General features: G+C 38.0%; 2 protein-coding genes across 3 annotated transcripts in view; both read right to left on the minus strand.

Annotated features, from left to right (window-relative positions):
- Positions 1–700, minus strand: part of igfbp6a (insulin-like growth factor binding protein 6a) — a 1,450-nt gene extending 750 nt beyond the window's left edge. The window contains exon 1 of the mRNA XM_067387519.1: positions 364–700. Coding sequence (XP_067243620.1) covers positions 364–700 — 337 coding nt within the window. The remainder of the gene's footprint in view (positions 1–363) is intronic.
- A 21,366-nt stretch (positions 701–22,066) lies between these two features.
- Positions 22,067–54,482, minus strand: lima1b (LIM domain and actin binding 1b). Of its 2 annotated transcripts, XM_067387520.1 has the most exons (12): positions 54,344–54,482; positions 52,115–52,268; positions 47,123–47,246; positions 45,224–45,269; positions 41,025–41,420; positions 32,060–32,117; positions 31,879–31,973; positions 28,794–28,877; positions 27,809–27,845; positions 26,343–26,419; positions 25,929–26,062; positions 22,067–23,857 (listed from the first exon to the last, which is right to left on the minus strand). In XM_067387520.1, the coding sequence occupies exons 2-12, from the start codon at positions 52,119–52,121 to the stop codon at positions 22,525–22,527; spliced, it is 2,391 nt and encodes a 796-aa protein (XP_067243621.1). In that variant the 5' UTR covers positions 52,122–52,268; positions 54,344–54,482; the 3' UTR covers positions 22,067–22,524. The 2 variants fall into 2 exon arrangements, with proteins under 2 accessions (XP_067243621.1, XP_067243622.1); XM_067387521.1 differs by lacking the exon at positions 52,115–52,268 and having other exon boundaries at positions 54,344–54,481.
- Positions 54,483–72,089: the final 17,607 nt, after the last annotated feature.

Consider the following 72,089-nt stretch of genomic DNA (forward strand, 5'->3'; position numbering starts at 1 on the left):
TTACAGTACAGCTTTTTTTTTTTTTTTTTAGGTGGATATACTTAAAATTTTAGTTCAATTATACTTTCTACTTCTTACCATTATAGGAAAAAAGTTATGCTCTGCTCATTGAAAAAAGCACAGATGAGCATTTTACATTAAGTTGTCTGGTTTCTCTTCACTCTTAAACACATGCAAACATAATTTGAAGGTCTTTTAGCAATATGTGCGTGGATTATAAATACTTGTTACACATTTTCATATGAACTCAAATTTTTATGTGAATTGCATTATTCAAAATGCTCAAATTTTAGGTTTAGTTTGTTTAGGTTAGCCAGTTTTAAACCAGACAAAACCCATTTAAGACTACATAGGCCATCTTACCTGTAAGTGGAGGGATGTCAGTAATGGTACTTTTGATGTTTTTGCAGACCCCTCGTCCCTGAAGCAGTGCCTGAAGTGGGCTTTGGTCCCCAAGAGGAGGGAAACACCGAAGACCCTGAGCACACGGTAGGGTGTAAACCCCACAGGGTTCATCTAATGCCAACATGGATGTGATCTCCTCCCCAGATAAACGTTCAACTCTGTGGCTCTTGAGGTCCCCTGAGGGCCCGTTACACAATGGGCAGATCTTCCTCAAGCCTAATACAAGGGAGCTGGAGCCAAATAAGCTGAGTTGAATGGTAACCAAAAGGGTAAATAAATAAGGAAAAGAAACCATCTTCGTCCAATTCAGAAAATCTCAGCAGATCAAGAGCTTTTTTTTTTTTTTGTTCTTCAGTAAATGGTCTTCTCTCTTCCAGTTCTCTTTGATGTTCCTCTTTGATATTCAATGGAGGTAGTAGTGTGGATGATAAAGAGACATCAGGTATCTAAAGACAGTTATTAGATAAAAATTGCCCAGAAATGCAACACAGGCTGCTTTTAAAGAGCTGAGATGCTGTAGGGGTGGGAGGCAGAGAGAGAGAGATGCTGGGCGTTAAATAAGAGGTGGAGTTACTGTATAACTCTATCCCTCCCTATTTCTGCCAGTGCTACATTTCAAATGATGTACAAATTCAGTTTGAGTTCATGAATTATGTGAACATGCGATAGATCTACAGATGATGCTGTCTCAATTGCTGACACAGCTCTGACACATTTAGAGCAGCCGAAAAGTTATGTTAGGATGCTGTTTATTGATTTTAGTTCTGCTTTTGATACTGTCATTCCTTACCAACGTCTATGGAAATTAAGCAATTTGGGAATAGATGCAGCACTTTGTTCATGGATTACTCAATTTTACCAGTAAGTCCCAGAATGTCAAAATAGGTGACTGCACCTCTTCAGTACTCATCCTGAACACAGGCGTGCCACAGCGGTGCATGCTCAGCCCAGCCTTATTCACCCATGACTGCACTCCAATCCATTCTTCCAAATTCATAGTAAATTTTTCTGATGACACTACTATTGTAGGGCTGCCCTAGACTAAAGATTTTTCTGGTCGACTAGTAGTCGTTCTATTAAAGCAATTAGTCAACTAATTGCACGTTTATTAATAAACCATATAAATCATAATAAAGAGCCTTTAATGCCTACATAGCCTAATCAGCATTCAAGCACACGCATAAAGCTCACCACAGAGCATCGGAAGAAGTAATGATTATGAGTGCAGCGTGGAAAAACAGCAAGGAGATTGCTTTAACATTTTAATGATTAACCATAGATACCATAGACAATTCTTTGTCAAATTTTTTATTTGCACGTTTGTTAAAGTTACATTTGGCTATGGCTCTGTTCTAAATTCCCCATCCTTTTCATGAGCTCCATGAAAGCCAAGTCAGGGAACAGCAGCAGCTTCTGGGGACAACTTCCCATTTAACTGGGAAAGCAGCACAAAATCCCCCCTATAGAACAGTGCATGCATCAATGACAACAGAATGACACTGATTAAGTAAAACACAAGTTTAAAGGAGGAGGTGGGTTGCAAGCAGTGTGCAGTGGAAGCAGCCAAGCAGGCAGACTGTGAATGCATTTAAATAAGGCACCCTGTTTGAAAGTCACCAATTGAATGCCTAGGAATTGGATCAGCTGATAAAGCTGTGTTTTAACAATCAGCTGATAATGGAGCTTGACTACGTGACCTGCCTGAACTGACGCTGACGCTTAATTTGTACTTGTACTGGTACAATGACAATAAAGTATCTTACTCTTATTTTATGTTTCCACTGATGCACATGAAGAATGATAGGTATTTCTCCAGATATTACAGAACTCCTTGGTGCCAACCTCAAACCGAAATAAGGCTGTAACTTCCCAAAGCATTTGGCAAATAGAGATGAAACTTAGACATTGACATTGTTACCATTACCTGAGGGAACAGGGGAGCCAATGTGCCAGTGGTTTCCACAATTTACATAATTTATGTGTGCAGAAACATATAGGCAGACAATGATTTAAATTTTGTTCTAAAAAATGTTCTAATTTTTCATTTATATGAGTTAACTTTCGTATTAATGATGAACCAGACACTAAATCTGATTACTTCTCTGATACTTTTAGAGAGGCTTTTTCAGTAGCTTATGGCGTCTCTCTATGCCATTATTAAAATGGAGGCATTCAAGTGTAGTTATCTCTGATACCCCAAAGTGTTTTCTGTTTTGATTATCTTTTGAAACCTTTGCTGCCTCACAAATGCTGGACAGTGCTGTGGATAGTTACACATGATGAGTAATGATGAGTCATTTCTTTAGCTCTGGATTGGTATATTAATTAGATTTATTCTGCACAAACTTTGTCAAATAGCAGATCATCATCTAAGAGACCAATTTCACCCATAACTGTGTAGTTACTACGTCTAAATCTTTTTTGCCAAAGGGCTTCTTTGTCTGTATTTCTCCTTTCCTGGATTTTTGGACTTAAGTGTCACTTCCCTTAGGATGTTGTGATGGCGTATTTTATTAGTTGATTTGGCAGCAGGACAAAAATGTCTCGCACCCAGAGCAAAACGCACATGTTGCCAAGACTTGGGCTACTATAACAAATTGCTCTATATTGCAGTGTATCAAATTTTTTCCAGTTGTCTCCATCTCTTTTCCTCCCAAATCACACACACACACACACAAACACAAATTAGCACAATCCTTTTTCGTGAAGTCATGGTTGATCGCTTAATGACTTTAAGCCTGTTTTTCAAGAACTTCACCCTTGATCTGTCATTGCACTGATTTCCCCATCGCAATGATGTCATAATTAATCGCCTCAAGTAGGAAAATGAGCACCACATCACAGGTGTTTCTGAGTGACATGGGGAAAAATGAGCAAGGGCTTTCCCCTCTAACCAGAATTTTTTATTAACGTTTTACTGATATCCAAGGAAACATTCTGTGTATGTGCTTTGTCAGACAATTTCTTCTTAAAAGACACATGGAAGGGTTTACATACATGTTGTTGGCAACCAGCTTCATTCCTACAGGTGTGCAAGTCACCTATAAAGGAGGGTGACCTCACATCTGTACAGATGTACAGTACATCTCACTAGAGTACAGGGGAAATAAGAAACTTCCAGGGCTGCCTTGCTCTCCATCTGCGTCTTTGACCATCTATATAATATAATTGCAACACCTCTGTAGAGAGTCCCACCATCGACCATATCATGTCCATACCTTTAGTGTACAACAATTCCTGTGACGTATTTAGCTCCCAAAGAACCTCAGGTCTGTAGTAAAGAGCTACATGAACTTGATCTTCAGGTAAGGAAGACAAAAAAACTGTGCAGTGCTATAGGTGCTGAACATGATTTGACCAAGTACAACAGGTTCCTGGATCAACATTCAAATCAACCAATCAGATTTGAGGGATAAGTTTATAGTTTATGTCAAGTTTAGGCTTACAACCAGGGTTAGGTGCTCCTACGTCAGTGTTATTCACCTATCATTTCTCTATGATTTTATGGAGAAGTTATGGGTAGGGTTAGGTTTAGTGGAAGGGATAGGGTTAGGACTACATTTTTGGACAGGACTGTTGTTCCAGGATCAACAATATGTTTTGCCAATACTTGGCAAATCACTGTGACTGACCGTTTATAGGTCCTCATAACCAAAGTTGAGAACCAGTGATATAAATCACATCCTCATCGTTTCATCCCGACAGACCACATCCGACACGGCCACTTCCACCAGTCCTACAGTGACATACAGATGGATCTTGTCAAGGTGCAATTCATTCACTGTAAGAACTGCAGTGCTTCCTTGACTTTTCCAACCTTTTTTTGATTCATCGGAGGCTTCAGTGGTGGGGTTGCTCCCCTCAGCAGTCTCTTGAAAAATAAGCCTAAGCTTAAGTGATCTTCGATCAACTTGAAGAGGCTCTCACCATGGCTCCCATACTCCGGAATCCAACGTAATATACGGACACATATCCAGTTATTACCCACCTGTTTATATCCACTTAAGCCATAACCCACTGTATTCATGCATGATGGACATTTTGATATCTGTGTGTGTGTGTATTTGACTATTCAGGTGCAAGGAGATCTGATCTGAGGAGATCCGACAGAGAGAGAGCGTGTACGCGAGAAAGTGCTTCTGTTGTGTGTCATTCAGAGCGATTCCACCAATCCCGCCTTCACTAACTGTAAGTTAATCAATAACAAATTGTGATCGGATTGTAATTTTTTGCTATGACGAGCTTGGCTACCTTTGATTAGGCTGTAGGCTGAAATTATATACAACCCGCCAAAGTGGCTAGTGGGAGTGGCTTATCCACCAAAGCTGCATTTGGCGGGTTGGCGGGTGTTAATGTCAAGCCCTGCTACTACTACTGATGTAGGGGCCATCCTATCCCAGAGATTAGGTACTCTTCTGAAACGCCATCATGTGTGCTCTCAGAAAAGTTCACAACCACTGAGCTATGAAAACCATATCCTTTTTTCTATCAAACTAGTTCTGGAGGAGCGGCACCAGACTTTTGGGGTCAAACATGTTCGGGCACGATTCAGATCGCCTAGTGTGAGTACACCCTTACTTACTGACCCAGGTCAAAAAATATTAAGGTAGAGCTTCACTCTCCTGCTCCTGAGAACATCATCAGACCTCAGTGGTTACCTCAATAATAACCTCAATGGTTATTGTGAAAATTCAAACATGCTTGTGTGACATGCAAAAATAAACCTAATTTTTGGGTGAACTAACCCTTTAAGTCCCTAGTACATTGGTCCATTCACCATCCTGCAACAGATGAATCCAGTCACTTAACAGCTCTAGCTCCCTTCACAATAACGTATATGCTTCCCTTTTGAAGCCTCACCTGCTTTCGCTATCTCATTTTGACAAAATGATTGCTACTGTAGATATCTTACCTTTCAAACAGGAAAAAGACAATTTCTATGCCGGTTTAAATCCTTTGACGTCTTGGAGTTATCACAGTCTCTGAAAAGTGAGTTGGATGTTGTCTGTCTAATGACGCTGTCACTTCTTTTTTGCTTGTAAACTCTTGTCTGAATCAAGTTTTGTTTATTTTATCAATAAATGATTGCTCAGATGGGGTGTAGCACTGCTGCCTCACAGTAAGAAGATCCCTGGTCCAAGTCGTGGTTGAGCCAGGAGGCCTTTCTGTGCGGAGTTTGCATATTCTTCCTGTGTTGTGTGGGTTTCCTTCTTAAACTGATTGAACTTGAACTATTTAAGTCTAGAATTACTGAAGCAATCAGTCAGTAGACAAAGATACAAAAAAGACAAATAATGTAAAACATGTTTAAAATAAAACCTAATCTTCACTGCATTAGATTTAGATAATCAAAAAACAAAATACAACAATTTCTTGAGTTGCAGGAGTTTGCTTAAGAAGCAAGCCTGTGATTATGTTGGCTTGAGAAAGCCAAGATACTGATCTACTAAGTAAACTTTTTATTCTTCTGAGACTGAAATTTTGGTAACACTTTATTTTAAGTTTACACAGTTACAGTTACTACATGTACTTACTATAGTAGTAACAGTAACATTAACAATAACAGTAAATTACGCATAATTACAAGTAACTAACCTTAAACCAAACCCTAACCCCAACTGTAACTCTATAGTAAGTACATGTAGTTAATTAATGTTACTCAGTACATATTTAAAAGGTTAGTTTACCCAAAGATGAAAATTCTCTCATTTATTACTCACCCTCACATAGTTCCACACCCGTAAGACCTTCGTTCATCTTCAGGACACAAATTAAGATATTTTTGATAAAATCCGATGGCTCAGTGAGGCCTCCATTGACAAGTTAATTTACACTTTCAAATGCCCAGAAAGCTACTAAAGACATATTTAAAACAGTTCATGTGACTACAGTGGTTCAACCTTAATGTTATAGTGATGAGAATACTTTTTGTGCCCCAAAAAAACCCAAAATAATAACTTTATTCAACAGTATCTAGTGATGGGCGATTTCAAAACACTGCTTCATGAAGCTTCAAAGCTTCACAAATCTTTTGTTTCAAATCAGTGGTTTGGAGCGTGTATCAAACTGCCAAAGTCACGTGAACCATTGAAATTTCGAAACACTTATGACGTAATGAAGCCTCGTTTACTGAAATCACTTGACAGACCACCATTGATTCGAAACAAAAGATTCATAAAGCTTCGAAGCTGTTACTTGGTTTCATCTGTTGATTACTCAAATTACACATATTCATTTTGGTCATAGAAATGTATAATTCTGAGTCTGAGGATGTGAACAGATCTGACTATATCTAGTAGTAATTATTATATAGTCGTTATTACATCATGGCATGAACATGACATGAGGCTGAGCAAATGATTGGATTTTTATTTTGGATCAATTATGCCTTTCATATTGCTCCTACAACACCATATCACTCATTATTTATCATTATTCAACACTGATAATGTGAGCATTTATGTCATAGGTGATTGGCTTAAATCCCGTAGCCCCAAGAACAAAGATGGAAGATTTCAAATCAGATACTGCATCAACTGAGCAACATCCAGATAAACGAGATTTCAAAAGGATAGTAGTAGTTGTGCGGATTAATTCTACCTCAACATCCTTTTTAGAGCTGGAAACTTTGAAACCCCATTGACTATTATTGTATGGACAAAAGCAGCAGAATTGTTCTTCAAATACCTTATTTTGTAGCCTGGATGCCAGCCGAACTTAGCCCCGCCCACAACATTTTGAGGTCGGGGAGTTCGGTCTGGACTCGATCCGTAGAGGAGTAATTATGCCCGAACAGAAACTGTTCGGACCAATCACATTGTCAGGGCGATGATTGACAGATTATCACCAGAAACGTAATCAGCCACGTCATCAAAGAGCGCTTGGGGAGTTTGATTGACAAGTGATCTAACCAATCAGAACGCCGTATCCGCTATTTTGTCCGACAAAGCAGTCAGGAGTTAAACTTGAAAAATTGTGCATATTGACATCTTTCCGCGTTTGAAACAACATTCATTCTCATGTTCATTCATGTTTATTTCATGCTATAAATGGACTAGTAGGAAAAGATGATCGGTTAACAAGCCTCTTGAGCTGAGGCGCTACAGCAATCTGTCACGATCATGGTCACAACACATTAAAGAGCCACAAAACGGTTTTTATTGTTAGAATTTTTTTAATAACTACACAGTTTGAAAGCTGCTTTGTTTAATATCATAAGTAACCTGCTTTGTCTTGTCTGTCGATGTGTTGTCAGTTTCCTCTTTGCTCCGCAATGTATTTTCCACTCTGTGTGGCGTGACAGCGCAACGGCTTGTCGGACAAAGCAACAGTAACTAAGGGGGGCGAGTCTTTGCGAAAGGTTAATTAGTTTACAACAATGATGGCTGTTGTTGAAGAACTGAGATGTGTAGATTCCGCCATCACGTCCGTTATAGAAGATATAGACAGCGCATTAATTTCGGCAAAAGTTTGATTTATCAGCTGGCCCGATGGTCGCTAAAAAGAGTTCTGTTGACAAGTATGCGTCGCTCAACATACGTCACTTACTCTGTAGCTCTGATTGGTTGTAGGTCTATCCAATTGAGGTCTTTCCTGGATTGGTTGAAATACGCCCCCATAATCAAAGCCCAATGGAGCAGTATCAGACTCATATTCGAATTAGAATTGAGTATGACCATGTCAGGCTACTTATTTTGTGTACTGCATGAGAAGAAAAAACAGAATGATGGTGGCAAATTTTATTTTTAGTTTACCTACTATTTATTTAAAGAGCATATAAAATACATTAGAGAAGGTGTATATCTTGTTCTTTAACCGTTCTTCATCACCCTCTCCAGTTCATTTTGAATGGTCCGATAGCGTGACAAATACATTTTTAAAAGTATATTTTCAAGTGTACTCATACAACTGCATGCATGATAATTATGAATGAGCAAAATGCTGTTTAAAATAGTTTTAAATAGAGTATAGTATGTCACACCGCAGGAGATCTCCCTGAAGAATTTCATGTCAACTACCCATTTTTAGAATAATTGCTTCCTTGCTTTGAGCATGAAAGCTTGTTCGGATTTCTCAAGTTGGTGTTTTGAGTAATTTCCAGTGATTTTTCTTGACCCCACTCATTCTCCCTAGTGGAGCAGCACAACATTTTGACTAAATGGATGAAACAATACCTCTGTTTACTCTTAACATCAATACACCATGCACTGGTCCTTCCACTGGTCATATACTCCATGTCTCAGGTCACAGGAATCTCCCAATATGTCCTCCATTGGGCTTATACAAATAACAAATATTTTCCTTGGATATTGTGTTTCATAGTGGTAACGCTCCTCATAGCAGACGGAGTGACATTATTTAACAATGGAGCCAGTGACCTCAGCATTCAATAGCGAATTGCATGTGCCATGTGTCAAACAAATTTAGCACAAGGAAACTTGACTCAAAGATGGTGTAAGGTGGACTTTATTTGGAGCTCTGTATTGCATGTTGCATACTTGGACTGTAGAATCACCAGGGAGTTCACCTCAATCTGAAGTCTAAAGGATCAGGTCTACTTCAAGCAATAGACAGTTTTTGGGAACTCCTTAGAGACAAAACTGAAACATCATTTGTGTTATCTGCACGTACAGATTTAGAGACGGCATGGTCAGAATGTGCATGCATGCAAGCACACACTCAGATATTATTTTCACTAGCATTGAAATAACAATTTTTAGTCTTGATTAGACCAAAGCCATTAACGTGTCACTCAACAACTCTGACAAGGGTCAACAAGAACCCTATTAAAGTTCGGGTGGCAGAGAGTGGCACACATTCTTTTCAGGATGATTGAGTGAATGTCCTGAAATGCCTACATAAAAAAAAGACACTTGCACACTTAAACATACAGTACAAAAAAATTAAAGATGAAAAATAATCACTAAATGTCTGGCTGATGCAGTGTGCTTGTTGCCAGGGCAGCAGGTCAACAAAACAAAGTCAAGCTCTGTCCACACCTTACATCTGTGGTTAACATTAAAGATAGAAATGTAGGGATCTGTCTGCACTGTTGTCTAATGGGTTTGAAAGGTTGGAGAAAAATCTAACAGGAGAAGACAGGTAACCTTTGCCTTGGGAGGATAGAAAGGTGTGGTGAGCAATAATCAGATCTCTGTAATTCTGTATTACACCATCATCTGCCCTGCCGCGATGACTTTGGCTGTTATGGATAAGTGAAAGGGACAGAATAAAGAATCGAACAATGAAAATTTGAAGAAGAATGATTCTTTCTTTTTTAAATTAATGCAGGTGAAAAAAAGAATAAGATCCAGGGGAATGTTCTCAGAACTTTGGCTAATGTTCTGGCAGCGATCTCCTCAAAGTTATGAACAAACATTCTTCAAGTAACATTAATTGAACGTTTGTTCAGAGTTATCTGGTTTGTGATAATGTTCTCAACATTTAGCACAAAAACGATATTTATACATCATTAACGGAACATGCTTGTTTCAGATTTTGAACATTTTGAATGTTCAGAGAACATTCAGAAAAAAAAGTTTTCATAAATTAATGGGAACATTAGCACAACATTCTTAGAACATATTTTGTTAGCTGGGGAGACAGAGACAAGGCCAATAAGAGTCTAGCTGTCTAAGTGGCAAAGGAAGTTGCTGGCAGACTGTCATCCAAAATAATGTAGACTGTGTCTTGTGTTGTTTTAAACACATGACACAAGGTCTGATGTGTTTCAGGGTTTCATCATCAAGAACTGGAAACGTGCACAATAAAACATCTCTTTGCAGTACAAAGACCTAAACACATTTGAAAGGGATGAATTGGAGCCCCAACTGCAAGCCAGGCCGTATTGCCCAACATCTCTGCCTAACCTCACTGATGGAAGCAAATCCCTACAGCCGTGTTTCAACACCGAATGGAGAGCCTTCAGAAAAAAAAACAGAAGCTTTGAAATGAAACATCGGAAAAGCACACATGCTATCTGGGCGTCTTCATGCATTTGAATAAAGTACTGTTTTTGAAACACAAAGTATTTATGAGTTGTACAAAGTATGTTTTATGCTCGATATATTCCCTACCGTAAGGTACGAAATTCTTGCATCTATAAATGCAACTGCCTGCAGTTGTACTTAGGAGTTAATCGAGGATCTTGATTTCTTTTCTAGGAAAAAAAGGAAGGAACGGGAAATAATAACAGGCATGAAACTGAGTTGGCAAATTTTGCCCAGCAGGTCAGTCTGTGTGCAATGTTATATAAACATGGGTATGTGGAAAGTTTGATAGAATGGATTTCAACCATATTAATGCTCCTGAATAAGGTTAATGATCCAGTTATAAACATGCCATAATCTTACTGTTAATAATTTTATCCCCACTGGATTTATAATGCAATGATAGATGACACTTGTAGTATTGCAGGCCTGAATGATTTTGTTGCTCAATAAGGATTTAACATTTTGCACATTTAGCATTTTAATGGCTACGATTACCTATATGGCAGAATTTGGGCCAGATTTTAGTTACATTTGACAATTCTGCCTTAGTTCTGGCAACAGCATTGTGTCAGGTGTGAGTGTGGATGACCACCAATAAATAAATAAATAAATAATAAATAATTGAAAAAAAAAAAAAAATAATATTTTTGGCTAAGCACTGGCTTTTAAACAAAGAAACAATGGCTTTTGGAAAAACCCCAAAGTCTTTTTGGCCATACTGCAAAATTTGTTGAGTGTCAGCCACATTTCTGTCATGACAACTCTCTTTGGCAGGGTAATGGATATGACAATGTTGATATGTTTGAATAGATCTGCTACACTGCTGTTGTTATTGCTGCTGCTGCTGCTGCAGAGCAAGTACAAGACTTGCTACTGCCATTACATAGACGGCACACTGCTGTGAACAAGAGAGACATGCTACAATATAGCATACATGAATTGCCCATAGCAGATCTATTCAGGTGGAGCTGGGGAAGGTGGAGGGATTCTGAAAGCATGCTGCAACTGCTACAGCAAATGCTGACCAAGTATTTGAAGGTTGAGCAGCAAGCTCATTGGCTGCCGATACAGCAGAAACCAATCAACTGTGCCCTATAGAGAATGATGTGATTGCAAGCAGAATGAGGTACGCAAGGATCTATCAGACTGCGGCATCTAGATTTTCATGACAGAACTTTATATTTAACTGATCGAGTGAATCCCGTAATATTTATGATGACAGATGTTACCTGAAATTCCTTATATAGTGCTGATGGCTGATTAGACTGATGATTGACTCTTTGACAACACTTTGACTTCTCATAAGAGTAATATAGAAACATGGATGCCAACCATTTGGCATAGCTGTTTATGTCCAATGCAACATTAGGTTTCAGAATGGCAATTGTTAGTCAGCTGCAGTTGATAATTTGTATTTTTTCATTTGTGTTGCAAAAAAATTCCAAAATGTACTTGAATGTGTGAGTGTGTGCTTAGGTTCAACTTAAGAGTCTGTTCATGAAGTGTTGAAATGTCAGTTACTGTAATCATTTTAAGTTCATTTTAAGTTCATTTTTAAGTTCATTTAAGTTCAAGTTCATTTTCAGGATAAATTATACAATTATTAGTAAAATCATTTGGTATCAATAATTTATGTAAGGACTGATCCTCTTGATATAGGTAATCACAAGTATTCATACTTATTTTCTTATCTCTGCACTTAATCACTGAGACAAGCACATTCCTGACACGTTTTTAACAGTCCGCAACTAAACACTGGAAGGTGAAGTTGAACTTAAACTTTTTTGAAAATCCAGTGTTTATTTGTGTTGGAAATATTAAAAGTGAGTTAGAAATGTAAAAAAGATTTTTTGAGATGCTTTGTTGAACATAAAAAAGATGAATGTAAAAGATATGTTTGTTTATTTACGAGAATACGAGATATTGGAAAAGTAGCATTTTCCAAGCTTGGCTGAGCTTTAGACAACATTTGAAAGGAAGAATGTTCTCTCACAATTATAATGGAAGATCAGGTGAAGTCAATTTACTGTAGTATTGTATTTGGATCTTCCACAAAAAGGATAGAAATGTCCTCCAAATTGGCTTTTGGATTATTGCAGAAAATAAGCTGTGTGACCAACAAAAGTTTATGATTCTAGTTGATCACAAGTTCAATATGAAGTACCGCAAGGCTCAGTACTAGGACCATTGCTTTTCACCCTATACATGCCACCCTTAGGAGGTTTTCACTGTTACGCTGATGATACTCAGCTCTATATTTCTTTGCACCCTGACGAAACATACCAATTCACATAATTAACAGAATGCATAGTTGATGTATAAAATTGGATGACTAGTAATTTCCTACTACTAAATTCTGAAAAAAACTTTTAATTATTGGACCAAAAACCTCTGCACGTAATAACCTAGAATACTGTCTAACATTTGATGGCTGCAATGTCAAGCCTTCATCGTCAGTTAGGAACCTGTGTGTGCTCTTTCATACCAATCTTTTATTTAAAAGCCACATTTCTAGCCTATGACATATGCTCTCAGTGTCAATTGCGGAACAGTTAGTTCATGCATTCATGACCTCAAGGCTAGATTACTATAATGCTTTGCTGGGTGGTTGCCCTGCACGCTTAATAAACAAACTGACAAATGACAATCGTCATTTTGGCTGCATGAGATTCTCCAGCTTTGTTGTTGTTGGAAAGGGGGCGGGAGCAGCAGCTCATTTGCATTTAAAGGGACACACACAAAAATGCAGTGTTTTTGCTCAAACCCAAATAGGGGCACATTTGACAAGCTGTAATAAATGATCTGTGGGGTATTTTGAGGTGAAACTTCACACACACATTCTGGGGACACCAGAGACTTATATTACATCTTGTGAAAGGGGCATAATAGGTCCCCTTTAATGTATACAACATTTACCCATTTACTCACAAGATTATTAAGCGAATAACTGATGTATTTTATGTAGTAGAATTAAAACGTGAAAATATATTGAGCTTGTGTTCGCCACAGGCCGTATTTCAGACAATAAATCATTTAAAAAACCCATTGACTTCAGGACGATGAAACCGGAAGTGCTAAAATGCAACTCATTTCCAGGTTTTGACCAACAAAAATACATCATCCCTGCAGCACTCTATAGAGCTCAGACCTTATTCTGTCAGTTAAAGGTCTGGCATGTCATGACAAAAGGTGCTCGAAAAAGGAGGACAGCGAGCGTGTCTGTCTCGCTTCATAGAGCTGGTGAGCAGCAGATTGCGTGATCCTATACTGTAACGCTAACCAAAGGACGTGGGGAAAAGACATTAGCGAAACTACTTCAGAAATTGAAAAATGAATGGAAGAGGCCTGCAGTGATACTGAGGCGTATGCGTGACAGGCACGGATTCAACATTCACACCATTCTTTCCTCGGATGCATAACTCAGGAAAACATTGAGTGATGTGGATTAAATTCTCTGTACAGTCAGAAATGAGAGGCTTAATGAATGCATAATTTCCAGTGGCATTTCTGCATTTGGAGATGGCATTGCTGATGGTACTGTGGTGGAAAACTGCATTGCATCCATCATTATCAATGCTTTTTGAAGAATAATATAATTTGTTTACAAAAAAAAAGAAAAGAAAAAAAAAACCCTTCATTATACATGACAGCAGTGTTTTTGTGAAACTTTTTTTAAGTTAAATACTATTTGTAAAAAAATATGTAAAAATAATATATTTAATGTTATATGACTTTCTGAACACAGACAGAAATAAACTGTAGTAGTAAATAGCTTAGTTTTATAGTCATGTGCATCATGGAGATTATATGGGATTCATTTAGAAGATATATTTGGTTTGTCATTATGAACTGAGCTGATTTATTTTAAGATTTTGCTTTAAAAGTTTTCTGTTGTACTGAATTCTAAATAGTAATTCAACAATTCTGCAAAATACATAACACTTCAGAAAAAAAAAAATCTTACACATTACACCTTTGTCTTTGGGATAAAGAGCTATATATAACTTATACAGGCACTGCAATTTTATTTTTCTCTTAAGGATAGTAACGAGTGACATGTTTGGGCTTGTGTTCAAGGAAGGACCGCTCACATTCTCACGTTGTGAGAATTGTGAGGACACAATTTTCTTGCGGCTACATAGCAGATCACATGACAAGTGGAGTGCTCATGGAGCAAATATGGGAGCTCTCATGGAGCTGTCCAATCCTGCTACTGAAGGAAGCAGACGTCTGGCAGAATTTATTGCTATCCTGCCCTCAAACACACCTGTCTGGAAGTTAGTAATACTGAAGATCTTATTAAGCTGGTTCAGGTGTGATTAATCAGAGTTGGAGATGAACTGTATAGGACAGTGGCCCTCCGGGAGCAGGATTGGGCAACCATGATTAAATTCTTCTGCTGTATTAAAAACCTTTCGTATGCCAAGGGTCAGTTTGAATTATAGGAACGTGAGCTTATAAAACAGTCATAATGTTATATTTTTCAATTAAAACCATAATATATTTGATCTGTCACTTCTCAGATGTGCAGTTTTGAATGTTACAATGTTTTACTATATTATTACTACACTTTCAAATTTCTAATTTTACAAGAACTACAGCAAAACCAATGTGGTGCATTTATAAGAACATATAAACACATGCTGCTCAAAAACAGCCCAAATTTATGAAACCTACATATTCTTTTTCTAACAAAACATAAATATTACTGAAATATTTTCAAACAAATTATATTCAGTTTACTTGCATAAACTCACTTTTAGATGAAAAAGTTGATCAACAGCCTGAATCCACAATGCTTCATCAATAGGTGGCAGCAGAGAAACAACTTCTCTTTCAAACTCTTTCCTTTTCAAATTTTGACCATTTGCACTTTGAACGTTTGCACTACACCTCCTTGGGCTGCATGTAGTTCATTAGATGTAGTTTATTTGTTATGTCAATTACTTATAGTCTATTAATAGTGTCTTTGTAAGCACATATTCAAATTTACCAACAAAATTCAGTTCTAAAAGTGTGTGAAATGAGGAGGAAATGGGCTAAATAAATACTCTGTATGGTTTACCAACATTTTTCAAAAAGTCTTTCTTTGTGTTCAACAGAAGAAAGAAACACATACAGATCTGGAACAACACAAGGGTGAGTAAATGATGACAGAATTTACTTTTTATTGGGTGAATAATTATCCCTTTATGGTTCACAGGTAACTAATAATGGAATGTTTAATAATATCTCATGAATAAACAAGTTGTGGTCACGCTTTTGCATCATGACTTGTCTTTTTACAGAGGATTGAATGTGGTAAGAAAAACAACATGAGTCATTACATTAATGAGCCTGAACACAAACACAACACCCTTCAATCTCACTATAATAGTACTATATGTCTGCTGCATCATGATATAAATAATGAACCTGATTTTGATAAAATAAGTATGAATTATTTATTAAGCATTTATAACATGAGTTAAAATGGTTCACTATTTGGTAGGTATTTGTGTTAAAGTCACCCTTTTAAAATTATGCTGTTATTACTGCCTATATATTAATTATTTTGAATGCAAACATTATATTATGTTAGGCTTTAGTTTCTGTGAAGACATGTACATACATAGCATGTTTCTGCTGTTTTATTCAAGTGTAACCCCTCCTGTTCGAACAGCCTGCTCTAAGCGGGACTCGAACCCAGGTTCGATGGCTTGGGAGTCGGGCGCTCCAACAAGGAGGCTAAAGACCACAGTCTCTAGAGCGCCTCTTGAGATCTTGAGATCTTGAGGTTTACATGCACAGCTCTTACCGGCCTACGTCCGTTACACTCAACCCCCTAAACCTCACTCCCATCCGTGTCACGGCACCAATGCAACCCTCCTGTTCAAACAGGCCATTCTAAGTGGGACTCGAACCCAGGTCTGCTGGAATGGGAGTCGGGCGCTCCAACAAGGAGGCTAAAGACCGCAGTCTCTAGAGTGCCTCTTGAGATCAGGGGAGTGAGGTTTACATGCACAGCTCATTATACAAGGAGCATTTAATATTCCCTTTCGTGGGAACTATCGACGCTGCGTGACAACGCATTGGGAACCTTCTGCGTGATGTTGTGACTGAAGCACTCATGTATCTAGCCAATCGCGTAGCGAGACGTCAGAGACGGGTGACGTCACGGACCAGGAAACTCTAAAGCACACCCAGATGCAGAGCACGCTAGCTTCTGTGTATTCAGCAAGCGCTCTATGTTATCTTGTGTGTCTCATTTGGTGTTGTTTGTCTGGCTATTATTGCCACAAACATTATCTCTTCGTCTGAGGACAAGAGTTTTGCAGTTACACCACGCATATATATATATATATATATATATATATATATATATATATATATATATATATATTGTGAATAAAGACACGAGTTAAAATGGCGGAAGGCAGACATTTCAAGCAGTGTGTTCACCCATGCACACGCTACATTTCTGAGGGGACACCCATGAGATGTGTGTTGTCTGCCTGGGGTTGAGCATGCACAGGCAGCTCTCGAGGGGGCTGTCTGTGTCCATTGTGAAAAGCTCACCCTCAGAGTTTTAAGATCACGCCGGGCACTCTTTAATAATAAAGAGGGTGCTTCGGTTGGCGTTCCCCGCGGATCGGGTCCGCTGTCGCCGAGGCCCAGTGGCGTCTTCATTCGTGGGGTTCGCAAATGGAGCTGGCAGAGGGGGTTGAGACGGGCCCAGCCTTATCTCGCCCTTTACCTGCCAGCCCCAATGCCTCTTCTCAGGCGGCGGAAGCACGCGTAGCGGTTTCTTCCCCCAAGAGAGAGGCACCAGCGCTTCACCTCTCTTCCTCCGAGGAGGTTGATGTGGTGAGCGTTGGGGAAGAGGAATCGCCATCCACTTCCCCAGCATATGAGGAGCTCCTGGAGGTAGTGACCAGGGCTGTGGCCAAATTAAAAATCGACTGGCCAGCAAAGCGGGCAGACACAAGACCTAAGAGTAAACTGGATGAGCGTTTTCCGCTCGGTCACTATCCCAGCGTCGTGGTTTGCCTTTCTTTCCCGACCTCCACACCGAGGTGTCGAGGTCGTGGAAAAGGCCTGTTTCATATCGTGTGTTCAGCCCCCAGACCTCAGTGTACAGTAATATCGTTGGGCTGAAACAACAAGGCTATGCGGCGATGCCTCGGGTGAAAGAGACGCTTGCTGGCTATCTCTCCCCTGAGTCTGCATCGTCGCTGAAAACCCTGACGTTGCCCACCAAGCCACTAAAGACCACATCAAGCTTGGTGGGCAAAGCTTACTACGCGGCAGCAGGTTAGGCGGCGGCATGTTTGCACACCATGTCACTTTTACAAGCATATCAAGCTGACCTGCTGGGGGAAGTTGAAAACAGCAGGGAGGCCACGTATGAGTGCATCCAGGAAATCAGGATGGCAACTGACCTGGCTCTCCATGCCACCAAAGAGACGGCAAAAGAAATCGGCCGCTCTATGGCAGCATTGATGGCTTCGGAGAGGCACTTGTGGCTGAACCTCTCGTACATAAGTGACAAAGCCTCCCTTATGGACGCGCTGCTGTCTCCTGCGGGCCTCTTCAGCGACGCTGTTATAACAGTCGTCGAGAAGTTCCAGGAGGCTAAGAAACAGTCTGCGGCGTTCCAGAGGTTCATCCCCCGCAGACCTAGAAATCCCCCCGAGGCTGTTGAGCGGGAGCAGCCTTGGCCATCGACGAGCTCCTCAGCGCACCACAGAGTGCAACAAAAAATCAGCGTGGCCGCCCGTGCTCCCCCGCAAAGAGCTTGGGGACCGGGTCAGCTGAAGTCTTCTAGGGGCAGAAAGGACCTGCGCGCCGTTATCCTGGCCCGGAAGGCTTCAAAGCGGTCCTGATGTCTGTGGGTCAGGAACCGATGAGGGCGGCCCCCTCCGAAGGGAGCCGGTGAAAAATATATCTAACAGCCGCTCCCCTTCGGCGCCCTCAGGGGATCGTTATGCCAACCCTGCCACCCAGTGTGCGTCAGGGCGCAGCGGTCTCCGCCGACCCTCCGAGGAGGACCAGTCACTTGATTCGATTGTCGTCTGCCGATGCGCCACTTCAGAGCATCGAATCAAGTGCTCAAGAAACACCAGAGGCCAGTCTCAAGAGACTGGTTCCCTTAGTAGATTTTTTGGTAGAATGGAAACTTCTCCCGAATATATCGAAATGGGTGCTGCTCACTATAAAAGAGGGTTACAAAATTCAATTCGGGTCTCGCCCGCCCAGATTCAACAGGGTTCTTCCCCGAGCAGTCTCTGGTTATGGAACAAGAAGTTATGACACTTTTGCGAAAAGGAGCTATAGAAAGTGTTTCTCCTCCCAGCAATCAGTCAGGGTTTTACAGCCGTTATTTCATTGTTACAAAGAAGGATGGAGGTCTACGACCTATCATAGATTTACGTGTGCTAAATCACTCAATACAAAAGCTCAAGTTCAAGATGCTGACAATCAAACAGATTATACCACAGATCAGATCCGAGGACTGGTTTGTGGCAATAGACCTGAAAGATGCGTACTTTCATGTGTCCATCCATCCTTCTCACAGGAAGTTCCTCAGGTTTGCTTTCGGGGGCGAAGTTTACCAGTACAGGGTTCTTCCGTTTGGCCTATCATCATCACCCCGCACATTCACGAAATGCGTGGATGCAGCTCTGGCTCCATTGAGGATCCAGGGCATTCGCATACTGAATTATATCGATGATTGGTTGATTCTAGCTCAGTCAGAGCAACTAGCAGTTCAACATCGAGATGTTGTTCTGTCCCATATGAAGAGGCTTGGGCTGAGGCTCAATGCCAAAAAGAGTGTGCTAGTTCCAGTTCAATCTACCAATTATCTGGGTGTAGTGTGGGACTCCACCATGATGCGGGCACATCTGTCTCCCGCTCGGGTGAGTGCCATTCTTATGGCTGTGAAAGGGGTGAAGTTAGGCCAGTCACTCACTGTAAAACAGTTCCAGAAACTGCTGGGTCTGATGGCAGCTGCGTCCAACGTAATACCTTTTGGCCTTCTGCACATGAGACCCCTACAGTGGTGGCTCAGGACCAGGGGGTTCTCCCCGAGGGGAAATCCCTTCCGCATGATCAAAGTTTCAAAACGATGTCTTCGTTCTCTGACCATGTGGAAAGACCCCTGGTTCCTGTCCCAGGAACCCGTGTTGGGGGCCACTGTTCGTCGCATAATGCTTACGACAGACTCCTCCCTCACGGGCTGGGGAGTGATCATGAGTGGTCGCTCAGCTCAGGGTCTATGGGAAGACCATCAGCTCTCTTGGCACATAAATCGGCTAGAGATGATGGCAGTGTTCCTAGCTTTAAAACACTTTCTCCCAGACCTGAGAGGTTACCATGTGTTGGTTCGTACGGACAACACTGCAGTGGTTGCATATATAAATCATCAGGGGGTTTTGCAGTCTTGCCAACTATATTACTTGGCCTGTCAGATCCTCCTGTGGTCTCAAGGGAAGCTGCTCTCGCTGAGGGCAGCTTACATCCCGGGACATCAAAATGTGGGAGCAGATGCCCTGTCGAGGCAGGGGCACGATTATACATCCCTGCCCAGAACGACTGAAACTATGGGCTTGGCCTCTGAGGGGGCCAGGCTCGTAGATGCTGGTCTCCCAACCGAGGCTGTGGAGACCATTCTTAATTCCAGAGCTCCCGCCACGAGGAAGTTGTATGCCTACAAATGGAATTTGTTTTCTACCTGGTGTAGACACAATAATACAGACCCTGTCCTTTCTTCCATTAGCTGTGTGCTAAAAATCCTCCAGGAAAAATTCTCGGAGGGCCTATCTCACTCAACCTTGAAGGTTTAAGTTGCAGCAATTTCAGCATATCATGCTCCTCTTGAGGGGAATATCTCGGTAGGTCGAGACCCCCTCATCACACGCTTCCTCCGTGGCACACTGAGGTTGAGGCCTCCAGTGTGCACAAGGGTTCCGGCCTGGGACTTGGCCGTGGTCTTACAGGGGTTAGCTGAGGCTCCCTTTGAACCACTAGAGGAGGTTCCTGAGAGGTTCCTCACTCTTAAAAAACAATTATTTTATTGTCTATCACTTCTCTGAAGTGGATAGGAGACTTACAAGCACTTTCTGTTGCTCCTTCTTTTCTTGAATTTGCTCCAGGAATGGTGAAAGCATTCCTGTATCCTAGTCTGGGTTATGTCTCAAAGGTCCCTACCAATGTCCCAGGCCCCATTGTGCTTCAGTCCTTCTATCCTCCTCCTTTTGAATCTGCGGATCAGGAAAAATTGCATCTGCTGTGCCCAGTAAGGGCTTTGGATGCTTATGTCCACAGAGCTGCCCTGTGGCGTAAGTCAGATCAATTGTTTGTCTGTTATGGGTCCCCTAAAAAAGGGGGCCCAGCATCAAAGCAGAGAATGAGCAAGTGGGTGGTCAAGGCCATCTCACTTGCCTATGAAGCGGCCGGACAGCCTTCTCCTTTGAATGTTCACGCCCATTCGACTAGGGGTATGGCGGCATCAAAAGCTTTGATTTCAGGAGTTTCCATGGGTGATATATGTGATGCAGCTGGATGGTCATGCCAGCACACATTTATTAAGTATTATAACCTTGATATCGGCTCCACTCCGGGGTCCTCTGTTTTGTCAAGATAACTTTGACAAGTGTTTGAGCTACAGCTCAGTTGGGATTGCGTTCCCAATGCGTTGTCACGCAGCGTCAATAGTTCCCACGAAAGGGAACGTCTCAGGTTACAGATGTAACCCTGGTTCCCTGAGTAGGGAACGAGACGCTGCGTCTCTTGCCGTACCCCTGCACACTTGCGAGTGCTTGCTTCAGACTTATTCAGAAGCTAGCGTGCTCTGCATCCGGGTGTGCTTTATAGTTTCCTGGTCCGTGACGTCACCCGTCTCTGACGTCTTGCTACGCGATTGGCTAGATACATGAGTGCTTCAGTGACGACATCACGCAGAAGGTTCCCAATGCATTGTCACGCAGCGTCTCGTTCCCTACTCAGGGAACCAGGGTTACATCTGTAACCTGAGACGTTTTCACCATTCTAATTTGTTCTATTGCTCATTAACAGTTCGTTATCTATCTACTACAATCTTATAATTGTGAATGTTGATAGCTGTGAACAGTCCTGTGAAAGTGCACCTTAACCTCATTCATAGACTCCAGGACCTGATTGAGAAACACTGATCACAACTTATCCAAAACATATTCTCTGGTCACTCTTGTAATTGTATGATTTTCTTCTACTTTGCCTAAAATAAAAATAGCAAGACAATACAAATATGATAGAAATGCATTTACATAGTCAACATACAGAAAACTGTTTTTGACCTCCTAGCTTCTGAAATGTTGAATGGTCATGTAATGGTGCATTTGAATTCACATTCATGGCCAAATTCCCACCTCGCACAGATTAAAATTTCTAGTCTCAGTGTTCAACTCACCTTGTTTTGGACACAGTCTTGACTCAGACTTGATCACAACACTAGATGGCAGTATTATAAAGGTTACATATGACAATTTATAAACTTCATAAAACTGTGGTGACAAGAAAATGGTTGCTGACATTATGTATCTTCAGTTGTGTACTGTTTTCATATCATGCTTGATGAATTTAACATTCATCAGTCAATATAAAACTGAAATTATACTCTTTATATCTCTAATTCAGTTTCAGTCAAATAATGTTTATTGTGTAATTGTCCAAAACAGTGAAACATGCTTTAAAATATGAGCTAGAAGACTAATCATAATGTGTTTGGCTGTTATATTTATTGATTAACTGTCAAAGGCTGAGAATAACATGATTCTATAGATTTGTTAATTCATTGGGATCAACACAACACATTCTTAGATTAAGAAGCAATAATAGTGATTTTTAAAAAGTTTTTTGTAAACAAGTCATTTTTTCATACAGCAATCAAATGGCAAAGGGAAAAAATACTTTCAAGCTCTTATAAGAAAGAGGTCCAAAGAAAAAGATACAGTATCACACACGCACACACACACACACACACACATATATATATATACTTGGTTATAATAAAGTACTTGTTTTTTTATGTTGTTTTTTTCAAATCTCTGCCATTTATATATTTTCAGATTAAATAAAAGTTGGAAGGGATCAGTGACATTTTTTGTCAAACTATTGCCACTTCCTCCTCATCATCATCTTCATCTTCATAGTAGCGATTCCTCTTGATCATCTCCTCTACAGTCAGGGACTCCTCCGCCTCTTCGCCATCCCAGAAGCCCACATCCTGTGATTTCCTATGGGCCTTTTCTTCCACAGGTGGAGAGGGTGTGTCTTGGAAAGACTGGAGCTCAGGAAAAGTGTTGGAGTATTTTGCCAGTTTCTCCTGATCTTTCGAACCCCCCTGTTGTTGTAGCTCGGGCTCTTTTTTGGTTTGTTTTGGCTGAGACTCCTTATCTGTTTGTTGTAGATCAGCTTCATTTTTTCTTTGTTTTGGCTGAATTTCCTCAGGCTCTTTTTTGGTTTGTTTTGGGTGAGACTCCTTGTCTATTTGTTGTAGATCAGCTTCATTTTTTGTTTGTTTTGGCTGAATTTCCTCAGGCTCTTTTTTTGTTTGTTTTGGCTGAGACTCCTTCTCTGTTTGTTGCAGTTCAGCTTCATTTTTTGTTTGTTGCGACACAACTTCTTTTTTCGTTTGTTGTGTCTGTTTGAGAATGGATGGCTTTTCCTTACTCTCAATCTTGGTGAGACTCTCAACATCCTCTTTGGATTGGCTGTCATTGTCCTTTGTCTTTTTATCTGGGATTTTCACCTCTTTTTGCACTTCGGTTTTATCTGTTTTCACCTTTGACAGCGAGCGAAGCTCCTCCAGCGAGCCTCGTCTGACTGAAGGAACCTTGAGAGAAGATTGTGCCTCTTGTTGTGAAGGATTTGATAACGCCAAGCTTGGTGCCACAGAAAAGGGACGGCTCCGCTCTCTGAGGGACGAACTACGTCGTAGGCTTTTCAGTTCTGCTCTTTCAGAGCTCTTCTGAGCAGGCGGAGCGTCCTCCTCCGGAGGCCACTTTCCTCGGAAAAGCTTGGATGGACCCTTTCCGACTTCAGCAGCTGGGCTAGAGACTTTGGAGCTTCCATCACTGTCTGCAGGAGGCGGCCACGCGACTCTCAGTTTTCTTGTTTCCACAGAGGTGGTTTGTGGTTTTTCCGTGGAGCTGGTCATCTGACTTCTGGTCTCTTCAGCTGCAGTCATGTCAGTGAGTTTGGCTGTTCGTGACTCCAACAATTTGGGTCTCAGTTGTTCTGTAGGCTTCACAGAGTCTGCCACTAAGGGCTTTGAGTTTTCACTTCCCTCAGGTTCTTCCTCGTTTGTTCGTGGTGTCCACATTTCCTTATGCGGTCGAAGGCCAAAGCCCTCATCATAGTTGCCCTTAGACTTGAAAAGTTGATTGAAGTGAGGTTTACAGTAGATGCTGCCATGCAGGGAAGCGTAAGACACCAAGCTGAAATAAGAAGGACATATTATTATTACATGCAGGACATCTAAAATCTGACCTCCTCAGGAGGTTGTTTTAGTTTACTAATAGGGGTATAACGATACATGTATTCGTCTTGAACTGTCATGGTATGGACGTCACAGTTCGGTGCACACAGCAAGACGAGGAATACAGTCAGTCACGGGCAATTCACACTCCAATTCAGAAGGGGGCGCGCGCGGTAATGCAACACTGTTTGCTAACCGCCACAACAGGAAAAAGCACAGAAGAAGAACAAATGCTCTATGCATAGAAATGTTTCTACTGCACAAGGTCATCAATAAAACAGCTTGAGAATAATATCTCACATAGCATCACATTTACCTCAGGCATTTAGTGTCAAAAGCATGTTAGAGAAATGAACTCTAGAGGGAGCATTTCACAAAATATATGCACAATATTAGCTTATATATTCATTATATTTACTTTACCTGTTAGTAATGTCTTAAAGGGTTAGTTCACCCAAAAATTCTGTCATTAATTACTCATCCTCAGGTCGGTCCACACCCATAAGACCTTCGTTCATCTTCAGAACACAAATTAAGATATTTTTTATCAAATCCGATGTCTCAGTGAGGACTGCATTGCCAGCAAGTTAGTTTACACTTTCAAATGCCCAGAAAGCTACTAAATACTTTATTCAAAATATCTAGTGATGAGCGATTTCAAAAGACTGCTTCATGAAGCTTCGAAGCGTTATGAATCTTTTGTTTCGAATCAGTGGTTCGGAGCGTGAAAGTCATATGATTTCAGTAAATGAGGCTTCTTTACGTCATGAGAGTTTCGAAATTTCAATGGTTCACATGACTTTAGCAGTTTGATACATGCTCCAAACCACTGATTCAAAATAAAAGATTCGTAAAGCTTTGAAGCTTCATGAAGCAGTGTTTTGAAATCGCCCATCACTAGATATTGTGGAATAAAGCCGTTATTTTGTGTTTTTTTTGGTGCACAAAAAGTATTTTCAACACTTCATAACATTAAGGTTGAACCACTGTAGTCACATGACCTGTTTTAAATATGTCTTTAGTAGCTTTCTGGGCATCTGAAAGTGTTAATTATCTTGCTGTCAATGGAGCCCTCACTGAGCCATCTGATTTTATAAAAAATATCTTTATATTTTATATTTATATTTATAATTTGTGTTCTGAAGGTGAATGAAGGTCTTACTGGTGTGGACCGACATGAGGGTGAGTAATTAATGACAGAATTTTCATTTTTTGAGAGAACTAACCCTTTAATTATTTAATATAGCCTATTGTTTAAATATATTTGTCACGGAAACAAGTTATGACAGTAACTGTGTAAATTATTATATTTCAAAAATGAATTGGAGTAGAAAAATAATTTAGAGGTTAAATAATGTTAAATAAAATTGAGTTTATTTAAAGAGAGAAACACAATTTGTTCAATAAGCCACTTTAAAAAAGAAAAGAAAAAAGAAGCAATTTTATGTTAAGTTTTCTCACCCTGCTGTACCGAACCGTGACTTCAATACCAAGGTATGTACTGAACTGTCATGCTTGTGGACCATTACACCCCATTTACCAATATAGACTAATTACTTTTCTATATCGACTAAAGGGAATTTCACATTGAGTGCAATCAAGCGTAGAGAGCTGTCAATCATATTTCGTGATAATAATCCTTCCGGACTACAACGTTGTGTTCATTTCCTCGCACGTATAAAACTGAGAGCAATGTTTCTAAAGATGAAACATGAAGCCAAATAAATATATGATTACAATGATATATGTTTTGTATGTGTTTTTCATGTGAATGGGGATATTTTTCATAACAATAAATAATGAGAAATGCTTACATGAGAAATGTGTAGTGTCCAGTTTTTTATAAAACACTACAAATAATGCATTATGCATCTGCCCATTATTTAATCAAAATCCACTTTAGATTTCAGTCATAAATAAATAATGGAATGAATGAATAAATGAATGAATGAATGAACGGATGAGTGAATGCATGAATGAATGAGGGAATGAATGTATGAATGAATAAATGAATGAATGCCAAAAAATACCTAAGTTTGGTATTACAGAAGGCACAACGGAAGCAGGTCTTATGGTATATCTGCTGATTGGCAATAAGTTTTTCCACCGGGTAAACAGTCTTTTGGCAGGACACACATCTTTCCTGGACAGGCGGATTAAATTTCTGTCCAGGGAAACAAGATTTATTAACATCTCTTCTGCAATGCAATCAGTATTTAGTATGAATATCAGATTGCTATACTGGCACTTAGCAGATTTAATGTTCATACTCTACACACTACCACAGACAAACTATATTTTTATTTTTGCCTTTGTATTTGACTATAAGTTATTAGTAGCTAAATATAAAATTGATTTCCCCAGATAGAATTAAATCTATGCAAGAACATTAAATCTATAAGTGTTTAATAATGAAATGAGAAATGAGATTGTAGTCCACAGACCCTGGGCACTTTAGGAGGGTCCTTGCTCTCTGGTGCAGGGTTTGCAGTGCTGGGACTCGGTGTGTGTACATGCTCTCCTAAAAGAAACACAAATACATGACAGATCACTACATAGTGAACACTATATACTGTACTGGTTATATGATAATGACTTGTCTACAGCAGCTTAAACCTAACTGGTAATCTCCATCCATGACAAAGAGAGAATAAATCCGCAATCCACAAATTAATAATTAAGTACCCGAATGAAAAGCAGAAGGAACTAATCTTGGTTTAAATGTTGTATTTTAGTGAGGTTTCAAAATCACAGAGGATATCCAGTGCAATGAAGGCTCAGACAGGTGTGTAGCAGAATATATAAAATTCTTATGAAATGATTTAATGCAAAGGGAAAAGTCCATGCACACAAGTGATTCAGCAGCTGTGGAAATTATTGTAACTATACTCTTGTGTCATTTTTCCATGCCTGTACTCATGCATGTGAAAGTATCCAGTGCATCTTCGTTTTTTCAACTCAATGTCCTTCAGCTGCTTCTGTAACCACTCTTTTATTTTATAATGTTCTGAATCATCTTGTGTTTTTCCTCAAAAAAAGTCCAAGGATGAGATTATGAGATTCATCTGCATAACTCTTAGCATTGCAAGCATGTGATATTTCAGAACATTGTAAAATTGGTTTATTACAATTAGTTCCTCAGTGCCCATGTCAGGAAACGCTGGTCTGTATTCTTTCCTTCAACCTTGTGTAGTTTTCAGACATGAAGGCATGTCATGCACCCTGTACATGTTAGTGTTTACCTAAATTGGTTAACTTCTACACTCTAAAAAATGCTGGGTTAAAAACAACCCAAGTTGGGTTGAAAATGGTCAAACTCTGCGATTTTTTAGAGTGTAGAGGCAACAATAATAATGATGAACATTTATTAATAAGCAATTTAATAAATGTTTATTGTTTAATTATTATTCATTAAACTTATTAATAAATGTTAATTTATTAAATGTTAATTTCCAATATATTTTGGGTTAATTTTAAGCAAGCAATACAGTCATTTTTAAACAACAGTTGAGTTAAAGGTTGGACAAACATTTAACCCAACCGCTGGGTTAAAACAACCCAATCGCTGGATTTGTCCATTTTCAACCCAACTTGGGTTGTTTTTAACCCAGCATTTTTTAGAATGTACTAAGTGACAGATTAATTTCAGCCAAAATACAGTGGAGTTTCATTGGATGCTCAGCCTTTGATATCAATAAGACATTATAAAATACGTTTCTGCTCTCTTTTCTTACTTATTTCTGTCTTCATTTCATGGTTAGTTGCGACCATGCCAAAGCAAACCAGCAACTCATTTTTTATTGATAAACACTACACTATGTGCACTACCCTCACATAACAATAATTCAGTATTCATAAAATCAGCTCATGGCTTCAATACTAAATTATAATGGTAAAATAATGGACTCACCATTGATCTTTGCACAATTTGACGGAGGGAGTGTGTTCTGTAGAAAGAGTGAAGGAACACACAATGATAAATAGGAGCCTCATTAAATCTTCTGGTAAACATTTTATTGTTGTAACAAACATATTCATTACCATTCAAAAGTGTGGAATAATTAAGAATTGTTAAATATTTTTGAAAGAAGTCTATTCTGCTCACCAAGGTTGCATTTATTTGAGTAAAAGCAATAATTTTGTGAAATATTATTGCAATTTAAAAGAACTGTTTTCTATGTGAATATGTTGTAAAATGTAATTTATTCCTGTGATCAAAGCTGAATTTTCAACATCTTTACTCCAGTCTTCAGTGTCACATGATCCTTCAGAAATCATTCTAATATGATGATTTGCTGCTCAGTCATTATTGGTGTTCACTTATTAATACTGGTTCTTATTATTATCAGTGTTGAAATCAGTTTTTGATACATATGTGATACCTTTTTCCCAGGATTCTTTGATGAATAGAAAGTTCAATTAATAGCATTTCTTTGAAATAAATATCTTTTGTAACATTATAAATGTCTTTACTGGCTCTTTTGATAATAAAAGTATTATTATCATTATTTTAAATCTTACTTTTTAAATCTTACCTCAAACTTTTGAATGATTGTAGAGTTTCCTTTTCCTTTTTACTGTTTTGAACACTGATAATAATCAGAAATGTTTCTTTGATCAGCAAATCAGCATATTAGAATGATTTCTGAAGGATCATGTGACACTGAAGACTGCAGTAATGATGCTGAAAATTCAGCTATGATCACAGGAATAAATTATATTTTACAATAAATTCACATAAATTGTTATAACATTTCAATTGAACATTTTTTCTTTTTGAAAAAACAAACAAACATACAAACAGTAAACTCAGTGTTATTACATGACTAAAATAAGTTTCTCTTTATTGGTATATTTAAATTAATTTTAGAAGGAAATAAGAGCACATATCGTACCACTGTCTGTCCATCACCAGCAGGTGGCACAATCTCCTTATGATCCACACAGGGAACACTGTCATCTGTTTCTGACTGCTTTGCCTGAATCAAAGTAACAATCATAATTCCAATACTGTATACATGAAACATGACAGTTTGTTTGTTACACGTTGTTTTATCACACATTTTCTCAGTATTTACAGTACACTCTTACTCTCTTCTGATTTTTCATTGTTAAGTGCCCTTGATCATTGGAAATGCACTATATAAATTATTATTATTATTATTATTATTATATGCTGTGGCATTAGTTGTCCTGGGAAATGATGATGATTCTTGAAAAAGAAAGTTCCATTTCAGTCGGTCACTTTGACGTTACGTCAGAGACTGACGAAATGGGGTCTCGCCCGAGAGCCCAATCACCTTCGAGTGTTTACAAAACAAGCCAATGATACGAAGAGTATCTTGGTCTGCAGAATTTGCATTCGCAAGCTCCGCCCCACAGTGTGGATATATAAGGAGCAGCGCGAGCAACTTGCATTCAAGCTTTTACTTCGGAGCCGAGCACATCGTTGCCTTCACCAGAGAGTCAGGACGAGTCTCTGCAGTACTGGTGTGATGGCGTGTTTCAGCGGATTCCAGTGTTCCTGCCTTGCCTGTTTCCCCTGAGCGCTTCAGTACCAAAAGAGCATTTTCCTAAAAGAGCTTACGGGTTTAAGGTCGTGTCTTTTTAAAGATGTCATACCGCCCGTGTGTTTCTGGGTGCGGTCGCTATATGGCGCCTCTTGACGGCCATGATCGCTGCCTCACATGTTTGGGTTTCCAGCACATTGAGGCAGCTTTCGTGGATGGTTCATGTTCTCATTGCGGGAACATGACCATCAAGATGCTTAGATCGAGACTCGATTACCTTAAACAGTATCGAGTCCCCTCTGCCACACCCCGATCTTCGGCTGGTGGCCAGGGTGATCTGAGGGTCACGGTGTGGAACAACCTGACGAGTCAGCCTCCTCGGGCCACGCACCCCTCCCAGGCATCTCAGCTGGTGGAGCTTCCGGGTGGGCCTGCTGCCTCCCCTTCTGGGGGACCCAGCGTCTCTTTCGGGGATCCGGAGGATGATCGTACGTCGATCGCTGCATCTCAAGGCGGGTTTGAGTCCTCGGGAGATGAAGATTCGGCTGCGGTGCCTCCCTCTGGGAGAGCAGCCTTGTCCGAGTCAGATCCCAAGCTTGCCCGGGCAGCTGAGAGCATTGGGTTGGAGTGGAATCCTCCACCCCATCCTGAACGCTATGCCTCCAATACCAGGGCCAGGGACTGCAGGTTGGCCATTTCTGTACCAGGATCCTTTTTCTACGCAGCCATCATGTTGTAATTGATGCAGTGTGTGCTCTGACATTATCATGTTGGAAAATGCAAGGTCTTCCCTGAAAGAGACGACGTCTGGATGGGAGCATATGTTGTTCTAGAACTTGGATATACCTTTCAGCATTGATGGTGCCTTTCCAGATGTGTAAGCTGCCCATGCCACATGCACTCATGCAACCCCATACCATCAGAGATGCAGGCTTCTGAACTGAGCGCTGATAACAACTTGGGTTGTCCTTGTCCTCTTTAGTCCGGATCCAAAAAGAACTTCAAATTTTGATTCGTCTGACCACAGAACAGTTTTCCACTTTTCCACAGTCCATTTTAAATGAGCCTTGGCCCAGAGAAAATGCCTGCGCTTCTGGATCATGTTTAGATTAGGCTTCTTTTTTGCCCTATAGAGTTTTAGCCGGCAACGGCGAATGGCACGGTGGATTGTGTTCACCGACAATGTTTTCTGGAAGTATTCCTGAGCCCATGCTGTGATTTCCATTACAGTAGCATTCCTGTATGTGATGCAGTGCCGTCTAAGGGCCCGAAGATCACGGGCTCCAGTATGGTTTTCCGGCCTTGACCCTTACGCACAGAAATTGTTCCAGATTCTCTGAATCTTTGGATGATATTATGCACTGTAGATGATGATAACTTCAAACTCTTTGCAATTTTTCTCTGAGAAACTCCTTTCTGATATCGCTCCACTATTTTTGGCCGCAGCATTGGGGGAATTGGTGATCCTCTGCCCATCTTGACTTCTGAGAGACACTGCCACTCTGAGAGGCTCTTTTTATACCCAATCATGTTGCCAATTGACCTAATAAGTTCTAAATTGGTCCTCCAGCTGTTTCTTATATCTACATTTAACTTTTCCGGCCTCTTATTGCTACCTGTCCCAACTTTTTTGGAATGTGTAGCTCTCATGAAATCCAAAATGAGTCAATATTTGGCATGACATTTCAAAATGTCTCACTTTCAACATTTGATATGTTATCTATATTCTATTGTGAATAAAATATAAGTTTATGAGATTTGTAAATTATGGCATTCCTTTTTTATTCACAATTGGTACAGCATCCAAACTTTTTTGGAATCAGGTTTGTATATCTGATCTATATCTGATATCTCCCAGTTCGGACTTTATAACTTGCAATTGTGAGTTTATATCACAATTCTGAGGGGGAAAATGACAGAATAACGAGTATATCTCACAATTCTGTTTTGCCTTCTAAGAATTGTGAGATATAAACTCAAAATTAACTTTTTTATTCTTTTATTCCATGGCTTCCATAGACTGCTACTGCACAACTGTCATTTTCTATCACCAGGTAGGCTCCGCCCTCTGTTTGCAAAATAGGTCTATAATACTACTAAAATATATAAACTACTATTTAGTTTTCTTGGACAAGGATATTGTTCACAATTAAGAGAGCATGAGATTTAGTTTACTCCATTGTTGTGTACAAATAAAAAAAGAGAAGTATTTTAAGGTATGGTCTTAATTTTTCCTTTCTCTAATTGAAATGATTGTTACAGACTCCAGTAAGCCTACAGATACCCATTCAATTCAAGTTTGACTTTATTTTTCCATTTGCACAAAAACAAAAAATGCTATTAATTTCTATTAATTGCATACATTTCTGAGAGATCAGACTCTTACTCCACCATATGTCATCTTTATATATTTCAGCAAACCATCAGCTAAAAGGTTCTGTATATCTGTCCATACAGTAAACATACTCACAGAGCGTGGCACAGTAACAGCCTGTCTGTTGACTGCTAATTGATATTTCGCCAACCTGTCCCTGACAGAGGCGCTGCGCTTCAGACTGGGCGTACCTATGACAGAATATATTTTTTAACTTTTCGAAACAGAAAATCCAATACAACCTTGGTTTTGACAGTGTGTGTCTTGTAGTATTTACCTTTGTTGGCCATTTGTGTGTCCATATCCTCTGAGCTACTGTTCGCTTCTGTTTGCTCCTGAAAAATCAAATACAAGTAAAGTATGTAAACCAGTGACAGACTGAAAAACACAGAAATGTGTAGTGCACACTCAACAACAGCATTCATTTGTAGGCATAGATGGAAATGGCACAAACTATGCTTGTCCGTTGCTCCCTTCCTTTTCCCAGGAAATATCCACTGGGTAGTGTTTACCCTAGTCTTTAAGATAATTAACTTCAAAGCAAACACAAACACAAAAATAAAGCTCTACTGGCAGCACTAAATGAGTATGGCAATAAAGAGAGGTGGAAGTGGAATGAAGAATCAGACCAGTTAAAATGTTCTTATTATTCTATAAAAGCAATATCACACTTGCAGTAATGCGATATGGGTCTTTATAAGCAGGGCTGAAATTACTTGTGGCCTCGTGCCTCTGATATATAGAGCCATATCACACACTCCTGCTCTTGTGATTTCGCTTATTTAGGCTATGAGCACAGCATCTTTTGCAATACAGACATTTATGAAGCGAAAATATTGAAGTGAACTAATCACAAACTTCTTGAAAAAAGGCTTGATGCAGATTAAAAATGCAGTGACTGGTACAAAAACAGTCTATATAAGGTAAAGGTGACTCAGTCAGGAAGTTCAAGCAGCTTTTATTCTGTAGTTTGAGGTTTACAGTTTTTAAGATTTTCACATTTAAATTGTATGACAAATTTCCATCAATTTGAATTTTGGGTGGGAGGTTGGGCTTTGGTTCATCACCATCACTGTCCCTCAAAATGTCTGCACAGGGCCCTATGAGATAACATTATATTACTTTGTTCAGTCCAATAAAGGAGGGTAACACTTAATTTCGATGGTCCACTTGAGACATCTTTGCAACTAGCAGTCATTCGAGTATTAGTAAATTTAGTATCTGCTAACACTTTTTTGATGCTTCTCAACAGGCACTCTACTGACTGTAAGTCACTTTGCAACTACATCATTAACATATTAACTTATGCAACTTATTCTACTAACCCTAACCTATCAGTCTACTAAAACTCTAATGAGAGTTAGTTGACATGTAGTTAATTAGTTAGAATGTCTAAAGTAGACTTTCAAGTTCCAAGTTTAATTCATTTCTAGAGCACATTTAAAAACAACAGTAGATGACCAAAGTGCTGTACATAAAAGGTCATAAAACAGACAAGACGAGTTTTGAAAGCAGACAGAGTTGGGGCCATCTTCACAGTCAATGATAATGAATTCCAGAGTTTAGGGGCAGCTACTGCAAAGACACAATCTCCCCTGTGCTTCATTCTTACTCTAGGGACCATCAGCAGCATATGGTCAGCAGACCTCAGAGACCATGATGGGATGTGCAGTTGTATAAGGTCAGAAAGGTAAGTTGGGGCTAGGCCATTTAAGGATTTATAAGCAAGCATTAAAACCTTAAAATCAATCCTAAAATGGACCGGAAGCCAATTTTGGGGAAATATGTTCCCGTTTACGCGTTTGTGTTAAAAGTCGAGCTGCAGCATTCTGCACTTACAGGGAGGCCTGGTTGACACCAAGATAGAGGGCATTACAACAATCTAAACGAGATGAAATAAAAACATGTATAAGCCTTTCAAAATAAATATAGGGGCTTTTGCACCGCATACTTCTAGGAACTCAGTTCTAGGATCTAACCACTAGGATAGTTCCCCGAGAAATAATTTCTCCCCTGGGCCATGTTCCTGGTTGTATTCGCACCGGGAATAGGAACTGTGAAGCAGCCTACAGCAGTATCTTTAAGCGCGGCATTTACGATCGCTAAAAAACGGTGGATGTGTTTGTTGTGTGTCGTGGGTTTTGTGGAATGTAAATGCATAATTTACGCAACTGAAAGAGCAAAAAGTGGGGCTTAGAGACAAAATCTCCTATGACAACTTTCAGTATTACATATCATCGAGGTGGAGAAAAGAACACACCCCTGCAGACAACAGGTAAATGGTGTTATCGATGTTTTACATGTGTTTTTATTTGTGAAGTAAATGTTTTCACGGCTTTTTAAAAATGCCGTGTACATGCATTTGACCAATTGTACACTTACGTCACTGATAGTTCCTACAGTGCTGGTTTAGACCCTAGGAGCTAATTTAGTTCCCCCAAAAGGAGTTCCTAGAACTAAAATCGATCCTAGTTCCTGCGGTGCAAACACGGCAAAATCCGGGTACTTCAGCTAATCGTTCTAGGAACTAGGTTCGTCTGGTGTGAAAGCCCCTAATAAATGACAAAAAGGGCTTAACTTTAGATAAATGCCTTAACTCATAAAAACTTGACCTGACTACAGAGGTTATCTGTTTGTCAAGTTTAAAATCAATATCCATTATTACCCAAGATTTTTAACAGTGGACTTAACATATAGGGAAATCAATGTTAGAGGCCTTATTAGTACAGTTTGGACCAAGTATCATGATTTCAGCCTAGCTCTCATTAAAATGTAAAACATGTAGGGCCATCCAATATTTAATGTCTTTGAGGCAGACAAACTGAGGTTTTAAAGGACTGGCATCTTTCTGTCAAACGATCAAAATAAAGTGTAACCCTTTTTGTAAATGTTATTTTTCTATATCAAGAATTTAAGATTTATTTAACATTTCTAAGAAAAGAAAAACTGTGGTAAAATAAATAGTAAATACAAATTATGTTGCGAAAGAAGTGTGCATTAGTTTTTATATCGAACAACTAATTTGTTTATATTTGTATTTGAAATGTAAATTATTCATATATTCCACAACATACTCATACAGTAACACATTTTACCCTTAATGTACTGCACCATTTATCTATGTATTTATTCATTTTTGAGAAACTATCCTTCTATGCTATAATCCCATATAATCCCAGTAAAAAGAAAATTGCCAAAGTTTACTCCACTTTTCCCTACCATAAATGCAACAAGATGGTTCCGAAGACCACCTCAGAGGAACAACACTTATAAAAATAAAGACACACACTGCAAAAACTAGACTGATTCCATCTCTGAGCTCAAGGACTCTGACTGCCTTAAAGCAAATTCACATCAAGCCTGAAATATGAAAGTCAGCAGTGGCTGCATTTAGAACATGAACAAAGATGTTTGAAATGAATAAAGCAGAGAGGGAGAAAGGCAAGGCAAACGGTGTGTAGCCTGAGGAAGGTTTTGTAGTTCTCCAGAGACCTGCTGGGGTTTAAAAAAGTATGTGCATACCAGGCCCATGATATCATCACCACACAGCAACAAGAGCAGATGGGGACTGCCGTAGCTGAGTGTGCCAAAACATTTTTGTGTGTAATAAGGTGAGAAAGACAGCATGCATCCGACTAAAACATTCCCATAAAGCTTCTTTCAGTAGCCCTCCAAGTAGTTGTGACTGTTCACCCAAAAATGAAAATTCTGTCATTAATTACTCAGCCTCATGTTGTTCCACACCCGTAAGACCTTAAACTTCAGAACACAAATTAAGATATTTTTGATAAAATCTGATGGCTCAGTGAGGCCTCTATTGACAGCAAGATAATTAACACTTTCAGTGCCCAGAAAGCAACTAAAGACATATTTAAAACAGTTCATGTGACCTTAATGTTATGAAACGACAAGAATACATTTTGTACGCCAAAAAACAAAAGAACGACTTTATTCAAAAATACAGTGATGGGCGATTTCAAAACACTGCTTCATGAATCTTTACGAATCTTTTGTTTTGAATCAGTGGTTCGGAGCATGTATCAAACTGGTAAAGTCACACCCCCCAGTGGTGAACCATTGAAATTTCTAAACACTTATACCTTATGTAATGAAGCCTCGTTTACTGAAATCTCATGACTTTCACGCTCTGTACCACTGATTCGAAACAAAAAATTTGTAAAGCTTCGAAGCTTCATGAAGCAGTGTTTTGAAGTCGCCCGTCACTATATTGTTTGAATAAAGTCATTATTTTGTTTTTTTGGCACACAAAAAGTATTCTCGTCGCTTCATTAAGGTTGAACCGCTGTAGTCACATGAACTGTTTTAAAAACGTCTTTAGTAACTTTCTGGGCATTGAAAGTGTTAATTATCTTGCTGTCAATGGAGGCCTCACTGAGTCATCAATTTGTGTTCTGAAGATAAAAGAAGGTCTTACGGGTGTGGAACGAGATGAGGCTGAGTAATTAATGACAGAATTTTAATTTTTCGGGTGAAATAACCCTTTAAGTCTAAACAATGGATGTTTAGGGCCAGAAACAAGTATGAAAGCACAGACACGAGCACTACTGACACAGCCAATATAGCCAAGGAATAATTGACAATGCACTCTTGTGTTAGTTTGTTGATTAAGGTGAGATGTGACATTAAACCAGATATATTGATATTTGGGTACGTTTGGGTTAGTAAAATTATAAATTTTATCTAACATTTCGGAAGGCAGCTGTCCATGAACCTGTGTCTGCCATTGACATATTTGGGTAGAACGTGTTTTATGCCTAAAGTGTTTATTTAAATTTTTTATTTGGTTAAACTTTATTTTAATGTGCCACTGTTACAATATAATTACGCAAATAAGTAATGAGTAATCTTAATTAACAACATGTACTTACTGTAGGTTTAGGGTTTTGCCCTTAGTCTTGCATATGCATAATTAAATGTTAATAATATAGTAAATCCGTGTAGCATTTGTAACAATGACACATTAAAATAAAGTGTTACCTTGTATTTTTATTAGCTAAGCATTTTTATTACTCGAGTCTCACATTAACAAATAGAGGTCTTGTCTTAGAACAGTGTGTATTTTAACATTTGTGAGTTGGCTCAGTACATTTCTGTAAACATTTTTTGCGCCTAATGTTTTCACAAACTAAAAAACAATGTAAAATGATTGTTTGTGCTAACCGACAGCATGTCACAGATGTCGTTCATAGAATGTGACTTGTAATGAAGAGTCTTTTTAATGTGTGATGGTCAAAGGGGGACTCATCTACTGCATCACCAGCATTCTCTTTCCTTTGTCTTTTCAACCAGCGTTTCAGGAGGCAGGAAACAGCTCAAACAACTGCCTCACTGTGATGGAACAATAGACATACTTGTCTCTGCATCACACCCCTTTGGATTGGGGAATTTTAAAGAACATGACTCAGGGCCATAGTCACAAACTCCACCTAGCTAGCTAAGTAAGATAAGGCAAGAACATTTTTCCCCCCAAAAAAAAAAAAAAATTAACTTTGAGAAATGTTAAATCTTTCTGACAGGAAATTAAACTTATTTTGGAATACTAATGTTTTCCATTGTGAAATTTTTTTAATGAAAATGTAACATTTTCCTGCTCGATTTTCATTTGCATGAAAATTTCTTCACTTTTTATATCTAATTATATATTTTATTTATTACCTTTTCAGTTTCTTAATCTGTTAACTGAACTTTTACAGTATTAACAGGATAAAGACAGGAGCAAGATGTTGATATTGCTCCCCTTTTATCCACCCAAAGAATTGGATCTAGTAATTCACTGTCAGTTTATATTGTATTTGCTATTGCAAGACTAAGCTTTGAGCTCAGAGGCCAGTTGCACAAAGCCGAGTTCAGTAAGTTTGAGATTAGTTTGACCAAACTGGGTTTTTTTTTCAGGTTCAAGAAGGTGGATTAGTTTTTAGCAGTGTTTATTGGCATTGCAACTTACACTGCACGGCTAACCTGCTCCAGGTTAGAGAATCAGTTGTGAGCAAAGTGACACACATCTGATGCAATAAAGCCACTCCCTCTGCACCTCTCACTCCAAATTACAGCAGTTCATAGTTGCCCATCTTTTGCTGTTATTTATTTATAATTATAATATATTCATATAATTATTATATGAATAGACAATTAATATTAAACTTTGCATTTAAACTAATATAAATATATATATACACCAGCTTTAATATATAAAGCTTTTAAAATGACTAAGTTTAACATGTTTTCTTTTGAGCTCTTTGTGAACCTATACTTATTTGAATTCAGTCGATTCACATGTATTGATATAGTCAGATATTTTCTTTCAGCTTAAGTTCTCAAACTTTCGCTGCAGCAGCAGTGTTTATTCCTGCCTCTTTCTTAACGATCTCCTCTTGCAAGAAGTCAATCAAACTGATGCTCGCATGTTCTGTGTGATTGGCTGTTTGCTGCACGTGTCACACTTTCAGGTACACATTTAATCGTAGTCTAGATCAAACCCTTAGTTGACAGAACGTTTATATCGAGTGATGTTAGCCCGCTGAACCTGATCCAAGCTAGGTTGGATTTGTACGGTTTTGTCAACTCTAAACCTAAACTCAGCAATTGTTCAGCTATCTTCATGCAACAGGCTGATAATAACTGCAGATTTTTATGAAGACAATGTTAGATCCAGTCACTGTTTCAGAGAGCAGATTGCTAACTCAACTTCAACTTCAGCATGGAATGAGACATTCCAGAAGATTCCAAGGAATCAGTTAGGAATGTGAGGACATGCCTGGCCTCTGGTTATGACAATGGGGGATGGGCACTCAGTCAAATGAGGTAAAGCCAAGAAACATATATCCATTGGGCACATATCCATATCAAGTTATGTACAGGTTAGTTGATGAAATTATCCTTAAAGGTGCCATCGAATTGAAAATTTAATTTACCTCGGCATAGTTGAATAACAAGAGTTCAGTACATGGAAATGACATACAGTGAGTCTCAAACATCATTTTTTCCTCCTTCTTATATAAATCTCATTTGTTTAAAAGACCTCTGAAGAACAGGCGAATCTTACGGAAGAGGATTAGGGCCAAGCAATAATAAAAAAATAAAACCATCTCGAGATTAAAGTTGTTAAATTTCGAGAAAAAAGTCGAGATAAAATGTTGAGAATAAACTCGTTAAATTATGAGAAAAAACTCGTTAAATTTCGAGAAAAAAGTCGAGATAAAATGTTGAGAATAAACTTGTTAAATATCGAGAAAAAACTCTTTAAATTTCAAGAAAAAATTGAAGATAAAATGTTGAGAATTAAGTCATTAAATTATGAGAAAAAAGTAGTTAAATTACGAGAGCAAATTCACTAAATTACGAATTTGTTCTCATAATTTAACAACTTTTTTTCTTGGAATTTAATGACTTTATTCTCATAATTTAATGACTTTATTCTCAAAATTTTTCTCATAATTTAATGACTTTATTCTCAACATTTTCTCATAATTTAATGACTTTATTCTCAACATTTTTCTCATAATTTAATGACTTTATTCTCAACATTTTTCTCATAATTTAATGACTTTATTCTCAACATTTTTCTCATAATTTAATGACTTTATTCTCAACATTTTTCTCATAATTTAATGACTTTATTCTCAACATTTTTCTCATAATTTAACAAATTTATTCTCGTAATTTAACAACTTTTTTCTCGTAATTTAATTACTTTATTCTCATCATTTTATTTAGACTTTTTTCTCGAAATTTAACAAGTTTTTTCTCGAAATTTAAAAATTTTAATCTTGAGATGGTTTTATTTTTTTACTATTGCTTGGCCCTAATCCTCTTCCGTAGAATCTCAACATAACACCGTGTTCACACTTTTGGTTTGGTTCTCTTTTAGTCCAGACAAAAAAAGAAGATAGATTTAGTCCTGGTTCGCTTAGCATTCACACTGTCATTTTTATTCCAAACCTAGAGATAGAAAAAAACAGCTTTTATGCTGTATATTTTGACTGAAATATTGAACATCCAAAACAATGCTGTGTGGTGATCTAGATGCACTGGTTGTATGTATGTTCATATGATGGAATTTTTACCAGCTGAGAATTTGTGAAAAGCTTATTAAATGTGCAAAGGAGTCAAAACAGCAGCAGGAATTCCACCATCACACACACAAATCAAGATCTGCTGCAAGGAGGCGGCGACGTACTGAACTGTGGTGGGCAACATTGCGAGAAAAAACAGGAAATCTTGAGCATTCTGTCCTTGTTAGGGTCACATTTTGTGACATCAAGTCCTATTTTTGGTTGAAAATTTGGGTATGGGTACACTTGATTGGTGCGCAGCAGGGTTCACATGGCAGCATTCACACTTATTCAACTGAAATGAACTAACAGAGCAATCCCAACAGAGTTCATTTTAATCTAACCACACCTGCCATGTGTGAACACACCCTTATTTACCATTTTACAACAGAAGTAAAAAGCTGCTAAAATGTCTATTCAAATCAACGAGCTGGTTTAACATGTTTGCCACGGCACAAACAAGAGCACTGTTCAAATACATTTAATTTGGGGTTTGAATTAATATGTTATTTGGTAATTACAGTTTCTGTAGCTACTTAATACGAGGTTCTGCCAAAAGGTTTTAAAATGGAGACATATTTTACATACATTACTGTGTGTTGCACCTTCAAAATTCAATATATACATTAACTTGTCAAATATTTAATCCATCCCAGAGGCTATTTTCTCCTCACACAGAGGTCAAAAGTGGATTTCACTACAGATCTGATTGAACCGCAAGTCACAAAGTTTTGAAGAAGACTAAAGTGTCAGGTTTTTTTAATGATAAGTGTAAATAGCTGCCTTTAGTGTTAGATGTACTGTCCATAATTTACGTTTACATACTTATACTACATGCTGGGAGTGATTTTTCCCCCCTCACATTACATTAATGAGAATGAGATTTCACATCACAGTAATGCAATTTGCAGGAAAATTGTGTTTAACTGCGATGAAAGAGAATCTATATTGAATTGTCTTAAAACAGGCTTCATTTTGGATTTCTTTCTTTTGATTTTGAGGTGAAATACATAACCTGGGCATTTCTTTGCAAAATTTGACATGTAAGTGAGAAAAATGCAACTGATGGACATTATAATACTAGATTACGGATCATTGTTGGGTTGTTTCACAACATACCAGGAAATTTAGAGAATAAAGAGTAATGTAATTCATCTGTGATGTTCTCACCTTGCTTTTGCCCTTCTCAAACATCATTTTGAGGCTGTTCAGAGGCAAGGCTGGTTTCTCCACAGGGGAAGTTGGAGAGAATGGATCGGATGCAGTTTCGATTTCTTCCTTCTCTTCTGCCCGCTTCTTTTGTTTATGCTCCATGTCTGCCTTTGTTTTCGCAGGTCTCTCATGGGACGTTGGCTCCTGGCTCAGGCTGGCCTGTTGCACGGGTTTGCTGGAGGAAGCAGGTGGTTCTGGGGGACTGCTGGGTTTGCGGGAGGCAGACTGAGCCGTACGGATCACTGGTGCCACGCTCAGCTGAGGAGCAGCTTTCTCCTGAGGCGTCTTTTCCCAGCGTTTCTTCAGCACACTCAGGTTTCCCGACCGCACGGACAGAGGCAAACTGTCAACAGACTGAGAAAGAGTGACAGAGGTTAATTCATTCAGACACCTGTGTTTTATTCCAACTACTTTTTACCAACTGCTACTTACAAGGCAAAAGAGCTCAAGACTAGGATATTCTGGTCTCTAGATATGCCTTGAGTTCCTACTTTAATGCAAAATTTTATAAGTTTGTAAGTTTAATCACTTAAAAAAAAGTATACTTCTCCTTAACAAGCTGCATTAGGTATATCATTCATATTTGTAAACTGCTAAATCAAAACGATTTTTTATTTTATATTATTCTCTACCTAGATTACAGTTAATCTGGGGAATCTTTCAACCAACTTCACTTATCACTTGTTGAAAGTCCAAATAATCCATTCTATAATGTAAATGTATGCTTTGTAAAGAAGTTCAAACATATAATTTACAAATCTACAATACCAATTTGAAGAATTTAAGCATAAAAATTTCAGGGTTATTATCATTAACAAAAAATAAAATTATTGAAAACATTTTTGTTAATTGAAATATAGCTGGAATAAAATGGATTATAAATATCAGATGAAAAACCTAAACTAAATGAACATTTTAAATGTTACCTTGACAACTAACTGAAATAAGTTAAAGTTAAATCACTAAAATGACTAAATGGAAATAAATAAAAACTGAAATAAAAGTAAACCTGAATGGTTATATAAAAAGACAATAAAAAAGCACAACAAAACAATAAAAAATGAATACATTTAACTACAATTAAAATGAAAACAGAAAAGATAAAAATAAAAGCTAATAATAATACTAATAGTGTGATTGTCCGTTCAAATGTGTTTCCAAACATTTGACGGTTAGTGTACGTTATAGACAAAAGAGCTAAACTAACATAACATTTGAAAGTTTAATTTAGGATATATTGTCTGGAATAGAAGTGTCAGGTGACTCAACCCCACGAAAACAGACATGACGAGACATGAGAGAATATCTCCTCATGAGGATAATACAATAATCTAGAAAACAGCTGTTCAAAACACAGTCAGGGTTTCAGCTCCTAGAACACTCATCAAATAATAACAGCCAATGATGACACACTCCCCCTAAAACACTATCATTTCATCAAGCCATCAAACATTCCTCTTACATCACCGGTAAAGTAAAAGATTTTTTTTAAAGTGCATTACATCACCACCATCAGAATGTCAACACAAACTCTATTAATATGAGTTAAAACAGTCTAATAGACAATTCAAACAAAGAAAGGCTGTTTTCTATCGCACTCTGTGTCTCTACTCCAAATCAAGACAAGCTCTGTAGATAGAGGACATGCAACAGTCTTTGTGAAAGCATGCTGAACCAGACACCAGACAGAGAAGTTGTAGGAGACGAGAGGAAAGACCTGGATGGACAGGGCGCTCTTTATGTCTTTTCTCTGCTCTGCTTTCTTCGAGCTCCTTGGGCGCTGGACATCAGTGATAAAGCTCTACCAGATGTGCGGCAGGCAGGAAACTTGTAAGAACTAGTCCAGCCCCACTGAACAGCCCCCATGAAGGAGAGAAAGAAAGAAGTGAAAGGAAAAAGGGGGAAGAGGGAATGTGTGTGAGATGGAGGGGTCGGAGATGATTAAAAGGCGCCTGCAGTGAAACCTGTATACAGGAAATGATGCATGTGATGAAATTTAACTCTTTCTCGTCTGTTTTCATTCCTCATAAATGAGATTGCAAAAAACAAAAACAAAAAAAAAAATGTTTAGGTTACAATATTAATCTATGGGATTGCATATAAAGACCCAGCTAACAGGGAAAATTTTCAGAACATTGGCTAACGTTCTGGCAAGGTTCTTTCAAAGTTATGAAGAAAGTAAGGTTGCTAGAATGTTCATTTAATGTTATCTGGTCGTTAATAACAATCTCAAAATGTTAGCACAAAAAACATCATTCATGGAATGTTTTAGTTGAACGTAAATGTCACTACTTGTTTCAGAATGTTCAAAGAACATTCAAAAGTAACATTGTCATAACATTTGAAGAATGATAAAATGTAATGTTCCCTTAACATTCGTATAACCAAGAAAAAAACATTTTAAAAACAGGGTGTGTTTAAATAATTTTAAAAAACTGGATGTTTTGAATGTTTAGAGAACATTCAGAAATAACGTTTTTATAACTTAAAAGGAAAGTTAGCAATACGTTCTTAGAACATATTTTTTGTTAGCTCCAATGCCTAATGTGCAGCCTTTCAGTTTTCAACAGTAGCTGCATTTACACGGACCCTAATAATCCGTTTGTAGTAGCACAGATGGAATTAAAAAAGTCATGGTTTGTAAGAAAGTTTGATAAAGGGTGGTTTAAAGGATTAGTTCACTTCAGAATTCAAATTTCCTGATAATTTACTCACCTCCATTTCATCCAAGATGTTTATGTCTGTCTTCAGTCGAAAAGAAATGAAGGTTTTTGAGGAAAACATTCCATGATTTTTCTCCATATAGTGGACTTCACTGGGGTTCAACGGGTTGAAGGTCCAAATGTAAGTTTCAGTGCAGCTTCAAAGAGCTCTACATGATCCCAGACGAGGAATAAGAGTCTTATCTAGAGAAACCATCGGTCATTTTCTAAAAAAAAAAAGTAAAAATGATATACTTTTAACCACAAATGCTCATCTTGCACTGCTTTGTGATGCGCCACGCACATGCTCCTAATTCAAAATCGCCCAACATCATTGTTTTACCTTTTTTTGTAAAGTGCATTTGACTTAAGTCTTTGCACGTTCGCTTTGTAGACACTGGATCGTTACTTCCACCTACGGACTCACGTGTTACCTTTCTAACATGATTACGTAATGCGTGGCACATCACAGAGCAGTGCAAGACGAGCATTTGTGGTTAAAAAGTAAATACTTTTTTTTTTTTTTTTTTAGAAAATGAGCAATGGTTTTTCTAGATAAGACTCTTATTCCTCGTCTGGGATCATGTAGAGCTCTTTGAAGCTGCACTGAAACTGACATTTGGACCTTCAACCCCAGTGAAGTCCACTATATGGAGAAACATTTCTTTTTGACTGAAGAAAGAAAGACAGAAACATCTTGGATGAAACATCGAAAACTGAAACTGGAAAGTTCTGCCATGTGCAATAACATATGACGCACAAGTCGTTGTTGAATATAGTATAATAAATGACTGCCGTGTCATTCTAAAATTCTCATCGTCTGTGAAGTGCTCGCCAACAGTGAGAAAGTCTGTATATTCGTGCAGTCTGCACATGTCAAAAGATCAAATGTTTACATGAAATCAAATATTTACATGTACAATCAAACTTAGATTAGAAATGGTTTAAATCACCCTTTGCAATCCAATTGAAATTTCAGTCGGATTTGGCCAATTCATTCTGATTGATGTGGTTACATGTGACTTTTTATTCCATCTTTGCTACTAGTCTGATTACAAACAGATTATAGGGTCCATGTAAATGCAGCAATTGTCTTGCATTGATTCTGAAGTTTAAAGAGATAGTTAACAAAAATTAAAATTCTGTTGTAATTTACTCAACCCTCATGTAATTCCAAACTTGTACAACTTGTCAATTAATTCTCATTTTCATATAATGAAGTATAATCTAGAAACTAAATGGGATTGTTAGTGCTACAATGCAGTACAGTACATCTCATTCAGTGTTTAATGGAAGAAAGTCAAACAATTAGGTACAATTAGGTCACATTTACATTTATTCATTCAGCAGACATTCAAGAGTGCACTGATGAAGTACATAAAAGGTGCCACGACACAATACATTTTATACTTTTTTGTCTTTGTAACTTCTATACGGTGCACCAGTAACACTTACCAGTTTTTTCTTGTCTGCACTCGCCTCCTCAGCGGCTTTCTGATATCTGAAAAGAAAGAGAAGGAAAGAGAAAAAAAAAGTATGAGCAAATGTTTTAAAAGGTATCATTTTCATTATCATATTACAATCTAGACATTTGTTTTTGATGTTAGGATATGATTTCCTCTTCCAGTTTAATATGCAGACAACAACAATTAACCCATTAGTAGTTTGATTTCTCTGTCTCATTGAAAAAATTGCTCTGATTTTTGTCTGATGAATAGCAAATAGGATTTTTTTTTTTTTTTTTACAATTCTGTTTAATGACATTAAAGGCAAAGACATACACACTTTTGAAAGACGAGGTGTAAGATCGGTAGAGCATTCACAGGGCATCAAAATATTTAGTGATATCGATATCACAAACTTAGTGTGAATCAAAACACAAATAAAAACCAACATGGTTAATTACTGGAAAAGCAGCTAATCAACAACACTGCTCAGTTGACTATTGTGTTCAAAGCTCATGGCTCTCATGTGAAAGCAAAGAAAGGAAAGATTATGAATGTTGGTCCAAATAGAGTTGGAAAATTGTTGCCCCCTACTGGCATTAACTAGCAGCAAACATTTGTCACCTTTTCTGTTCTTGCTTTCACCTGAGGACCATAAGCGGCAGGGTTGTGCAACAGAGCCGATATCTGTGTCTGTAGCAATCTAAAAATGATCTCAAATAGCAGAGAATTACATGAGCTGTACGTCCACAAAAAGCTGGTTCTGAAACTGACACTCAATTAATATTTTATTTTCTTTAAAAGAAATAGTAGTCATTGTTGAAGGGATTAAGTCGGTTTGGAGTATTGACACTAAAATAAATATAACAAATGAATCATAAATTCATAAATAAAATATGCAGTCTGTCCCTGGCCAAGTCCTTCGGATGTTATTTTATATTTGTAATATATATATTTTATAAATTGTACTAGAGTAAGTAAAACCATGCTTCGGCTCACTCATCTGAACCATTTTTGGCAAAAATAATTAATGTATTTTAACAAAAAATCTAGATATTGGAAAAAAGTATATAGAATTTGAATGTTTTCTCTTTTCATGGTTTCAGTGGTTCTATGGATATTTTAATGTTACAGTTTGACAATTTTTAAACTGGTGGGAACATTTTCATTATCTCGTCTAGAGCTCTTCCTTATTTTACTATCAGTCCAGGTTATCTTCCTGTATTTCATGTACTTCCTGCACCACTTATTAGTTCATTGCTTGTATCAAGTGATGGTTTTGTTTTCTTGCTTTTAACCAAATCTTTTTAATGACAGACTTTGGCTCAGGCGATTGAGAATGATCAAACCAACATTTAAGATGCTGTGATGCGATTGGTCCACTGGTTAGTCCAGTTATTCAATCACATCCTCTGTTGAGGCAAAGTCATATGAGTTTTTTGTTGCACATGTTTTTGTTGTCTTATCAGATAAAAATGCATCCGCCTCAACTGAGTGCATACATTATTTATGTGCATTTTTCGAATTTATGCACATCTTGGAATTTCCATCCAGCATTTTTCATGCAATATCCCAAAATGTGCATAAAAATATGTGGATGGAAACATAGCTACAGAAGTCCTCTGAGGTCTATTTTACAGACAATATCAGTTTTGAGATGCAAAATGGCACTGATGACATATTATGGAAAGAGAGATTGATTGCTTGAATTTCATAATTCTGTAGGCCAACCTATAAGTTTGCATTGGCTTTTTGATTATTGTTGAAAATAAGCTCTGTGACCAACAAAAATGTAAGATGCTGCTTACACGTTTTGTTCAACAAGATGATCTTCACAGATGAGCACATCTTCCCCAGAGCCATGTGATAAGCAGTGTTAATATGAAGAAATAAAGGGAAAATCACTCACTTGGAAAAGCGCTCAGTGATGGCATTGTTCTTGCCACGACTCCCAACCAATGAGAGCTCTTTGGCTGTTATCCGTAAGGATTGTGATGCCCACTGTTTCCTGCTAAATGGCCCCGCATCCATCTCTGGAATAAAGTAAAGCAGATATGAAACTCAAAACAATGAATGAAACCGTAAACATGCAAAACATTCAGATCTATCAAACTATTGTTATGGCTAACAAAAATTCTAATTATTGGTCCCCAAAAATGGTCTGATTAATAAACTGCGTTTTAACATTTTATACATATGTGACAACTTGCCCCATGAGAACACAGCTCCATGTTTCCATTAAAAACACATCAAATATGATGATATTGGAAGTGTAGTCTGGAGGACAGAATTGTTCTTATTTTATAGGGTTTTTAACTAATTATGAAATTTACATACAAAAGCACAAGAGCACCAAACTATGTGGACATCTGAACCCTAAAGGGGTTTATTTTGAGATCACAACCGACTGGATGTACATCATCCCGCTTATTACACGTCTACTTCCCACAAAATATTCATTTTTGTTTAAATATTTTATTAGCTCACTGAACGCAACGCTTCCGTGAAGAAACAAGACGACTGAAAAAGTTAACGAGACGGACATTTAATGTATAAAGTACAGTCACATCGCTTACACTGCTTTTATAATTAAATAATTATGGAGACAGCAGATATTGATTTGAGATTAAACTGCTTTGAAATCTTACCTGTTTATTGTCACATACAGCATACAATACAATTGTCTTAGCAAGAAGATGAACACAGCAACAATATTACAGTACTATTAATACTGAAGCTTTCATTTTCATAGCAGTCGATAAATATAGTGACGCAAGATGGCAGCAGTTGCGTTTGTATGAAACTAGCGAGAGCGAGTACGCGGTGTGATACGAGAGACGTGAAAGTTCCCGGATGGACGGTGTGTTATTCAGCGTTGCTATCGACGACGGTTCTTATCGGGGAACGCCTCCGAATGTAGCGATTGACCAATCAGAATCAAGTATTCCAGAGAGCGCATTGACGTCACTTTCCCGCCGGAACGCGCTCCGTCAGCCTGACTGAGAGGCAAAAGAACCTGCTGCATGACTGGATTTAATAGGGGAAACTGCGAATTGTGAGTAAAACAAATGATTACACTAAAGGTTGGCTCGAAAGTGTTCCTTACAACATGTCAAAGAAACCTAATCCATGGATTTTGACATTCAGCCAGAATTTGTGTGTTTCCTGACATTTATGTGCCTGATTTCGACGCTGGAGAAATACATAAAGCAAATCTGCCTGTGAACGCTTTATATTACTACAATATAGGTAGGTTTAAATCGGAGTGATCATATCAGTGTTATATATTGTCATATCGTCCAGCACTAAAACTTGCATATAGTTTTTGTCAGTGTTTATTTTAAAAACACCCAAATGTGCAGAATATAAGATGGTAAATATTTAATTGATGAGTTGTCAATACAATATATACGGTATGATTTTACCCCAAAATCCAACATATTGACACAAAATGATAACTGCAAATACACTCTGCCTGAAGTCCAGTTTTTTTTCTGTGAATTGCAGAAATCAATTTGCTTCTTAGCTTTTGGCGTTCTGTAAAAATATACCTCAGATTTTGTGTCAAAGCTATTTGTACAGTCAATCGCAAAGCTTTTTCCCGTTTTGGATGTGTTTTGTGTGTTTTTCGCCACATTCACGCTGAAAACCAATGCTGCCACTCAGTCTTCTGCCACTCAGTGGGCGTGACTGCAGTCATAATGGTCGGTGACGTCACTTGCATACCCTCTATAGTTAATTTTCGGTCTAACCATTCATTATGAGTGAATACAACATATCCGCCTTTATCCAAACTAGTCTATGCGTTTTAAATTATGGGTCTCATTTCCGGTTTGAGGAACTTCCACTCAAAATGACTGAAACAAATCATGTGGTTGTGCTACAAATAATCCTTATCTGTCAGTTTGATTGAATGAGCTGTACATTTTCCGTCATGCCTTATTTTTATCTGTCAGGAAAATAATGTAATGCTTGATATTGAATCTGTGAAGGTATTTCCAGCCCACTCCTCTTTTTCTTTTCGCTTTATTAATATGAAAAAGACAACAGACACAGACACTCTCCCATGTTCTCCCTAAATCCTCATTCACGTCGCTTTCCTGTTTTTTCACATAACATCAGGTTTTATAGACTAACGAGAATAAGCTGGTCAGGCTGGTTTTTCCAGGAAGTGTAGGCTCTCTGTATTTAAGTAACAAAGTAAATTTTACCAAAACAAATGTTTTGCAGTCCTTCTCTGCACCAGTATATAAACAGCCCCTATGTAAGGAGATGGATTGTGGATTATTTGCATATGAATGTCTGAATGTTAGTGTAATGGGACGTGTTGGGTCATAATGTTACATTCGATTGGATCTCCGCTTTACAAGGTCTAAGCCTCTACCCGTTTCAAGTGAGAACATCTCCAGCCTTTTATTAGCACACTTAATTTATAACACTAAGCTTTTTAAAACTCACAATGTACACTACAGTCTCCCTGAGATTGCTGTCTGACCAACAATGATTTATTTATGGAGATATCAGTAGTACTACAGCACACTATGAGTGCATGTTAGCACCATTTTTTGCTTGCTATTGGGATCTGAAGTAGAGTTTGAAGCCAGAAGTGGTGTCAGTCTTTACACCCGGATGATCAGTGTTGTTTTGGTTTCTTGGTATGTCTGTTTTTGTTTTCACCACCATTACTTTGCCCCAGCATATAAGCAGAAACAGAGTGTAAGTCAAATACTCAAGGATGCATAAAATGTGTTTTGAGGATTGAGGATGCATCAGATGGTGGGGCTTTGTCTCCCCTGCCCCGCTGGTCTCTGTTCTCATTATATGATTTGGGTTGGATCTGCGGTATGCTTGTGTCATCAACCTGAAGCCGCATACCTATTTTGATAACGGCTATGAAAGAGAAGGTGGCAAAATGGATAGAGTTGCTCACATCAATTTTGTTGTTCTTTTTTTTAACCTTTGGTTTTGTTTCCAAAGTGGCAACACATAATGGAACATGTCTATCTACCGTGAATGTACTGCAAATGTTCTAAAGAACACAGAAATTTCTGCTGAAGGCTGAATAGCAGCAAAGTCCCTTTAAGACAAGTCACTCGCGGCCATCTTTGAAATGCCTCTCATGCATGTAAGTGCAGCTCCTGTCTCTTTGAATGGGGAAACTTCAAATTCTCCAACGCTGTTTGCCAAGTTTTTGATTAAATTTCATTTTGAAATCACCAATGAAATCTGACAACAACTGTCTCATAAATTTTGTTTTTGTTCATAAACTGTATTTTTCAGGTTGGATCAAGCTAATGCGCATGCGCAGTCCAGACAAGCTACGCAATATCGCGTTCATAATCGCAGATGAATCGCCTTCGATTATGAACGCGATATTGCGTAGCTTGTCCGCGAACTACGGCTCTGTATATTAAGTGCCGCTCCATTTGAAAGCAGGTGATGGACATTTACCGCTAATCACAGAACCGGCTTTAATAATGAGACACGCATGACAAACACATGCGATTAATCGTGCAGCCCTAACTCTACTATTGCAAAAGTTTTCTGCATGGCTGAGATGCAGTTACCAGGGCATTCTGGGTGGTTGTTACATTGCTTACTAGACAGACAAACAAAAACATTTGGAAGGTTAGGCTGAAAACTCTAGGAGGAGTTAACTTAAAATCATATATCATTTGGTATAACTAACTTTTATTGGTAACTCTAGCAGTTGAAGCATAAAACTACAAGTTAGGAACATTGTTTTGGTCATTTTGTGAGTTCGGATCCGTTATTCGACTCTGCTGTTCTTGAGGCACACCAGAGTGTTCATGGTTACAAGTGATCAACTAATCATTGCCAATGTCACTTATGACATAAAAACTCCCAACTCCTGTCGGAGCCATAGCTCCTGTCTGACATGTGGTGCGGTTGCACTTAGTTTGAGTCCCGTCTTGAGGTCCTTTCCTGGTTCAATTTCTTTCTCTCCTCTCCCATGATTTCCTACTGTCCTCTCTAAATAAAATGCACCCAAAAATCTATCTAAAGTCTAATCTCTAAACAAACAAAAACTCCACAAAATAAGCAAGTCAATAAATAATGGAAGAAGATGGACATCTGAAAAGATGTCTAGCTTATTTTGTTGACTCATCTTTACAAAAGGTGCAATCATTTATCTTTATATCAGACAGTTTAAAACTGTGGAAACTGAACTATTATAACTTGGCTTTTATTATATTATTAGGATAATAGATCAGAGTAGTAACTGAATTAGCGACTGACATGGTGACACAGTCAATGAAAAACCAAGCCGATGTTGATTTGTGTTTCATTAAGAGTTGAACACTATTTGATTTGATGTTCATTTTTGTGGCTACAAGCTACTATGAAACCTTCTACATGTAGCCTGACCTTCTTTCCTGATAGGATGCAATCACACACAAATGAAGTGTGCAGGTTTCTAAATTATTATAAGCAAAAACAAAGGTTTAGAAGATGGATTTATGATGTACTCCTTCAATATTTAAATGTTAATTTCAAAGAAAAAAGGTACGTAGTGTACTTTAAAAACTGGATGAATATTTGCAAAGCAAAGCAAACTCTTTTGTTATAAATGTATTATTGCTACTTATAGCCTGATTCATTCATTGAGTGAACAGTAATGCTTACATAATCACAGCCACACCAACATGGGCAGCGCCTGTTAACAGAGACTTTGACCTGAGAGGTGCGACTGACAGACTAACCTTATATATCAACACAGATTTAAAATGCGTATATATGATTGAGTACATATAAACCAGTGGTTTTAGAACAACAAATATGAGAAAACAGGATTAATGCATATAAAATGCATTAAAAATTCAGAATATGTGCATGCAGTTTTCTTTTACTAACATGAAAGAGATTCATCCAAATTTACCTTGCATTGTTTTGTCCAGCTGTTAATATCTGCTGATATTCTGTAGTCTGAACTTTGTCTGTGTGATTTTTTTCTTCTTCTTAGTGATTCTATGTCTGACTTTCCTGGCTTCACAGCAGTGAAAATACTTTCCAGTCTCACTCACTTGCTCAGTCTAAAACAATGGCCAAGAAAAGCATCAAATAAAAGTCTAAATCCAGAAAAAAATGAAGTATTTTTTGTCATCACAAAATATACCAGAGAAAAAGAATTAGATTAAGAACCATCACCGCACAACTTTTTGAAATTAAATGATGATTTACTTTTTGTCTAAAACTTTCATTTGCACATCTGATTCTGTCAGTTTTCGGCAAATGATGACCTTTGATCGCTCACTTTGTTAAATGATTGACATAACCAAAGCAAAGACCTAAACACTGAATCATCAAAAACACAACAACCTGAACAAACAGTATGATGTCAATATGATGCCATGTGCATCGAATGGTAACCAGGGTGGTTAGTGACTCTAAAGTGGTAGTTCACTTAAAATATGAAGATACTGTCATTCTATCACTCGTGCTTACAGTATGTTGTTACAAACCCATAAGACTTCCGTGCATCTTCAAAACACAAATGAAGATATACTTTGAATGAATATTAAGAGATTTCTATGAATGCAGAATATAAATGCAACACATAATTTCTTGTTATACACTTATTCCATAGAAAACCATGATGAAGAAAACACTTAATCATTTAACGCATTGCGTTCATATTCTCTGCTCATCTTTCCTGTATATAGTATTCATCATCAGTAAGGTGTATGCTGAATTAGGTCTTTTAATATCACTCTTTTAGTACATTAAGGCACTTAATATGGATCACAGGTGCCCAAAACTTGCATTTTATTCACATATTTTTGTTTGTCTTCTTTTGAGATGGAAAAATGACAGGCCTGTAATGCAGTCCTATGGATGTTTTGCATGCCAGATCTTCGTGCCAGTCACATGACTGAAAACTATGAATATGATGAACAGATTTTATTTATCATAGCTGCTTGGTTGAGCTTCTGTGTTTACCATGTGTGATGTTTTATGTATGTGCTGATCAATGGTTTCAAAGTGATCGTGTCTCTTCAGAAGGCTTGGAATAATCCGCTCATTTATATTTATGTCTTTTTGTACTTTGTGTTGTTGTTAGGAATTTCAGTGATGATGAGAATATAAAAAATATCTTAATTTGTGTTCAAAGATGCACAGAAGTCTTCGGTCTTCAATGACATTAGCAGGATTAAATGATGACATAATTTTCATTTTTGGGTTAACTAACTCTAACCCTAACCGTAAATCTACTCTACCCATACCCAGAACCTCAATAACAGCAAAGGTTAGTTTGCTATGTTGTGCAGAAAAAAAACATGTACACAATAAGTAGCCTACATTTTATAATATGCTTAATTATTAAATGTAAGTACACAGTAGTTAAAGACATTTAATATAAAGTAGGATCTTTTTTTTTTTAGATGTTAGTAAAGCTGATAAAATGCAGTAACTGTCAGAACATACTTTTAAGTTTATATGGGAACACATGCACAGAAACAAGCATTCTATGATTTCAACCACAAACAATTCTAAACAATTTCTTTATGACTTTTGGTTTACAAACCAATAATAATTTAATAAAAAAAAGGAAAGTTACTCAGTATTTACACAATATTTGGTAGACCTTTTGATGGAAATAAAACAAAAACCAAGTGTTTTAGTACTTGGAAAGTGAAAGAATTTGACATGAATGTGAAAGTGAAATAACCTTTGTAAGATCATTGATATGATCTTATATGTTATGCTTCATAAAAAAATAAAGTCAAATATAGACAATATTTTGAAGACAATATCCTTTTTGTCTTGTCAAAATGTGTGCATGGTTGTCTGTTCAGTTTTGTGACATTTAAAGACTCAAGATATGAGTGACATGTCACTCTGAACACAAAGACTTCCTTCTTCCCAAGAAGGTCTGGTGGTCAAACTGGATATTCACCTGACATGGAAAGTGCCGGCTGAAAAAATAGCTGCTAAACTCTCTCTTCAACTGCTTCACCTGCTTGTTAAATACTAAATGATGCACTTGAACCAAAAGTACAATCTGACAAATTTATAAATTTAGCAGTTGCTGCCCATTTCGTCCATGAAATACACACATTTTGGAAGCTCACCCACATTCATCACAGGTTAATGAGGAGAGACCCACCTCTATAATTCAAATGCAGTTCCTCCTATCTTCAAAGGTTTCGGACTTCAATGTCTTTTCTTAATCCAGCAAGCAAGTTTCGACTATGAATACTCACAACAGAATTTCAATGTGTCACCTGATTCTAGAGAAAACTCTGTGATATCTGACACTCCTTGTGCTTGTGTAGGAGTTTGTCCCATGTGACTTTACAAAAGGGTGGAGTCTGGAGAAAGGTCCACCAGGACTGGTAGAAATGTCATCATGTGACACTATGCACCAGTGAACTCCGGCATTGTATGTCACCTGGCAGGTGTGTTTTGAATGTGTGTGTGTGTGCACTTGTGCTATTCCTGGAGTATCTACTTTCCTGTTGTTCTTGGCAAATGAGTTAACTGAACAAGTCAAGTCAAACAGTAGTTTCACAGATGACCGACACTTTCTCTGTGTATAAACTTTTATACAATCCAAGTAAAGGGCTGAAATGCACTGTGGCATTTTGTTGTTTTCAAATCAACATATTAAGAATACACCTCCCCAGTATAAGTGATGTTTGATAAGGCATCACTATTAATATTGCTTCTAGTGCAGGTTTTGTTCGTAATTGTCCATAATTCAATTTAACTATAGTGCACAACTTGTCATGTACCGTTTGTGTTACGAGCATTAATAACAGTTAAATCATTTGTCTTTTGTCAATGACTTTTCCCGCCAAACCTGTTCAACACAAACCCCTCCCTGCAGTCGATTTCATTGGTCAACTCAATCACATAGTCACTTGACCAACAAAAGTTCAAGCTTTATGGATTCAGTTCAGAGCTTTGAAAAGTCTTGAATGGATCAGATCATGATAAACAGTAATGTTGTCTATCAGGATGTGCTACCAACACTAAGGTTATGTCAGGGATGTCCAATCTTGCTCCTGAAGGGCCACTTTCCTGTAGAGTTTAGCTCCGACACACCTGCCTGGAAGGCCGTGTCTGAAATCACCCCCCTATTTGAGAGGACAGTCATTTGTAGTGGTGTACAAAACCAAAGTGAACGTTATTGAGTGCATTCCTTCAATCCCACAATGCATGGTGCAATGAGTATACAGCTGTTGTGTGCTCAACGGCTAGAGAATACCCATAATGCACTGTGAGAGTCATTCCCTCATCTGACCAGAAGATGGCCATTCATCCATCCATTCATTCCTTTGAGAAACTGCATTTTTGTGGCATACAGCATAATATAAGACAGGTATAACTTATTTTTTAATTGATTATTAAATTGTTCATCTACGGTTTATACATCTTTTCCATGATATAATTCAAGATAAATCTTTTCATCTTACTACTGGAGCTGCCAGTTTTGATTATGATTATTAACAGCAAGCACAAACTATGCAAAAGCAATTGTGCCCTCAGTGTCTGAATTCACTCACTCATTTTCAGACACTCCTTCAATTGAACTATATTAGTGAGCTAACACGGTGAATGAGGATATAGGGGTGATTTGGTTTTGTCAACTCGAAACTAATCCTATAACCCTGAGTTTGTCCAACTACCATCATGGTACAGGCCCCAGGTCTAAATGTTTTACATTGAGAAAAAAACAACAACGATGACAACAGGTTGGACAAGGTAAGCCTGTTTCAAAAATGCTGCAAGGAGATATTTTAATGTTGCATTTGTACTGCTGTGAAAATATTTTTATTATATTAAAAATGACACCTAACATATTAAATACATATGATACAAACTATCCTTAATTCATATTGTTCTCATGATATCTAATGCAAAATATTAACTGAATAGAAATTTAATCTTCGGAACACAAATTAAGATATTGTAGTTGAAATCCGATGGCTTAGTGAGGCCTCCATAGGGAGCAATGACATTTCCTTTCTTAAGATCCAAAAAGGTACTAAAAACATATTTAAATCAGTTCATGTGAGTACAGTGGTTCAATATTAATATTATAAAGCAATGAGAATATTCTTGGAGTGCCAAAAAAATAAAATAACTTATTTATTGATGGCCGATTTCAAAACACTGCTTCATTAAGCATCGGAGCATAAATGAATCAGTGTATCGAATCATGATTCAGATCGCGTGTCAAACTGCCAACGGCTGAATGCCGCTGACTTTGGCTCTCCGAACAGCTGATTTGATACACTGATTCATTTGTGCTCCGAATCTTCCTGAAGCAGTGTTTTGAAATCGGCCATCACTAAATAAGTCGTTATTTTGTTTTTTTTGGCGCACCAATAATATTCTTGTTGCGTTATAATATTAATATTGAACCACTGTGCTCACATGAACTGATTTAAATATGTTTTTAGTACATTAATGGATCTTGAGTGAGGAAATGTCATTGCTCCCTATGGAGGCCTCACGGAGCCATCAGATTTCAACTAAAATATCTTAATTTGTGTTCTGAAGATTACCGAAGGTCTTACGGGTGTGGAACGACATGAAGGTGAGTAATTAATGACATTATTTTCATTTTTGGGTGAACTAAACCTTTAACTCGATCAAGACATTAAAGGATTAGTTCACTTTTAAATAAACTTTTCCTGATAATTTACTCACCCCCATGTCATCCAAGATGTCCATGTCTTTCTTTCTTCAGTTGAAAAGAAATTAAAGTTTTTGATGAAAACATTCCAGGATTATTATCCTTATAGTAGACTTCAGTGGGCACCAAATGGTTCAGGCTCAAAATTAGTTTCACTGCAGCTTCAAATTGTTCAAAACGATCCCAGATGAGAAATAAGGGTGTTATCTAGTGAAACCATCACTCATTTTCTGAAAAAAATTGAAAATTATATAAGTTTTAACCAGAAATGCTCATCTTGAACTAGCTTTATTCTTCTTCTTCTCTATTTGAATTCCAGCAGTGTAGACACTGCTAAGTGTAATACTGCCCTTCACAGGTCAAAGTTTGAACTAATTTTTATATGCAATATGCTAGCTCAATAGTATATAACAATTAGTTCAAACTTTGGCCTGTGGAGGGCAGTATTACACTTAGAAGTTTCTACACTGATGGAATTCAAATAGAGAAGAAGAAGAAGAAGAAGAAGCTAATTCAAGATGAGCATTTAAAACTTAAATAATTTTCTTTTTTTTCTTTTTTTTTTCAGAAAATGAGCACTGGTTTCACTAGATAAGACCCTTATCTCTCATCTGAGATCGTGTTGAACAATTTGAAGCTGCACTGAAACTAATTATGACCTTCAACTGTTTGGTGCCCATTGAAGTCCACTATAATGAGAATAATCCAGGAATGTTTTCATCAAAAACTTTAATTTAAAGACATGGACATCTTGGATGACATGGGGGTGAGTAAATTATCAGGAAAAGTTTATTTAAAAGTGGACTAATCCTTTAAGGTCTCTTTTCTTGTCAGGACTTTGATTTTGTTGTGTTGTGTTTTGGCCTCTAGAGGTCCTCATTGTGCCTCAAACGTTTGTAAATCAGAGCCATTGCCTTCACTGCTGACTTTTTCTGTTTCTCTGCTGGGTGTTCAGTTGTTCTGAAGCCAGCTGTCTGAAGTAGGTCTTCCTTAGCTCTGTGATTCTTTCTCCTGGCTTTTGAAGTGTATTTTTTTCCCCTTGTTATGTTATACAATTGTTTCGTTTTGTTGTTGTTGTTGTTTTGTTTGGTAATTTGTATTCTATAGGCCTTATAGTGATGGGTGAAAGCATTTCAAAACTTTTAATCAATGATTAAAAATTATTCCCTGATTCAAATAGCTCGAAACGCCACACGCTGGCGACCCATGCTGGTCAGAACAGTTTAAATGCGCCGAAAACTCAGGCAAAACCATAAGCCAAAGCATGCACACAACAAATTGTACACTCTAAAAAATGCTGGGTTAAAAACAATCCAAGTTGGGCTGAAAATGGACAAACCCAGCGATTGGGTTGTTTTAACCCAGCGGTTGGGTTAAATGTTTGCCCAACCTGCTGGGTAGTTTTATTTAAACCAACTATTGTTTAAAAATTGCTATATGGCTAGCTTAAAATGAACCCAAAATAGTTGGGAAATTAAAAACCAGAGGCAACAATAATAGACAAAAGGTGAATGTTTATTAATAAGCTTTAATATTTTATCAATAGAAATTTAAGTTTATAAATATAAATTTATTAATAAGCAATTTAATAAATGTTTATTGTTTAATAATTATTCATTGAACATTAATAAATGTTCATTTCCAACATACTTTGGGTTAATTTTAATTAAGCAATACAGTAATTTTTAAACAATAGTTGAGTTAAATAAAACTACCCAGCAGGATGGGCAAACATTTAACCCTACCGCTGGGTTAAAACAACCCAATTGCTGGGTTTGTCCATTTTCAACCCAACTTGGGTTGTTTTTAACCCAGCATTTTTTAGAGTGTACAGATGTTTTATTAAAGTGTAAAATGCAATTAACAAATCATCTAATACCCTTTAATGAAGCATCTTTATAATGTATAATGTATTATTTTATTCAATTTTAGGTTTTGTTTTGTTTCTTTAATTTAAAGCTTGCTAATCAGACCAGAAAGAGACTTTTAACTACAACTCTTCCTTTTTATTATACAAATGTATCATTAAATGTCGACAAATGTATAACACTGATCCGAGATCAGGTAAAAATACTGGTTAAAGGTGCAATATGTAAGAATTGCAGTAAAATATCCAAAAAAACAATAACTCAACACATTTAGTCTTAATGTTTAAATCTAATTTTCTTGATTTTTTTACGAGTACCATGCTTTACCATGCCTCAGAGAAAAACACTATTTTTTCAAGTATAGCGAACAGAGCATAATCAGATGCAGCTTTATTTTTAGTAACAGTAATGCAGAATTTTCTCCATCATACAATACGTTTTAAAATGAATTGCATGCCATTTATCAACACAAACCATCCAGCATTTTTTAATGATATTCGTTCCGCTCCACAACACTCGCTCCTGCTCTGCTTCATACTACAGTAACGTCAATAATCGCATCCATGAACATGATTTCTTCCCGAGTCCTATTTAAGTTCTTTTCCACCATCTGTTGAGGTAAAGACCACATGTCCCTAGATTCAGCACTCAAAGTACACCTTTGTTTTGAATAGGCCTCCAGCGGACAGAAAAGGGGTGTCCAAAGTCTGTCCTGGAGGGCCACTGTCCTGCAGAGTTTAGCTCCAACCAGCTCCAAAACACCTGCCTGGAAGTTTCTGTATGCCTATTTAGACCTTGATTAGCTGCTTCAGGTGTGTTTTATTGGGGTTGGAGCTAAACAAGTGGCCCTCCTGGACTGAGTTTGGACACCCCTGTTCATAGAGATCACTACCCCCTTGCGGCAAACCTTTTGAGACAGTTATGACATAACGAACGGCTTGTTTTACTTCATGCTGTACTTTGATGTCATACACTGATTGATCTGTGTAGCATCGCCTCAAGTGAAACAAACCTTCAAAACTTGTTTACTGAAACCATGTTAGTTTGGCAGATTGATATACACTCCAAATCAATGGTTAGAAACAAATGATTCACAAACATTTTGAAGCTTCATGAAATGTGCCCTGTTGTATCCCTGTTATATACTCCTCCAGAAATTTAGCATGTGGTGTTGGACTATTTTTGGAACTGTTTCTGCTCCTTGTTGATTACTCATTGTTGAGGACTCCTGAATGTGTCTCTAATGTTGGGTTCGCCACGATGAAAAGCTTGACATGAATTTTGGGAGAGGTTCTACAATATACATGCAAAAAGAAGGATTTACCACCATTGTGTAATGACTCATCATGATCAAAGCAATAAGGCCCATCTGCCATGCTTTCTTCATCATAATGACATATTGGGCTGAATGGATGAAAGTGGTGAAAATAGAGGGAGTAATTAAAGAGTAAACATCTCATCTCATAAACTCTAATGTCACCAGTTTCAGTCACACCCGAATCAAAATTTAAACATGAAATGACATTTTTAGTTAGTACTCAGCTCTGTTAAATTAAAACTGCATTTGATTTTGGGTGTGATGTTCAACTTTTACAAACGAGCCTCAAGATGCTGCATTCTTTCCCAGCTCTACTGCGCAGCGTTTCACGTTTTCACGTTTGGCGCAAGGCTCTGTAAAAGTGCGCAGACGCCAACTACTGACCTGGCATGCATAATACAGCATTTTTAGTTGTTTTACCCCTAAGCTTGTTTATATATTAATAGGCCTGCATTTCAATCTTTGGTTTTCCATTCTTGGCTGAGTTTATGCCCTTCCCTGTCCTCCATCTTGTTCACTCGGATATATGTCAATGCTTACGCTGCACGAGTGCCCACTACTGTCAGAACCCTTGCAGTGGGTTTAAATGGAAATTAAGCGCGAACACTGTGAGTTGCTGTTGTGACGTCACAATTGTTTTGCATTGTGGTCTATGGGTCTCCCTGAAGTATACATACAAGCTGCGTCCCAATTCGCCTACTTATACTACGTCCTAAAAGTATGTACTGTTTTTGTAAAGAAAAAGTACACACTTTTGAGTGTGTAGCAGAAAAGTATGCAAGCTTTGGGACATACTATCTCGTCATAATTGCGTCTTTTACAGACGTTCTGTCGCTTAGTTACGCAACCTGTAACTGTTTAAACTTCCCTGTCAATCATCTTGTCACAGTTAAATTCCTACACATTCAATTAAATTAAATTTCCTACCGTTTCGGAGAGAAATGTAGTCTTTGCATAATGATGCATTTAAAAGTTAATGACCAAATGCATCGTTATAAAAGTTCACAATGCTGTTGCAGATGAAATATAATGTGAATAACATTTAATAAATATCTTTTTGTCAGGTTAGATACTGATTATTAATCATTCAAGCTTAATCATCGGTCTCACACGTCCATCATGTTTGTAGTTTTTTTTGACACTTTTTATTTGTATTTGTAGTTCTAATCGAATCCTCGTCCACAGGGATTTTTTTTTCTTAAGGAAAGAAAAAAAAAACCCTCCCTCAAATAATGCTGCAAACCATACAGAGAACCTTCTCATTTGGTACACTATAATATTAGAGGTTAAAATTAACAACAGAGGTATTATATTTAACTAATGAGACACAGCTGAACAATATCATGGATGATGAGAGAGGCAGTGAGTTATGGGAAATGTAGTCCTTTACTGAGTGGTAATGATCTAGGGCCGTATTCACAAAACATCTAAAGGCTAAAAGAAGCTCCTAAATTGCAGATTTAGGAGAAACTTTTAAAAATAATGGGCGTGTCAGTCCTAATTTTAGGAGTCCTAAATTTCACAAAGCATTTTAGCACTAAAACTAGCTCCTACATCTGTGAAACGTTAGGAGTAGTCAAGAGGACTCCTAAGTCTCTAAGACCAAATCACAAACAATCCTAATCCACCCAAGACACTGTACACCATTGAGGCAATAGCAATAGAGCCTTAGATGCTCAACTTTTTCTTCATAAATGCAATACATTTTGATTTATAGATTTGAATATATTTTGAGATGCCAAAAATAAATCTTTAACAAATAAATAAATATTGTCTTATTACCTGTGGCAATGGTTTTCATGAGTTCACACTTAAAAATGATTGAATAGAGTATATATATATATATATATATATATATATATATATATATATAAGCACATTTGGTGTGCTGTCCAGGGGGATCGAGGGCTCCGAGCCTAGAATTTAGCCCAAACCCAGAGTTCTCCCCGTATCCCCAGCCAAGAGAGAGGAGCGGGGTGGCGGAGGGATGCAGAAAACTGTCAAAGTAACTATAGGCGAGTCAACTCTCGTCTGTGTATATATTCCTCTTCTTGAGCTGATTAGAAAGACTGTTTGAATGTGTTTCTCCTAAACTTTGTTTATAAAACATCATTTGTCGCTTGCATTTTGCATTCTCTTGAAATGCCGACATCCAAGAGGCGGGCAATTAATTGTATATACTTTAATTAGTTTTAATTAGTGACACTTAGCCTACATTTTAAAAACCTTTATTTGAATATGGCAACATTTTTATTAACAATATTTATTTGAATAGGGCAACATTTTTATTAAAAATATTTATTTGAATAGGGCAACATAGTATTTTAAAACCTTTATTTTAATTTGGAAACATGACACCTCATTCTAAAACATTTCTATGATTAAATGGCTGACTCCTCCCCCATCAGCCAATCACTGTGTTTACTCCATAGCAACGAGGTCAACTCCGCCCTTACTCTTAGCTTAAGACTTCAGTCTTTAGTAAAAGTTGGTCTCAGCAGCTTTGTGAATAGGTTGTAAGAGAAAACTCTTAGCTAAGAACTTTTACTGCTATTTAGGAGAACTCTTAGTGGTAAGACAAAATGTTTTGTGAATATGGCCCCAGGTGGCTATCAAGTGCACTCCAGTGAATGATTGTGACATTTTCAATCCCTTATGAATTCCCTTTTTTATATATCCTCTTGAAGTGTTATTTTCAGCTCTGTTGTTGTTTGAATTATCAATGTCTATTTATGTTTTAATTGTATAGTTTATAGTTAAATTATTCTCATATTTAAATGTGTTAACTGGTATTTTTAATACTTTTGTTAATTCTATGAATTTTGGTTTGTTCAGCATTGTTATATTAAACTCTGATATGGAAATATTAACCCAACAATAAAATAAAATAAAATAAAATAAAATAAAATAAAATAAAATAAAATAAAATAAAATAAAATAAAATAAAATAAAATAAAATAAATCACAGTAATCAGATTCAAATCAGTAAGAGAACAATTCAACTCCTTAAACAATATAACAGCTCAATAACATCTCTAAATAATCTCTGAACAAAATTCTTAATCTATAGAACTTTGTAAATTAATGAATGAATGCACTTTTGTGGAATCCAAACTGGGAAAAGTACGAGTGCGTTTGTGGTAGTCAATAGTCACTTGGTGTAAATGTACAGTAAATGCAATTAACAAATCATCTAATATCCTTAAATTAAATATTAAGTGTTCTTATAATATGTATTTTTTTATTCAATTGTAGGACTTGTTTTGATCGACACAAAAGATTCATAACGCTCCAAATCTTCATGAAGCAGTGTTTTGAAACCTGGGTGAAACCTTGTTTGTTCCTGTGTTTATACTGTCAACTGTTCTTCAGAAAAATCCTCTGGGTCCTGCACATTCTTTTCACATTCTGACATCTTAAGAATCAGCTGCAGGGCACCATGGGCTTTGACGTCACACTCTCTATTTGTCAGGACTTTGATTTTGTTGTGTTTTTGATTTGGCATCTGGGAGTGGACTTCATAAAGGATCTCCCACCTTCTGACGGTCACACCTGCATCCTCGTGGTAGTGGATCGATTCTCCAAGGCCTGCCGACTGATTCCTCTCCAAGGGCTACCTACCGCTCTTACCACTGCAGAACTAATGTTCAACCACATCTTCCGTTACTATCCCTGAGGACACAGTATCTGACAAGGGGCCCCAGTTCATCTCCCGGGTCTGGAAGGCCTTCTTGTCCCTCCTGGGTGTGACCGTAAGTCTGTCGTCCGGATACCACCCTCAGACGAACGGGCAGACGGAACGGAAGATCCAAGAGACTACCAGTACCTGGGTTGGGCAGAATACGCCCAGAACTCCCTCCGTCAGCCTTCCACCGGATTAACACCTTTTGAATGCGTACTCGGTTACCAACCCCCATTGTTCCCCTGGGACGGGGAACCCTCCAACGTTCCTGCTGTCGACTACTGGTTCCGGGAGAGCGAGAGGGTATGGGACTCAGCCCACCATCAGCTGCAGAGGGCCCTGCGCAGATGCAGGATGACAGCCGACCTTCGTCGCTCCAACGCTCCCAACTACCAGCCAGGGCAGAAGGTCTGGCTGTCGACCAGGGACATCAGACTGCATCTGCCATGCAGAAAGCTGAGTCCCCACTTTATTGGCCCGTTCACCATCATTCAGCGGATCAACCCCGTCACGTATTGTCTTCAGCTCCCTCCACAATACAAGATTCATCCCACTTTCCATGTGTCTTTGTTGAAACCTCACAACCCTTCCGTCTCTCCTTCCACAGAGCCTGACGTGGCAGCCGCCGAGCCCCCCCTTCCACTTCTTCTGGAGGATGGAGCTGCATACGAGGTTCGTGAAATTCTGGACTCCCGGCGCCATGGTGGTCTCCTGGAATAACTCGTAGACTGGAAGGGCTACGGGGCAGAGGAGTGGTCGTGGGTCCCGCGGAACGACATCCTTGATCCCAACCTGCTGAAGCCTTCCACACCAGCCACCCGGACAGACCTGCCCCACGCCCTCGAGGTCGGCCACCACAACGTCGGGGTCCTTAGGAGCGGGCCGTGGGAGGGGGGGTACTATTCGTAATCTTAGAACTTTGTAAATTAATTCATTAATGCACTTTTGTGGAAAAATGCAAGTGCGTTTGTGATAGTCAATAGTCACTTGGTGTAAATGTACAGTAAATGCAATTAACAAATCATCTAATATCCTTAAATTAAATATTAAGTGTTTTTATAATATGTATTTTTTATTCAATTCTAGGACTTGTTTTGTTTGTTTAAAGGGTTAGTTCACCAAAAATGAAAATCCTGTCATTTATTACTCACCATTATGTTGTTCCACACCCGTAAGACCTTCATTCATCTTCAGAACGCAAATTAAGATATTTTTGTTGAAATCTAATGGCTCTGTGAGGCCTGCATAGGGAGCAATGACATTTCCTCTCTCAAGATCCATTAATGTACTAAAAACATATTTAAATCAGTTCATGTGAGTACAGTGGTTCAATATTAATATTATAAGGCGACGGGAATATTTTTGGTGCGCCAAAAAACAAAATAACGACTTATATAGTGATGGCCGATTTCAAAACACCGTTTCAAGCTTCAGAGCATAATGATTCAGCGTATCAAATCATGATTCGGATTGCGTGTCAAACTGCTGAAATCACGTGATTTTGGCATTCTGAACCCCTGATTCCCCTAATTTTTTTTTTTTTGGTTATCTTCTGTATATTTGAGTCCTTTCCAGCAGTTAATTTATTACTTTGAATGTTTAAATTATTTGCTTCAAAGATGATATTTTCTGCTTTTAATCCCATACTCCACTCTCTCTCCTCCCAATAGGGCTTGCTGCATCCTGAGGTGGACATCCAACTCTGCCTACAGGGTTTTAGGCATAGTACCCCTTTTGGGTGTGTTTCAAGTGTGAGGATAAGTTTTAGGTGGGTTTCAGTGTTGTCATAAAAAGACAAATATAAGAAGTAAATGATAAAGAATTAGGTGTGAGGGTCAAGTCTTCTCGATGCTCATATTTAATGAGAAAGCATGATTGTTTTCCCAAAGAAATTTCTTTACCAGAAATCCTGCCCTGCATAAGGTTACAGTGATGGGTACGTTTAGGAATCAGTGTTTGGTGTAGGCAGTCAGTACTGTGACTGACATCTTAAGAATCAGCTGCAGGGCACCATGGGCTTGGCCTTTGACGTCACACTCTCTATTTATCAGGACTTTGATTTTGTTGTGTTTTTGTTTTGGCATCTAGAGGTCCTTATTGTGCCCTCATACAGTATATTTGTAAATCAGTGCCATTCTTAAAGTTGGCCTTTTTCTCAGTTTCTCTGCTTGGTGTTCAGTTTTTCTGAAGCCAGATGTCTGAAGTATGTCTTTCCTTAGCTGTCCTGGCTTTTAAATTGTAATTTTTTCCTTTTTGTATACAATTGAATTGTATTTGTTCTCTTGTTAATTTGGATTCTATAGGCCTACTAGTGATCTGAGAAAGCATTTCAAAACTTTGAAATACTTGAACAAATTGCTTCGAACAAAATGATTCACTGGTTCGAAATTCTTGAAACGCCACACGCTGGTCACCCCTGCTGGTCACAACAATTTAAATGCAACGAAAACTCAGCCAAAACATGCACAAAAACAAGTTTTACAATTGTTTTATTGAAGGTGTATTTAAAGGCCATTAACAAATCATCTAAAACCATTAAATTAATCATTAAGCATCTTTATAATGTGTTTTTTTTTTTATTAAATTGTGGGACTTCTTTGCTTGTTTAATGGAGAGTTTGGTTAATCAGACCAGTAAGAGACTTTTAACTACAAATCTTCCTTTTTATTATACAAATGAGTAATTAAATCTATACAATGTACATTGATCTGTAGTTTAGTGTGAGGATGACAGCTAATGGTGGTAATTCAACCTTTATGTGTCTTTTTGCATGTCTCTTGCAGAACCTCCCCCCGATATTCATGTCAAGTCTTGCAATGAATGTGGGGTGAGGATCTGCAAAATACATGTAAAAAGAATTTACCATGATTGTGTAATAACTAATGTCTGACTCATCATCAATGCAATAAGGCTCATCTGCCAAGCTTTCTTCATCATAATGACACAGAGTAAACAATTCACTCTCTAATGTCACCAGTTTTAGTCATCCCCCAAATCCCCCAAATTTAAACTTGAAATGCAGAGGTGTAAAGAGTTCCTGAAAACCACACTTTAGTAAAAGAACAGAGACCTTACAGCAAAAATGACTCAGTTACAAGTCACCAATTCCAAAATGGCTTGAATAAAAGTCTTAGAGTCTCTAATTTTAACAGTACTGAAGTATTTTACTCAGACTGAGTGTAGGCTCAAAGATGCACTAGTCCTCAACACCTAAAAGACATGCCAGTGAAAAACAAGAAATCGTTGTTTTTCACATTTATTTTCTAAAGTCTAAATAATTGTGATCGTTTAAGAGGCTGTTCTGTCTATTGCAATATTGAGGGTGACATCGTAGGTCCTGGAGGCCAAAGCAAAAAAAAAAAAAAAGAAAAAAAGAAAAAAGGGTAACACTTTACAACACTCAAAAAAATAACTCTTTGAATGAACATAAAAAAAATCATGGAAAGGATTTCCACATGATTAAGTTGCTTTATTTCAGCATTATGCAATTCTGTTATTCCAATTTAATGTACTCACGTTGGGTCAACTTAATTCATTAAGGTTGATTCAACTTATTTACTATGGTTGGGCACAGCTTAATTTAATAGTGTCAGCCCAACTAATTTACAATGTTTTGGAAAATAAATAAAAAGCAATAAATAAATAAAAAACAAATTGTTTTCATATACATTTTTGTTTAATTTTGTGATTTATATAACTTTTGTGATGTTCTGTGTTAGAAATCTAGATGTGATACTGGATTCATTCTAAATTGCCTTGACCAAAAACATTGTAAAGCCTAAATTGATCATAAGTCCACTGGTGGCAATGGTTTTACAATCAACATAGCCTTACAATGCTTTTGGGAAATGCAACCCAGAGCACTACCACAGTGATTACTTTCTTATTAAAGTAATTTGAAAGTTTGTTAGCAGGTCCTCAACCCAAGCACAAGTGCAACAATTCACCACAATGGTAACCCTAAAACTATGAATTAACAGAAACTTTTAAATACCAACACAATAGAACAGTAAACATTAAAAAGTCTTTCCATTTTCTCATCTTCCTAAAAACTGCTTAAAATAACACTTTATTTCAACATTTACACTCCTAGTACTTGATTGAAACATGTTATACCAATATGAAAACATCAAGTTAAGTCAAAGATTAATCGTTTCAAGTCAATTTAACATGAATCAATCACATTTAAACCAGAAACCTGAATCAATGGTGTTGAATCAAAATAAATTGTTTAAATAAACTGAACAGCATCAAAAATCTTTTTTTTCAACTTGGGTTGTCCTTGTCCTCTTTAGTCGGATGACATGGCGTCCCAGTTTTCCAAAAAGAAATTCAAATTTTGATTCGTCTGACCACAGTTTTAGCCGGCAACAGCGAATGGCACGGTAGATTGTGTTCACCGACAATGTTTTCTGGAAGTATTCCTGAGCCCATGTTGTGATTTCCATTACAGTAGCATTCCTGTATGTGATGCAGTGCCGTCTAAGGGCCCGAAGATCACGGGCTCCAGTATGGTTTTCCGGCCTTGATACTTACGCACAGAGATTGTTCCAGATTCTCTGAATCTTTGGATGATATTATGCACTGTAGATGATGATAACTTCAAACTCTTTGCAATTTTTCTCTGAGAAACTCCTTTCTGATATTGCTCCACTATTTTTGGCCGCAGCATTGGGGGAATTGGTGATCCTCTGCCCATCTTGACTTCTGAGAGACACTGCCACTCTGAGAGGCTCTTTTTATACCCAATCATGTTGCCAATTGACCTAATAAGTTGCAAATTGGTCCTCCAGCTGTTCCTTATATGTACATTTAACTTTTCCGGCCTCTTATTGATCAAAGCAATAAGGCCCATCTGCCATGCTTTCTTCATCATAATGACATATTGGGCTGAATGGATGAAAGTGGGAGTAGAGGGAGTAATTAAAGAGTAAACATCTCATCTCATAAACTCTAATGTCACCAGTTTCAGTCACACCCGAATCAAAATTTAAACATGAAATGACATTTTTAGTTAGTACTCAGCTCTGTTAAATTAAAACTGCATTTGATTTTGGGTGTGATGTTCAACTTTTACAAACGAGCCTCAAGATGCTGCATTCTTTCCCAGCTCTACTGCGCAGCGTTTCACGTTTTCACGTTTGGCGCAAGGCTCTGTAAAAGTGCGCAGACGCCAACTACTGACCTGGCATGCATAATACAGCATTTTTAGTTGTTTTACCCCTAAGCTTGTTTATATATTAATAGGCCTGCATTTCAATCTTTGGTTTTCCATTCTTGGCTGAGTTTATGCCCTTCCCTGTCCTCCATCTTGTTCACTCGGATATATGTTAATGCTTACGCTGCACGAGTGCCCACTACTGTCAGAACCCTTGCAGTGGGTTTAAATGGAAATTAAGCGCGAACACTGTGAGTTGCTGTTGTGACGTCACAATTGTTTTGGATTGTGGTCTATGGGTCTCCCTGAAGTATACATACAAGCTGCGTCCCAATTCGCCTACTTATACTACATCCTAAAAGTATGTACTGTTTTTGTAAAGAAAAAGTACACACTTTTGAGTGTGTAGCAAAAAAGTATGCAAGCTTTGGGACATACTATCTTGTCATAATTGCGTCTTTTACAGACGTTCTGTCGCTTAGTTACGCAACCTGTAACTGTTTAAACTTCCCTGTCAATCATCTTGTCACAGTTAAATTCCTACGCATTAAATTAAATTAAATTTCCTACCGTTTCGGAGAGAAATGTAGTCGCACGTTGATCTGCCAGTCATGGGTCTTTCATGCAGAGAACTCTCCTCATTTTTGCATAATGATGCATTTAAAAGTTAATGACCAAATGCATCGTTTTAAAAGTTCACAATGCTGTTGCAGATTAAATGTAATGTGAATAACATTTAATAAATATCTTTTCGTTAGGTTAGATACTGCTTATTAATCATTCAAGCTTAATCATCGGTCTCACACGTCCATCATGTTTGTAGTTTTTTTTGACACTTTTTATTTGTATTTGTAGTTCTAATTGAATCCTCCTCCACAGCACAGTGTGTTATGGGCAATATTAGTCGTTAGAAGTGTGCACGGATCTGCACTTCGAATTCTAACCGGAAAAAGTAGACCGCATCCGGGTATCTTTGGAATACTCATTTCAACATACTACGATTTGGGACATACTAATTATTTTTCGAATACTATTTAGGACGGATAGTATGCGAATTGAGAAACAGCAACAGTATGAGTAGCCTGTTTACCTGTCGTCATGGTTATGTTTAGTTCTGGTTTAGTTTCATGGTGCTTTGGTTTCATTTTCTCTGTTCTTGTTTTGCCTGTGTTCCCGGTCATTGTTAGTTTCTATAGTTACTCATTAGTTTCACACCTGTTCTTAGTTCTGTTAATTACTCACATTTATATTTATGTTTATGTTTGTTACGTGTGCTGGGTTGTAGAGACGAGACGTATACGGACATCCACAATCAAAGGGTATTTAATGAACGCAGAAGCATAACAAACAACCAACACAATCTATATAACATTTAAGAACAGACAAGGAGTGAAGGGAGTGAGTCCATATATATAGGGAGGGCTAACAAGGAAGTCCAGGTGCAGGTGATGAGTGATGATGGGGAGATGACGAGGGAAGTGAGTGCAGGTGTGGAGAACAAGAGGATCCTGGGGAGCACCGGGGAGGGGGGGTGGGCGCCCTGGAGACCTCATGTCGGTGCAGGGAGAGGCATGGGTAGGAGTGGAGGTCTCCAAGGCGGGTCCATGAGCCATGGCGGGTCAGGTGCAGTGGGCAGCCATGGCGGGTCAGGTGCAGCGGGCAGCCATGGCGGGTCAGGTGCAGCGGGCAGCCATGGCGGGTCAGGAGCCTTGGGCGGCCATGGCAAAGCCCCACCCACATGTGTGTGTCCCACATGTCCCTCACCCACGGGTACTTGGCCCCCCCCAAAAAAATACTTGGGGAGGTTTAGGATCATTTTGAGGAGTCCAAGGAATATCGTGGATTTGTGGGTGGAGGAGCATGGAGCTGGCTTGGCGGCGCGTGGAGCGGCTGATTCGGCTGCGGCGCGTGGAACGGCTGGCTCGGCGGTTGAGATTGGAGCAGAGGGCTCGGCGGCTGAGACTCGAGACACAGGGAGAGAGGTCCAGTCCATTCCCTCAAAGACGATTAAAATCCCCATAGGCACTAGGGCTGGCACTGTGGATACTGGAGCTGAGTGCTCGGCGGCGGCTGGCGGCCAGGAGTAGGCAGGACCATTGAAGCGGTATGTGCAGGGTTCTGGGGTGAGGTGAGCTGGTGATGCCCGATAAGCTGCTGATGGGGCTGGACAAGGACTCTGGTTCCTGGAATTTTATCCACTTCAAAATTAAAACCATTTAAAAGGAGAATTATATTTAGAGAATCGACTAAGGAGAAATTACAGGCTGGTTCGTTATAACGAATTACGTCCTTGTCCAGTCGCATGCTACCTATCCCAACTTTTTTGGAATCTGTAGCTCTCATGATATTCAAAATGAGACAATATTTGGCATGACATTTCAAAATGTCTCAATTTTTAACATTTGATATGTTATCTATATTCTATTGTGAATAAAAATTAAGTTTATGAGATTTGTAAATTATTGCAGTCCCAACTTTTGGAATCAGGTTTGTATTAACTAACGAACTAACCATGAGCAGAACATTTGTTAATGTATTTACTAATCTTTGTAATGTTAGTTATTGAAAATACAGCTGTTCATTGTTTGTTCATGTTAGTTCACAGTGCATTAACTGTTAACAAGATTTTAATAATGTATTAGTAAATGTTGTAATTGACATTAAAAAAGATTAACTGAAAGCCACTAGAATAAACCACCCGCATCTGAGTTCTGCATCACCTGCCAGTATATTATATGATGCACATACTGTAAATTACTGGTAAATGGGGTTTTTGATTATATTTACAGTCAAATTGTAACATGCATTTAAGCATGTTACTGCACAGTTAACTACAGTCGTCAACACTCCACAACACAAATACAGATAAATGAACACATAAGGACTGACTTAGTAAACAAAAGTAAATTTTTTATTTGTCTTGGCAGTCTACCTATCCTCACACTTTATAATTCATAACAAAGTCCGCAACTGCAGTGTTACATCGCTATAAAGTAATAATTTTTCATTTTCATGAGCTAAATCTTTTTATTTGCAAACAGATTGCAACATACATGTTTGTTCAGTAGATTGTTTTGGTCCTGCTTTATCATTATATGTCTTTAACTACTAATGTAATAACATTTAAATTTATAATTTATTACAATGCACTTATTGTTTACATACATGTTTTTACATTGCAC

This window comes from Chanodichthys erythropterus, chromosome 6 (genome assembly GCF_024489055.1).
Source record: "Chanodichthys erythropterus isolate Z2021 chromosome 6, ASM2448905v1, whole genome shotgun sequence".
Taxonomy (NCBI): domain Eukaryota; kingdom Metazoa; phylum Chordata; class Actinopteri; order Cypriniformes; family Xenocyprididae; genus Chanodichthys; species Chanodichthys erythropterus.

Excerpts from the sequence above, each read along its gene's own strand:
- lima1b (XM_067387520.1), bottom strand. Across the intron at positions 32,118-41,024 it reads TTGAGAAGGGCAAAAGCAAG|GAGCAAACAGAAGCGAACAG; the intron begins GTGAGAACATCA and ends TTGATTTTTCAG. Across the intron at positions 23,858-25,928 it reads TTCTGTAATACCAAACTTAG|CTTGGTGTCTTACGCTTCCC; the intron begins GTATTTTTTGGC and ends TTCTTATTTCAG.